This window comes from Oncorhynchus mykiss, chromosome 15 (assembly GCF_013265735.2).
Source record: "Oncorhynchus mykiss isolate Arlee chromosome 15, USDA_OmykA_1.1, whole genome shotgun sequence".
Classification (NCBI taxonomy): domain Eukaryota; kingdom Metazoa; phylum Chordata; class Actinopteri; order Salmoniformes; family Salmonidae; genus Oncorhynchus; species Oncorhynchus mykiss.
This window is the reverse complement of record NC_048579.1, coordinates 62,898,589-62,970,677: the sequence shown is the minus strand read 5'-3', so window position 1 is coordinate 62,970,677 and position 72,089 is coordinate 62,898,589. Positions and strand designations below refer to the sequence as shown.

The 72,089-nt window shown below is 44.0% G+C and overlaps 1 protein-coding gene across 2 annotated transcripts; it reads left to right on the top strand.

Annotated features, from left to right (window-relative positions):
• Nucleotides 1-38,089: 38,089 nt before the first annotated feature.
• Nucleotides 38,090-64,714, top strand: LOC118936239 (decorin-like). 2 transcript variants are annotated; one of them, XM_036944945.1, is made up of 9 exons: nucleotides 38,090-38,429; nucleotides 44,449-44,541; nucleotides 48,247-48,485; nucleotides 53,853-53,965; nucleotides 57,019-57,232; nucleotides 58,273-58,386; nucleotides 60,307-60,400; nucleotides 62,140-62,278; nucleotides 62,575-64,714. In XM_036944945.1, coding segments are annotated over exons 2-9 (1,116 nt in total). In that variant the 5' UTR covers nucleotides 38,090-38,429; nucleotides 44,449-44,539; the 3' UTR covers nucleotides 62,776-64,714. The 2 variants fall into 2 exon arrangements, with proteins under 2 accessions (XP_036800840.1, XP_021417874.1); XM_021562199.2 differs by lacking the exon at nucleotides 44,449-44,541 and having other exon boundaries at nucleotides 38,096-38,429.
• Nucleotides 64,715-72,089: the final 7,375 nt, after the last annotated feature.

Below are 72,089 nucleotides of genomic sequence, written 5' to 3'. Positions count from 1 at the left end.
GAGGTCTTCACAGGTCCAACTGTCACGCCCTGACCATAGAGAGCTTTTATTCTCTATGTTGGTTAGGTCGGGGTGTGATTTAGGGTAAGTCATCTAGGCATTTTATGTCGATGTTGGCCTGTTATGGTTCAAAATCAGAGGCAGCTGTTTATCGTTGTCTCTGATTGGGGATCATATTTAAGCAGCCATTTCCCCTTTGTGCTTTGTGGGATCTTGTGTTTGAGTGGCTGCCTGTGAGCAGTCCAGAACGTCACATTTCGTTTGTGCTTGTTTGTTTTGTTTGGTGAGTTCCGATTTATTAAAATATGTGGAACTCTACGCACGCTGCGCCTTGATCCAATCCTTTCAACGAGATTGACACCAACAGACCTGAAATTTTTGAGATCCAACCCGGGACCCAAGCAGGATCCTAAATTGTGACTTTTGTAACGGGTCTGGGTGGGACTGATGTCATTGTCATGGGTCTTGGGTATGTGCAATTAAAATTGATTTACCGACTGGACCCAATAGGACCGGTCCTCTGTTAATTTAATGTGTGAGGTGACGAGAACCGCAAGCTTGTTATCTGTGTCAGCCAATTACAACTCAATAAAACTTATAGCTTATGTCCAGCTAAAGCTGCTTGCTGCTGCTGCTGAGGAGAGAGCACGAGAGCAAGTGAATGGAGGCCTTTTTTTTAACGAGAGTTAGAGGAGAAAGTGTATAGTGAAGCCGACAAGGGGAATGTCCTCTGCGGGTGGACAAATGGACCGTGTGCGAATCACTATTCAGGTTTGATGCAATTTTCAAATTGTATTTATTTATTTTCTTATTTATTATTAGTTTTATCGTTATTGTTGTATGTCATTACTATTATTGTAGGCCTATTTAAGAATCTAAACCAATTCTTTAAATATGCAAAAAGTGTTTTTTTTTATTTTGTTGAGACATTTTCATTGGCTAAACTAAGTTTGAACTGTCTTTTACATTGTGTGCTCCATATGTAGTATAAGATCAGTAAAACAAATGGGCATGTTGTAAAATAAATATCATTAGCCTATTGCTGTCATTAGTTGGGTAGGCCTACGGTAGCCTTTGTTGGTAATGGCTGTCATTTGTTGGGTAGGCCTACGGTAGCCTTTGTTGGTAATTGCTGCAATATAAGCCTTTTGAAAACTTAAACTTTTGTGAAGGTTTAAAGCAGTTCAGTTTAAATATGCAACAAGTGTTTTGTTTAATTATTTTGAGTCATTTTCTTTGGCCAAATTAAGAAAACTGTAATGGAAAACTGTAATGTTGTGTTGTAATGTTGTTACTGGTAGGGCCGATATAGGCCTACTCACACTCAAACCATGAAAAGGAAAAGCCAAAGAGATGCAAATTGTAATTTAATGCCGCAATATAATATCCTGTTCATATTTTCCCTTCAAACAATAACTTGACTTACTTTTGTTATTACCCTAATAAAGTTAAGAAACCTTTGGTTTGGTATGGTATGCCTATTATTAGGTTAAATTACTGCAGGCCTATGAAGACAGTGGGCTCTGGCGCTCCAACTCTCTCCCACAGTTGAACTTCAGGTGAGAAAGAACGTTTTAGGCCCACCAGAGTTACTCCTTTAATCTAACAATTTAATGCTTATAAAATAATAAATATTGTAATCGAAAATGTACGAATTAGCTTCCTGCTGCGTGCCTATCTGACAAGGATAAAGAATGCATGTTGGTGTGGGAACATGGAGCCGGTATGTCTCTATCTTTCTCTCAGTCTCTCTAGGTATAGGCCTAAGATTATCTTCCTTTGTGTAAATGGTTTAAATATTCATATCATACAGTGGATGCCTAAGCCTATAGGCCTATATGCATATATGGAAAGATGGATAATTAAAACGCTGGTCACTCGTGCGTGTCTCCAGGGGATGGGGAGTACTGGTCTAGAACATGGGGTTTTCCACTCAGAGCAGACGTTACCTAAGCACTAGGCAGTCATCCCTGCTCCCACTTTTACTGGTGTCTGCTTTGAATGTCAATGAACAGAAACTCGGATCGACGAGCCAATTGAGTCATTAAGAGCAATAATTATATTTTACTGAGTTACATTGAGGCCTCTAAGACAGTCCTTTCCGTCATTGCAATCATTATATATACACATAAGAAATAAGAAAGACATAAGAAAGACATTAAACTCTCTGTTTGCCTCACAGGTGAAACCAGAGAAACATTTTGCAATGAAAAACAAAAACTAACGCTTCTCATTGGACAAGTTCATGTAGTCCCTCCTTCGGGTGTCTAGTGAATAGGACCCGGGTCTTGATGTTGTGCCAAAACGGGGCACAGCATCCACTTCCTGCTTTGTCTCTATAATTTGATTCCCATAAACATTACTATGGGATAAGTAGCTATAGTGATGAAGGGGGGTAAATGAAAGGTGTTTAATCCTTAATGTGAGTGGTGCTAAACACTGAGGAGGATGGAGGGATTAAAAAGGTGGGTGTGTTGCTTTGAAGAGAAAGAGGAAGGCATGTCTAGACAGAGAGAAACCACATGGACGTGTGTGTGTGTGTGTGTGTGTGTGTGTGTGTGTGTGTGTGTGAGTGAGTGAGTGCACGGAGTGAGGAGCTAGGCCAGTTTATGATTATGATGTGTGTGTACGAATTTTCCACATTGTAGAATGAAGACATCAAAACAATGAAACTACACATATGGAATCATGTAGTAACCAAATCAAAATATATTTTATATTTGAGATTGTTCAAAGTAGCCACCCTTTGCCTTGATGATGGCTTTGCACACTCCTGGCATTCTCTCAACCAGCTTCATGAAGTAGTCACCTGGAATCCATTTCAATTAATTAATTTCTTTCCTTCTTGATGCGTTTGAGCCAATGAGTTGTGTTGTGACAAGGTAGGGTTGGTATACAGACGATAGCCCTATTTGGTAAAAGACCAAGTCCATATTATGGCAAGAACAGCTAAAATGAGCAAAGAGAAATGACAGTCCATCATTACTTTAAGATATGAAGGTCAGTCAATCAGGAATGTTGAAAGTTTCTTCAAGTGCAGTTGCAAAAACCATCAAGCGTTATGATGAAAATGGCTCTCATGAGGAACCGCCACAGGAAAGAAAGAGTTACCTCTGCTGCAGAGGATAAGTTCATTAGAGTTTCCAGCCTCAGAAATGGTCAATTAACTGCACCTCAGATTGTAACCCAAATAAGTGCTTCACAGAGTTCAAGTAACAGACATATCTCAACATTAACTGTTCAGAGTAGACTGTGTGAATCAGGCCTTCATGGTCGAATAGCTGCAAAGAAACCACTACTAAAGTACAACAATAAGAAGAAGAGACTTGCTTGGACCAAGAAAGCCGAGCAATGGACATTAGACCGATCAAAATTTGTTCTTTGGTCTGATGAGTCCAAATTTGAGATTTTTGGTTGCAACCGTTGTGTCTTTGTGAGACACAGAGTAGGTGAACGGATGTACTTCACATATGTGGTACCCACCGTGAAGCATGGAGGAGGAGGTGTGATGTGTGGGGGTGCTTTGCTGGTGACTCTGTCTGTGATTTATTTAGAATTCAAGGCACACTTAACCAGCATGGCTACCACAGCATTCTGCAGCAATACGCCATGCCATATGTTTTGTGCTTAGTGGGACTATCATTTGTTTTTCAACAGGACAATGATTCAAAACACACCTCCAGGCTGTGTAAGGGCTATTTGACCAAGAAGGAGACTGATGGAGTGCTGCATCAGATGACCTGGCCTCCACAATCACCTGACCTCAACCCAATTGAGATGGTTTGGGATGAGTTGGACCGCAGTGTGAAGGAAAAGCAGCCAACAAGTTGGAACTCCTTCAAGCTGGTTGAGAGATGAAGCTTACAATCAAATGCCGACGCATTATCTACCAAGAGAATTCTCTTCTAATATAATCACAGCCGTGTATACCCCCTCCCCCAAGCAGACACCTCTGCGGCACTGAAATAACTTCATTGGACTCTATGTAACCTGGAAACCACATATCCTGAGGCTGCATTTATTGTAGCTAATCTGAAAACAAGGCTCCCTAAATTTTATCAGTATATCAGCGCGACCCGGGCTGGCACAATTCTGTATCTTTATTACTCTAACATCCGATACGCATACAAAGCCCTCTCTCGCCCTCCTTTCAGCAAATCGGACCACAACTCCATTTTGTTGCTCCCAGCCTATGGACAGAAACTAAAACAGGAAAGGCTTCTGCTCAGGTTTGTTCAATGCTGGTATAGAGACAAAGTAGAGTTGCAATTCAACGGCTCAGACACGAGACGTATGTGGCAGGTTCTTCAGTCAATCACGGATCACAAAAAGAAAACCGGCCCTGTCGCAGACGCCAACGTCTTACTCCCAGACAAACTAAACAACCCCTTTGCTTTCTTTGAGGACAATACAGTGCCACTGACACGGCCCGCTACCAAACCTGTGGGGTCTCCTTCACTGCAGCCAACGTGAGTAAAACATTTAAACGTGTTAACCCTCGCAAGGCTGCCGGCCCATCCCTAGCCGTCTCCTCAGAGCATGCACAGACCAACTGGCTGGTGTGTTTACGGACATATTCAATCAATCCCTATCCCAGTCTGCTGTTCCCACATGCTTCAAGAGGGCCACCATTGCACCTGTTCCCAAGAAAGCTAAGGTAACTGATCTAAACGACTATAGCACTCTCTTCCATTGACACGAAGTGCTTTGAGAGACTAGTAAAGGATCATATCCCCTCCACGCTACCTGACACCCTAGACCCACTCCAATTTGCATACCGCCCCATTAGGTCCACATACGATGCACTCGCCATCCCACTGCACAGTTCCCTAACCCATCAAGACAAGAGGAATACCTATGTAAAATGCTGTTCATCGATTACAGCTCAGCATTTAACACCATAGTAACCTCCAAACTCGTCATTAAGCTTGAGACCCTGGGTCTCTACCCCGCCCTGTGCAACTGGGTCCTGGACTTTCTGACGGGCCACCCCCAGGTGGTGAGGGTAGGAAACAACATCTCCACCCCGCTGATCCTCAACACTGGGGCCCCACAAGGGTGCGTTCTCAGCCCTCTCCTGTACTCCCTGTTCACCCATGACTGAGTAGCCATGCACGCCTCCAACTCAATCATCAAGTTTGCAGACGACACTACAGTGGTAGGCTTGATTACCAACAACGACGAGACGGCCTACAGGGAGGAGGTGAGGGCCCTCGGAGTGTGGTGTCAGGAAAATAACCTCACACTCAACGTTAACAAAACAAAGGAGATGATCATGGACCTACCCCAGCAGAGGGAGCATCCCCCATCCACATCTACGGGACAGTAGTGGAGAAGGTGGAAAGTTTTAAGTTCCTCGGCGTATATATCACGGACAAACTGAAATGGTCCACCCACACAGACAGCATGGTGAAGAAGGCGCAACAGTGCCTCTTCAATCTCAGGAGGCTGAAGAAATTTGGCTTGTCACCAAAAACACTCACAAACTTTTACAGATGCACAATCGAGAGCATCCTGTCGGGCTGTATCCCCGCCAGGTTCGACACCTGCTCTGCACACAACCGTAAGGCTTTCCAGAGAGTTGTTGAGGTCTGCACAACGCATCACCGGGGGCAAAATACCTGCCCTCCAGGACACCTACAGCACCCAATGTCACAGGAAGGTCAAAAAGATCATCAAGGACAACAACCACCTGAGCCATTGCCTGAGTGGCTGCATTGAGTGGCTGCTGCCAACATACTGACTCAAATCTCTAGCTACTTTAATAATAAAAAATTGGATGTAATAAATGTATCACTAGTCACTTTAAACAATGCCACTTTATATAATGATTACATACCCTACATTACTCATCTCATATGTATATAATGTACTCTATACCATCTACTGCATCCATATATTTATATGTACATATTCTTATTAATTCCTTTACACTTGTGTGTATAAGGTAGTTGTTGTGAAATTGTTTGATTTCTTGTTAGATGTTATTGCACGGCCGGAACTAGAAGCACAAGCATTTCGCTACACTCGCATTAACATCTAATAACCATGTGTATGTGACAAATACATTTTGATTTTATTTGATTTTGAGAATGCCAAGAGTGTACAAAGCTGTTATCAAGGCAATGGGTGGCTACTTTGATAAATCTAAAATCTAAAATATATTTTGATTTGATTAACACTTTTTTGGTTACTTCATGATTCCATATGTGTTATTTCATAGTTTTGATGTCTTCACTATTATTATACAATGTAGAAAATAGTTCAAATTAAGAAAAACCCTTGAATGAGTAGGTGTGGCCAAACTTTTGACTGGTACTTTTGACTGGTACTGTATATATCACACCTCTCCACCAATCACAGCCTATGGCTGGCATCAGCATATTCACTTAAGTTGTGCAATGACATGTCTGTCTTCGATAGCTGAAGAGAGATCTTCTTAATCACCAAAAAAGAAGACTGACAGCAGATGTCAGATGTGTGAGGCATAGTAACAAAAATATTTGAAAAGCTTCTTGCTTAGATTCTCTGCCAAGCTGGAGAGAAGTTCTAGAGGGCAGGGAGCCATGCTGTTTAGATAAGTATCTCACTGTCACCACAGCAATGAGTGAACATGTTCCTCACCTTCCACCTCTCCCCTATCTACTGTAGCATTACTGTAAATCACTTAGTATTAGCATTCAAGGCTAACAGTCAAACGGCTAGTTAGAAGACTACCATTAAATTGCTGAGCCACTTCGCTCATGAACTGAGATACAATGCAATTACAGGTTATGACTTTAAAAGCTGGCTAAGCAGAAAACCTTGACTAATATCTTACAGGAATGAGGGGAATCAAGGAATCTCTCAGCTCTGAAATGTGTTTTTAATCAGCCAACTCATCCCTATTGTGTGCCGGAACATGGAGGCCAAAACCTGGACAACTTGTCTTTTGTGCCTGTAGATATTTGCCTATGAGCCACTGAATCATTGACCTTCACTGTAGTCCAGAGGTCCACAGCACACCAGGCCTGAGCTCCAGCTGGGTTCACTCTAAGTCTCCCCTGCAGTAGGCCTCACATGGGTGAGTGTGTGGGAGTTGGAGTGTGTTCTTGGACACCATCCAGTCAAAATATCTTACAGACTCTTCCCCTGAGATAAGTTCATTTGCTTTCCCACCCGCTCAGTTATCATGATTTAATCAACTAAATATCCAAATGTACAGTACATTCTCCCAGCTCAAGCAGAATGGTTTATAGTCTAACTCCAGGGACATTGATTGAATGTAGGACACATAGCCTAATCCTGTGCTAAGGCTTACTGGCCTCTCTTCAATGGTGTAGCCCTGCTGTGGTGTGTGTTGGCTAGGTCTCCTGTTTGCTGTTTCAGCCTCTGGGCCTCTGCCTGCTTGTTCTCTTTGCTCTGGAAACTCTGACTTAGATCAGGAGAAGGTTGAAGATGTAAGCCCTCTCTCCTTGTTCACTCTAATCCATCAGTCTTACTTGCTGGTCTTACTTACTTGCTGGTCTTACTTACTTTTTGTGGGTCTTTTAGTCTCTCTTTTCTGTTCTGTTGCATCTCCCTCCTCTTTAAATCTCTCGCTCTCTTTTCTTTTACTGTCCTGTCCTCCCCTCCCCTCCTCCTCCATGCGTGTCTCTCTGTGTGACCACTCACTGTTCCCTTCCTGTGTTCTTTGAGCTCCAATGAAACCAAGATGTTCTCTGAGTCAGCGCTATGCTAGCCCTGGCCTCTATTACTGCTCATTAGCTCTCCAGTTCCCTCTGTGGTCAAGGGCCTTTAAAACTGTACAGTCCCTGAGCTGAGGCTAACTTCAGAGGAGTTAGCGCTACCGCTAATAAGTTCTAACTGGTCTACTGCTGTGAGGGGACCTACCCTTTGCTAGTGTGAGGCTGTAAAGCTTCAGTGTAACATCACTATGGAAGTGAATTGGATGAGCAGCCACAATAGTTCACAACCTTGCTAGTAGGTATACTCATGCAACACAACCACCTGAATGTTGTGCCAAAGATCTTTTTGTCTTTTTGTTTTCACCTGTACGGCAAATGTCTGACATCAATTCAACATCTATTCCATGTTGGTTCAACGTAATTTCATTGATTCAACCATACAATGTTGATTCAACCACAATGCCTAGTGGTCAGTCTATGAGGTGTTGGTCAGTTTCTGTGAGTAATATTGGAATTTTGATGGCCACAACAGAGGTGATGAGGTGATGGAAACACACTGACCGTCCGTCCGTCTGTCCAGTTATGTCTGGTCATCTTTCCCACCCTCTGTTTGTTCGTAGAGGACCTTCTCACGATTCCACAGGATCCTGGTGATGAAAATGTGAAATATGTGGAAAGAATTAGAGGCGACTCTTGGGTAAACTGAGACGGCTCCAAAAGAAACAGACTGGTTCCCCTGAACCGCCAGTCTCTCTTGTGAAGACAAGTATCTAGCAGGGAGAGACGGGTGGGCAGGACATCAGAGCTTTAGGTTAGGAGTGTCATGCAGTTTCGGGTTGACATCTGTGCTTTGAGAAAGACTTGAGCTGTGTTTGAATACCCATGCTAACATACTGTATACTACATACTATATACTATTAGTTTGTTTTAGTATACTGTAAATGAATGGTATCATTTCAGCTGAGCTTACTAGAGCTTCGCCTGTCTACCGGAAGTTGATGCTGTCGCTATCCAACCTCTTGCTAGCATAACAAATGACTAGCTAAACATTTTACGATTTTGGTGTTTTCGTAAATTCAATCTGGAGTGCCAGGGTGTGCTCTTGGGGGTTTGTAAATCCAGACTGTTGTCAGATTGTCCTTTCGCAAATTCAGGGCATTTCGCTCTCGGAGCGTTCACAGCGCACACTGGACGCTCTGGCGAGGAGTAGGGTTGATCCAAGCGTTCAACAGCAGTCAAGCACCCAAGCTAACTGGCTAACATTGGCTAGTTACTTCCAGACACAAATGGGAGAACACCTCATTCTGACCATTTTACTTGCCCTAGCAGAGCTGGTTAGGCTGTTTTCATGTTATCCAGAGCGTTGGTGACTGTAACTGTGCTGCTGGCAACAATTTAATGACGCTTTTTTTTGCCAACGTTTACTGACACCGACCATATTCAACGGGTGTTGAGCATCCTTAAATTCATCAGTTATTCTGTACAAGAGTGCTCTGAAATCAGAGTAGATAGCCATTGAAATACAAGACTACAACACTTAGCTAAGAATTATGTAATTAATCAAGTAAATAAATGTTGGGTAGTTAGTTAGATAGCAGATAGTTTATATACTGCCTGGCAAGTTCAATGTATTAGTAGCCAACGCTAAGCAACTAGCTAACATACTGGTACATACTGTTGAAATGCTATGTGGTTCATTAGGTGTAGCGTGTGCTAACAAATTGTCAGCCAACATAATGTGTAACGTAGCTTATTTGAAAAGGCATTACTTTATTACATTTTTCATTTTTTTTTAAATTATTTGTCATAGTTAGTTAAAGCAATGAATTTGTATCCACTCTCGTCAGACTTCGGCTGCATATTTTCCGACATTTTCTTCAAATCTGAGGAGTTATGAAGCTACACCCATTTTCTGAAGAATTGCATTATGGGCCCTAAAGTACGGAAATAGTGTCCTATGCCTGTATACTTCATATTTTGGCGACATCCGGGAACTTTTGGCATACTAACTATATCAATACTATGACCAATAAACATACTATATACTCAATTCACGTCACAAATAGTACGGTTAGTGCAGTTAGTATGAGTATGCGAACACAGTTTTGGTCTCCCTGTGACCAATGCTGTTCTTTACAGTTAATCACTGAAAATAATTCACTTATTTTCACCAAGACTTAGATTTCATTGGAAAGACCGCAGAGAGCCCTAAAACGTTTTTGCCTTTTTGGACTGTTGAACAAGAAAGCCAGTGAATGGTTAATAAACCATTTTTGAATAGTTCCAGGGTTGCCATTAACCACAGATCCATTATAAAGATTGAACAGATGTGAACAACGCCTACTCTCTGGCTCAACACAAACTCTCTCTCTCTCTTTCTTTCTTTCGCTCACTCCCTCTCTCCTACCATTAATAAATGTTTCTCTGTCTCTTCAGTATGCAAAAGGGAACAGAGTTAGATTTTTTTGTTAGATTTTTCAAGTTGTTGTTAGATGGTTTTTCTCCCTGTGGTCTGGTTTTCCCAACATGCACCTCTGCACGTCACAGGTGTTCGTTCACAAGCCGAGAAGTGTTCTCTCTGTCGACCGCTGTACTTATTGTGGTCCTGATCAAAGTGTTCCAACAGCCAGCAGCACCACGGTGGTTCTAATCCCATCTCCATCCTCAGGTCTTTTCCTCGTTGCCTTCTGGAGTTCCTACCACATGGCTGCACTCCAAGCACTGGGGGGAGATCCGATATGCTACAATAGTTATGGCTGATGTCATTGAGGAATTAAACAGGCATAAAAAATGAGCTTGACATATTAGATAATAAAATGGGAAATGGAAAATCGTTGGGTTTCTATCAAAACACACAAACATTATCTTATACTTTCTGTGGAACGGGATGGGATGAAGTGGCAGCGTGAACGTTTCTACTCTTTGTTTAATCTGCGATATGGCAAAGACTGGGAGGAACGACAACTAACCGGAATTCCCTCGAGTGTGTTTTGATTTGGTTCCTGTTCCCGTACTGGTCAGTCACACAACGTTCTGTTACAAACGTCATAACTGCACCGTACTGGTCAGTCACACAACGTTCTGTTACATAGTCATAACTGCACCGTACTGGTCAGTCACACAACGTTCTGTTACAAACGTCATAACTGCACCGTACTGGTCAGTCACACAACGTTCTGTTACAAACGTCATAACTGCACCGTACTGGTCAGTCACACAACGTTCTGTTACAAACGTCATAACTGCACCGTACTGGTCAGTCACACAACGTTCTGTTACAAACGTCATAACTGCACCGTACTGGTCAGTCACACAACGTTCTGTTACAAACGTCATAACTGCACCGTACTGGTCAGTCACACAACGTTCTGTTACATAGTCATAACTGCACCGTACTGGTCAGTCACACAACGTTCTGTTACAAACGTCATAACTGCACCGTACTGGTCAGTCACACAACGTTCTGTTACAAACGTCATAACTGCACCGTACTGGTCAGTCACACAACGTTCTGTTACATAGTCATAACTGCACCGTACTGGTCAGTCACACAACGTTCTGTTACATAGTCATAACTGCACCGTACTGGTCAGTCACACAACGTTCTGTTACAAACGTCATAACTGCACCGTACTGGTCAGTCACACAACGTTCTGTTACATAGTCATAACTGCACCGTACTGGTCAGTCACACAACGTTCTGTTACAAACGTCATAACTGCACCGTGCTGGTCAGTCACACAACGTTCTGTTACAAACGTCATAACTGCACCGTACTGGTCAGTCACACAACGTTCTGTTACAAACGTCATAACTGCACCGTACTGGTCAGTCACACAACGTTCTGTTACAAACGTCATAACTGCACCGTACTGGTCAGTCACACAACGTTCTGTTACAAACGTCATAACTGCACCGTACTGGTCAGTCACACAACGTTCTGTTACATAGTCATAACTGCACCGTACTGGTCAGTCACACAACGTTCTGTTACAAACGTCATAACTGCACCGTACTGGTCAGTCACACAACGTTCTGTTACAAACGTCATAACTGCACCGTACTGTACCACACTAACTCTCTAAAGAAACATACAAAGTGTAGGGGCTAAAAAGGGAAGTTGGAGTAATCCCATTGGCAGTCACAATGATGGATGTGGACGGAACAGGAGACTCATAAACCTCTCAGAGGAAGAAGACAAAAACAGTCCCCATCGCTGTCTGTCTGGCGACTGGCCCTAACATACACAAAGGGAAGTGTTTTGTCTGGCTGTGCGAATTACCAGCCACTCTGGGCTCAATCAAGTCACCCATTGGAGCTCAACACTGGGCTTGTCTCAATTAAAGGTGAAGAAAGATGGCTGACCTTCTATTCATTACAGCCACTGACACCTGAGCTATGCTAAGACAAGCTAATGATGAGCAGGTTATCTCTGCCCCTGATGGAACACTGTCCATTTTTCAGGATAAAGTATTTTCAACCTAACTTCCGTTTCCCCTTAAAAATGGATGTGGGGACTCTACTCAGGCGTCTTTTTTACGCCTGCTACATTACCAACGGAATGATCAGCAGCTTCCCCTCGTCCCTTCAACTCACCAAATTGACATGCCTCAACAAGAGACAGAGGCTATGTAATAATGATCCTACATGATTTACTTGACTCCTTCACTCAATGTCCTTCAATCTGACAGGGTTGTTTTTATCCCACATGCAATTGCAGATCAATAGTCATCAAGGAGAAGTGTTAAGAAAAACAGTCTGTTGAAGAGACAATGGGATCCAGCCAGAGAGTACAGAGGAAAGAGATAGACCGGTGATTCTCCCTAAACAACCTTAAAATGGTTCTCCCTAAACACAAAAAATGGTTCTCCCAAAACAACCCCAAAATGATTGTACCTAAACAACCCAAATATGGTTCTCCCTAAACAACCCAAATATGGTTCTCCCTAAACAACCAAAAAATGGTTCTCCCTAAACAACCCCAAAATGATTCTACCTAAACAACCCAAATATGATTCTAACTAAATAACCCCAAAAATATTTTCCCTAAACAACCCAAAAATGATTCCAACTAAACAACCCAAAAAAGATTCTCCATGAACAACCAAAAGATGACTCTCCCTAAACAACCAAAAGATGATTCTCCCTAAACAACCAACATATGACTCTCCCTAAACAACCAACATATGACTCTCCCTAAACAACCAACATATGACTCTCCCTAAACAACCAACATATGACTCTCCCTAAACAACCAACAGATGACTCTCCCTAAACAACCAACATATGACTCTCCCTAAACAACCAACAAATGACTCTCCCTAAACAACCAACATATGACTCTCCCTAAACAACCAACATATGACTCTCCCTAAACAACCAACATATGACTCTCCCTAAACAACCAACAGATGACTCTCCCTAAACAACCAACATATGACTCTCCCTAAACAACCAACATATGACTCTCCCTAAACAACCAACATATGACTCTCCCTAAACAACCAACAGATGACTCTCCCTAAACAACCAACAGATGACTCTCCCTAAACAACCAACAGATGACTCTCCCTAAACAACCAACATATGACTCTCCCTAAACAACCAACATATGACTCTCCCTAAACAACCAACAGATGACTCTCCCTAAACAACCAACATATGACTCTCCCTAAACAACCAACAGATGACTCTCCCTAAACAACCAACATATGACTCTCCCTAAACAACCAACATATGACTCTCCCTAAACAACCAACATATGACTCTCCCTAAACAACCAACATATGACTCTCCCTAAACAACCAACAGATGACTCTCCCTAAACAACCAACATATGACTCTCCCTAAACAACCAACAGATGACTCTCCCTAAACAACCAACATATGACTCTCCCTAAACAACCAACATATGACTCTCCCTAAACAACCAACATATGACTCTCCCTAAACAACCAACAGATGACTCTCCCTAAACAACCAACATATGACTCTCCCTAAACAACCAACATATGACTCTCCCTAAACAACCAACATATGACTCTCCCTAAACAACCAACAGATGACTCTCCCTAAACAACCAACAGATGACTCTCCCTAAACAACCAACAGATGACTCTCCCTAAACAACCAACAGATGACTCTCCCTAAACAACCAACATATGACTCTCCCTAAACAACCAACAGATGACTCTCCCTAAACAACCAACATATGACTCTCCCTAAACAACCAACAGATGACTCTCCCTAAACAACCAACATATGACTCTCCCTAAACAACCAACATATGACTCTCCCTAAACAACCAACATATGACTCTCCCTAAACAACCAACATATGACTCTCCATAAACAACCAACATATGACTCTCCCTAAACAACCAACATATGACTCTCCCTAAACAACCAACATATGACTCTCCCTAAACAACCAACAGATGACTCTCCCTAAACAACCAACATATGACTCTCCCTAAACAACCAACATATGACTCTCCCTAAACAACCAACAGATGACTCTCCCTAAACAGCCAACAGATGACTCTCCCTAAACAACCAACATATGACTCTCCCTAAACAACCAACATATGACTCTCCCTAAACAACCAACATATGACTCTCCCTAAACAACCAACAGATGACTCTCCCTAAACAACCAACATATGACTCTCCCTAAACAACCAACAGATGACTCTCCCTAAACAACCAACATATGACTCTCCCTAAACAACCAACATATGACTCTCCCTAAACAACCAACATATGACTCTCCATAAACAACCAACATATGACTCTCCCTAAACAACCAACATATGACTCTCCCTAAACAACCAACATATGACTCTCCCTAAACAACCAACAGATGACTCTCCCTAAACAACCAACATATGACTCTCCCTAAACAACCAACATATGACTCTCCCTAAACAACCAACAGATGACTCTCCCTAAACAGCCAACAGATGACTCTCCCTAAACAACCAACATATGACTCTCCCTAAACAACCAACATATGACTCTCCCTAAACAACCAACATATGACTCTCCCTAAACAACCAACATATGACTCTCCCTAAACAACCTACAGATGACTCTCCCTAAACAACCAACATATGACTCTCCCTAAACAACCAACATATGACTCTCCCTAAACAACCAACAGATGACTCTCCCTAAACAACCAACAGATGACTCTCCCTAAACAACCAACAGATGACTCTCCCTAAACAACCAACATATGACTCTCCCTAAACAACCAACATATGACTCTCCCTAAACAACCAACATATGACTCTCCCTAAACAACCAACATATGACTCTCCATAAACAACCAACATATGACTCTCCCTAAACAACCAACATATGACTCTCCCTAAACAACCAACATATGACTCTCCCTAAACAACCAACAGATGACTCTCCCTAAACAACCAACATATGACTCTCCCTAAACAACCAACATATGACTCTCCCTAAACAACCAACAGATGACTCTCCCTAAACAGCCAACAGATGACTCTCCCTAAACAACCAACATATGACTCTCCCTAAACAACCAACATATGACTCTCCCTAAACAACCAACATATGACTCTCCCTAAACAACCAACAGATGACTCTCCCTAAACAACCAACATATGACTCTCCCTAAACAACCAACAGATGACTCTCCCTAAACAACCAACATATGACTCTCCCTAAACAACCAACATATGACTCTCCCTAAACAACCAACATATGACTCTCCATAAACAACCAACATATGACTCTCCCTAAACAACCAACATATGACTCTCCCTAAACAACCAACATATGACTCTCCCTAAACAACCAACAGATGACTCTCCCTAAACAACCAACATATGACTCTCCCTAAACAACCAACATATGACTCTCCCTAAACAACCAACAGATGACTCTCCCTAAACAGCCAACAGATGACTCTCCCTAAACAACCAACATATGACTCTCCCTAAACAACCAACATATGACTCTCCCTAAACAACCAACATATGACTCTCCCTAAACAACCAACATATGACTCTCCCTAAACAACCTACAGATGACTCTCCCTAAACAACCAACATATGACTCTCCCTAAACAACCAACATATGACTCTCCCTAAACAACCAACAGATGACTCTCCCTAAACAACCAACAGATGACTCTCCCTAAACAACCAACATATGACTCTCCCTAAACAACCAACATATGACTCTCCCTAAACAACCAACATATGACTCTCCCTAAACAACCAACAGATGACTCTCCCTAAACAACCAACAGATGACTCTCCCTAAACAACCAACATATGACTCTCCCTAAACAACCAACATATGACTCTCCCTAAACAACCAACAGATGACTCTCCCTAAACAACCAACATATGACTCTCCCTAAACAACCAACATATGACTCTCCCTAAACAACCAACATATGACTCTCCCTAAACAACCAACATATGACTCTCCATAAACAACCAACATATGACTCTCCCTAAACAACCAACATATGACTCTCCCTAAACAACCAACATATGACTCTCCCTAAACAACCAACAGATGACTCTCCCTAAACAACCAACATATGACTCTCCCTAAACAACCAACATATGACTCTCCCTAAACAACCAACATATGACTCTCCCTAAACAACCAACAGATGACTCTCCCTAAACAACCAACATATGACTCTCCCTAAACAACCAACATATGACTCTCCCTAAACAACCAACAGATGACTCTCCCTAAACAGCCAACAGATGACTCTCCCTAAACAACCAACATATGACTCTCCCTAAACAACCAACATATGACTCTCCCTAAACAACCAACATATGACTCTCCCTAAACAACCAACATATGACTCTCCCTAAACAACCTACAGATGACTCTCCCTAAACAACCAACATATGACTCTCCCTAAACAACCAACATATGACTCTCCCTAAACAACCAACAGATGACTCTCCCTAAACAACCAACAGATGACTCTCCCTAAACAACCAACATATGACTCTCCCTAAACAACCAACATATGACTCTCCCTAAACAACCAACAGATGACTCTCCCTAAACAACCAACAGATGACTCTCCCTAAACAACCAACAGATGACTCTCCCTAAACAACCAACATATGACTCTCCCTAAACAACCAACAGATGACTCTCCCTAAACAACCAACATATGACTCTCCCTAAACAACCAACATATGACTCTCCCTAAACAACCAACATATGACTCTCCCTAAACAACCAACAGATGACTCTCCCTAAACAACCAACATATGACTCTCCCTAAACAACCAACAGATGACTCTCCCTAAACAACCAACATATGACTCTCCCTAAGCAATAAAAAAAAAGATAAATTAAAGCTACTTACAATAGCATAGATGGATATCATTGCAACAGCTGAGTAGTACAGTTTCGTAGAGAATTGTAGCAAAGCCACATGGTTGTCATGTAAACCGATCTCATTTGTTATTATTTATCTTATGTGTATATCTGTTGTATGGTTGCCAAAGTTTTTAATGTTGTTTTTATTGATGAACCCTGACTGCACAACACATTTCACATTTGGGACAATAAAGATAACTTGAACTCCAACTGAATGATAAGACATATCTTTGAAAAAAAGCACAATCAGGTTGGGTTTGCACATCATACCCTAACGGTGCAAGATGTTTGCTGAAGTGCATGATTTTTCTCCAGGGATAGCTGGGATTTCAGACCTAAGAGGCAAGAATCCAGCCAAGTCAGTGATAAAATCGATAGCGTCACAGTGTTCTGGTAGCAATAAGCAGACCGGAATGCAGATACGTGGCACAAACGGAAGACAGCCGAGGCCAAGGACCTCAGTGAACAGGAAACTCTATCGCCATGGAGACAGAGATCGTCTGCGATGGAGCCTGGACAAAAATGTATATAGGACTAGGGATATTTACTACAAAAATGTATATAGGACTGGGGATATTTACTACAAAAATGTATATAGGACTAGGGATATTTACTACAAAAATGGATTACTTTGAATGTCAAACATGTAGAATAAAGGTTTTAGACTCAACTCCAGTCTGATCCCTGTCATACTAGGCTTCATTACACAGAGATCCTTCTCCAAACAATTAGAAAACGTTGTGAATGGAGAGGATGTGCTGTTGTATTAACAACAGTTGCTCTGGCACTCGTGACTTCCTGTGTACACATTGTCTTCGCCTCTCTAACAAGCTAGGATTATTTATGTGAGATCTCTGCGCTATGATAAATTACAAGATATAACTAAGACCAAAGTCCCATAGTGTTTCTTACTGCTGTTGTCTCCCCCTCTCTGTCCCTCAAATGACCAGCCATAGTTTATCTCTCCTCTGGATTGGTGCATTCCTCAGATGTTGCCTAATGCATCTCCTCATCTGGGTTGTGTGTTTTGAGGGAGAGTGAGATTGGGATTTTTGGCATGTGTATGTATGTGTGTGGTGGTGGGGGTGGGCCAGAGACGTGTGTGTGTGTGTGTGTGTGTGTGTGTGTGTGTGTGTGTGTGTGTGTGTGTGTGATATGTGCTTGTGTGGATAAGTTTACAATACTCAACTGTTCTGTAATGGTACATGTGTGTGTAGGGGGGACATCTGTTTATCTTGTTATTTAGGTTAGTCTTTCCTGTAAAGAAACAGTGCTGTCTCACTATGACTCACTGCCATTACGGGGCAAAGGGGTCTTCCTCTAGTATGCTTCTGTTATTCTCACCTCATTCAGAAACATATCAAACGATTCCATGTGGAGCACTCAATGACTCAGACACATTGTAAACACAAATATGTACACTTACTCACTGTCTCTATCTCTCTCTTTCTTTATATCTCTCACTCATATGAGCATTTATTAAAACTTATTGACACACTCTTTCTCACACACGCACGCATGCACACACACACACACACACACACACACACACACACACACACACACACACACACACACACACACACACACACACACCACCTCTTGTTAGTGATGAGTCACCTTGCCATGGCAGCCTCCTCTCCAGGACTATAGCTGATGACATGGTGGGGCTCTCCACCATTAACGTCTTTCACATACATTCCGCCCCAGACGTACCAAAAGCCACCCGAGAGCCTGGATGGCCTGCTAAAGACATCACACTTTAACTGTCTGCCTGTTTTTTCCACCAAATAACTCTTCTCTTTCCATCTTATTTCCATTAATATGAATCTGTACTCACTGTTGTTAAATGGTTAAATAAATATCTGTATCCTTTTTTTAACACGGTTGACTGAAATTGTAACATGAGCCTTTCCGTGGTGATTTGTAGAATTTATATTCTTCCTGAAGACTTCTTCTGGCACTGTCAGGAATTTAGTAGCGCTTTCCAAGTAATGTTATTCTCTGTCATATTTCTGTGGAATCATTATATTGAAATACATTTCACCGCTGTTTAGTTTGGAGGATAGTACAATCCAAATCCTCAGAATATGTTGCTTGTCTTTGTATCCCTTTTTTCCCATACTTCATCAACTCTCTTTGGTGAGAATATCATGAAGTTGCATAAAAGCACAATGACAAAGAGACTCCGATGAGTTCAAGGGGAGATATTGTGACTGGGAGAAACAAATACCTTAGTTTGGTAACTGACCTCAAACCTACCGAACCGCTATCAATCACTTGTGTTATTGTCCCATTTTCACCCTCCCTGACTGCTCCCCCCACTTCCTGTGAGGGATTCTCCATGGAGGATGGTGGGCTGCCATTTTGTGTTGTGTTGGGAGTAGAGCACCTGGTGTTACTGGTGAAACTAACAAAGCACAGCTGTGGTTGATTAGGGAGCCAAGGTGAGTGGAGACTGGGTTATTTTGTAGTTACCCCATCCCTCCTGTGAGAGACCTGGGAGTTTTAATTACAGTGCCTTGCGAAAGTATTCGGCCCCCTTGAACTTTGCGACCTTTTGCCACATTTCAGGCTTCAAACATAAAGATATAAAACTGTATTTTTTTTGTGAAGAATCAACAACAAGTGGGACATAATCATGAAGTGGAACGACATTTATTGGATATTTCAAACTTTTTTAACAAATCAAAAACTGAAAAATTGGGCGTGCAAAATTATTCAGCCCCCTTAAGTTAATACTTTGTAGCGCCACCTTTTGCTGCGATTACAGCTGTAAGTCGCTTGGGGTATGTCTCTATCAGTTTTGCACATCGAGAGACCGACATTTTTTCCCATTCCTCCTTGCAAAACAGCTCGAGCTCAGTGAGGTTGGATGGAGAGCATTTGTGAACAGCAGTTTTCAGTTCTTTCCACAGATTCTCGATTGGATTCAGGTCTGGACTTTGACTTGGCCATTCTAACACCTGGATATGTTTATTTTTGAACCATTCCATTGTAGATTTTGCTTTATGTTTTGGATCATTGTCTTGTTGGAAGACAAATCTCCGTTCCAGTCTCAGGTCTTTTGCAGACTCTATTAGGTTTTCATTAGGCACACTCTTGGCATTCTCTCAACGAGCTTCATGTGGTAGTCACCTGGAATGCATTTCAATTATCAGGTTTGCCTTGTTAAAAATTAATTTCTGGGTTTCTTTCCGTCTTAATGCATTTGAGCCAAACAGTTGTGTTGTGACAAGGAAGGGGTGGGATACAGAATGTAGCCCTATTTGGTAAAATACCATATTATGTCAAGAACAGCTCAAATAAGCAAAGAGAAATGACAGTCCATCATTGCTTTAAGACATGAACTTTGAAAGTTTCTTCAAGTGCCGTCGCAAAAACCATCAAGCGTTATGATGAAAGCACCACGGGAAAGTAAGAGCCAGAGTTTCCTCTGCTGCAAAGGATAAGTTCATTAGAGTTAACTGCACCTCATATTTGCCAGCCCAAATAAATGCTTCACAGAGTTCAAGTAACAGACACATCTCAACATCAACTGTTTAGAGGAGACTGCTTGAATCAGGCTTTCATGGTCGAATTGCTAAAAAAGAAACCACAACTAAAGGATACCAATCAGAAGAATAGACTTGCTTGGGCCAAGAAACATGAGCAATGGACATTAGACCGATGGAAATCTGTCCTTTGGTCTGATGAGTCCAAACTTGTGACTTTGTGAGACGCAGAGTAGGTGAACGTCCTAGAAATGTCCTTGTTTTCCATGAAAACATACTGTATATGAGTTGCAAAATTAATTGGAAATATAGTCAAGATGTTGACAAGGTTATAAATAATGATTTTTAATTGAAATAATAATTGTGTCCTTCAATCTTTGCTTTCGTCAAAGAATCCTCCATTTGCAGCAATTACAGCCTTTCAGACCTTTGGCATTCTAGTTGTCAATTTGTTGAGGTAATCTGAAGAGATTTCACCCCATGCTCCCTGAAGCACCTCCCACAAGTTGGATTGGCTTGATGGGCACTTTTTACGTACCATACGGTCAAGCTGCTCCCACAACAGCTCAATAGGGTAGATATCCGGTGACTGTGCTGGCCACTCCATTATAGACAGGATACCAGCTGACTGCTTCTTCCCTAAATAGTTACTGCATAGTTTGGAGCTGTGCTTTGGGTCATTGTCCTGTTGTAGGATGAAATTGGCTCTAATTACGCGCCGTCCACAGGGTGTGGCATGGCGTTGCAAAATGGAGTGATAGCCTTCCTTCTTCGAGATCCCTTTTACCCTGTACAAATCTCCCACTTTACCACCACCAAAGCACCCCCAGACCATCACATTGCCTCCACCATGCTTGACAGACGGCGTCAAGCACTCCTCCAGCATCTATACATTTTATACATTTGCATCTCACGAATATTCTTCTTTGTGATCCGAACACCTCAAACTTCGTCTGTCCATAACACTTTTTTCCAATCTTCTTCTGTCCTGTGTCTGTGTTCTTTTGCCCATCTTAATCTTTTATTTTTTTTGGCCAGTCTAAGACATGGCTTTGTATTTGCAACTCTGCCTAGAAGGCCAGCATCCCGGAGTCACCTTTTCACTGTTGACGTTGAAACTGGTGTTTTGTGGGTACTATTTAATGATGCTGTCAGTTGAGGACTTTTGAGGCGTTGTCACGAGTCCGACCGAGGGTGTTTCCCTTTCCCGGGCAGGTGGCGCTCGGCGGTCGTCGTCACCGGCCTATTAGCTGCCACTGATTGTTTTTCCTTCCCCTCCTTGTATGTTGAGTGGTAGCACCTGTGAATGTGTAATTAGTTTGTCTTTATTAGACAGCCGGCCCGCCTGGTTGTTGTGCGGGATTATTTCATTGTAAACCTTCGGCTCTGTGGTATAGGCACGTTGTGTCCCATTTGTACATTTTGATTCCCTGTGTTTTGGGAACGTAACGTTTTTGTGAGCACCCTGTGGTGCATTGGTGCGATTAAAGGACGCGCAGCATTGAACTCTCTGTCTCCTGCATTTGACTCCACACCCACGACACCCGGAGCATTACAGAATCCCGCACCTATCAAATTGATGGAGTCAGCAGGAGCAGCAGCCAACCCTCTCCCATCGATGGAGGAACGGGTTCTCCACCACACCACCGTCCTTCATCGGATCGGATCCGCGATGGATCAAGTGATGGAGAGAATGGACAGATGGGAGAGGAGTGGGCTCCTCTCTCCACCTTCGGCACCCACGGTTCCGGACTCCCCATCTCCCGACTCCAGCACCCTCCGTCTGACGCTACCGAGGGCTTATGATGGAGCGGCGGCGGGTTGCCAGGGGTTTCTGCTCCAGCTGGAGCTATACCTGGCCACCGTCAGACCCACTCCCTCAGGAGAAGAGAGGGTGAGTGTCCTCATCTCCTGCCTCACGGGTCGTGCCCTGGAATGGGCGAACGCGGTCTGGAATGGTCCAGACTCAGCGCGGGAGCACTACCCAGAGTTTTCCCGTCGCTTCCGCGCCGTATTTGATCACCCTCTAGACGGCCGAGCGGCGGGAGAACGACTATTTCACCTCAGGCAGGAGAGGAGGAGCGCCCAGGATTACGCGCTGGAGTTCCGGACCTTGGCAGCCGGATCTGGGTGGAACGACAGGGCTCTCATGGACCACTACAGGTGTAGTCTCCGAGAGGATGTCCGCCGGGAGTTAGCGTGTCGGGACACCACTCTGTCACTGGATCAGCTGATTGACATGTCCATTCGACTGGATAATCTGCTGGCTGCCCGCGGGCGTTCAGAGAGGGTCCTGTGCGTTCCACCACCCAGCCCCTCCGCTCCCATTCCGATGGAGTTGGGAGGGGCTGCGCCGAGGGGTACCGGAGGAGGAGGCCTTCCCTGCACCAACTGTGGTCGGAGAGGACACACGTCTGATCGGTGCTGGGGGGGTCCGTCTGGGAGTAGAGATGGCAGGCGGAACGCTTCTCGGTCACCCCAGGTGAGTCAGCATCAAACTCACCCAGAACCCCCTGTTGGCCACATGTTTGTCTTAACTTTTTTCCTTCGCTTTTTTCCCTCTTCCCAGCATAGGGCGCTCGTCGATTCAGGCGCAGCTGGGAACTTTATGGATCGCGGACTCGCCCTTAAGTTAGGGGTTCCGCTGGTGCCGATAGATTCTCCTTTCCCCGTGCACTCCCTAGATAGCCGGCCATTAGGGTCAGGGATGGTCAGGGAGACCACGGTCCCACTGGACATGGTGACGCAGGGGAATCATAGGGAGCGTATCAGTTTCTTTATTATTGACTCGCCTGCGTTTCCAGTGGTGCTGGGGACTCCCTGGCTGGCCCGGCACAATCCTAAAATTTCGTGGAAACAGGGGGTTCTCCAGGGGTGGTCAGAGGAGTGTTCTGGAAGGTGTTTGGGAGTTTCCATCGGTGCCACGTCGGTGGAGAGTCCAGACCAGGGTTCCACGGTGTGCATTCCCCCCGAGTATGCCGATTTGGCAATCGCTTTCAGTAAAGTGAAAGCGACTAAATTACCACCTTATCGACCGGGAAGGGATTGTACGATAGATCTCCAGGTAGACGCTGCGCTTCCCAAGAGTCACGTGTACCCGCTGTCCCAGGAGGAGACGTTGGCAATGGAGACATATGTCACGGAGGCGCTGGGACAGGGGTACATTCGGTCCTCCATTTCACCCGTCTCCTCAAGTTTCTTTTTTGTGAGGAAAAAGGAGGGAGGCTTGCGTCCGTGTATCGATTATAGAGGTCTAAACGCCATCACAGTGGGGTATAGTTACCCTCTACCTCTCATCGCTACGGCGGTGGAATCGTTCCACGGAGCGCAGTTCTTCACAAAACTGGATCTCAGGAGCGCGTATAGTTTGGTGCGTATTCGGAAGGGAGACGAGTGGAAAACCGCATTTAGTACTACATCAGGCCACTATGAGTACCTCGTCATGCCGTATGGGTTAAAGAATGCTCCAGCCGTTTTCCAATCCTTTGTAGACGAGATTCTCAGGGACCTGTGCGGGCAGGGAGTGGTGGTTTATATCGATGACATTCTGATCTACTCGGCCACTCACACCGCGCATGTGTCTCTGGTGCGCAAGGTGCTTGGTAGACTGCTGGAGCATGACCTATACGTCAAGGCTGAGAAATGCGTGTTCTCTAAACGAGCCGTCTCTTTTCTGGGATATCGCATTTCCACCTCGGGGGTAGTGATGGAGGGTGACCGCATTAGGGCCGTGCGTAATTGGCCGACTCCGACCACGGTAAAGGAGGTGCAGCGTTTTCTGGGTTTTGCCAACTACTACCGGAGGTTTATCCGGGGTTTTGGCCAGGTAGCGGCTCCCATCACCTCACTGCTGAAGGGGGGCCCGGTGCGTTTGCAGTGGTCAGCAGAGGCGGACGGAGCATTCAACAAGTTGAAGGCGCTGTTTACTGATGCGCCCGTGTTGGCGCATCCGGACCCCTCTCTAGCATTCATAGTGGAGGTGGACGCGTCCGAGGCTGGGGTGGGTGCCGTGCTATCACAGCGCTCGGGTACGCCACCAAAACTCCGACCCTGCGCTTTCTTCTCAAGGAAGCTCAGCCCAGCGGAGCGTAACTATGATGTGGGGGACCGGGAGTTGCTAGCGGTGGTTAGAGCTCTGAAGGTGTGGAGACACTGGCTTGAGGGGGCTAAACACCCCTTTCTCATCTGGACCGACCACCAGAATCTGGAGTATATTCGGGCAGCTAGGAGACTTAACCCACGTCAGGCAAGGTGGGCCATGTTCTTCACCCGGTTCCGATTTACTTTGTCTTATAGACCGGGCTCCCAGAACGTGAAGGCTGACGCACTGTCCCGCCTTTATGACACGGAGGATGGGTCCACCGAACCTACTCCCATCCTTCCCGCATCGAAGCTGGTAGCCCCAGTGGTATGGGAGGTGGACTCGGACATCGAGCGGGCGTTACGGGCTGAACCCGCGCCTTCTCAGTGTCCAGCGGGGCGAAGGTACGTGCCGCTTGGTGTTCGGGACAAACTGATTCGGTGGGCTCACGTTCTACCCTCCTCGGGTCACCCTGGGGTGACGAGGACAGTGGGGAGCCTTCAGGGGAGGTATTGGTGGCCTACGTTGGCTAAGGACGTTAAGGGTTATGTCTCCTCCTGTTCAGTGTGCGCTCAGAGTAAGGCTCCTAGGCACCTTCCTAGAGGGAAGCTACAACCCCTCCCTGTTCCACAGCGGCCATGGTCACATCTGTCCATAGATTTCCTAACCGATCTCCCGCCGTCTCAGGGGAACACCACGGTTCTGGTGATTGTGGATCGGTTCTCTAAGTCCTGCCGTCTCCTCCCGTTGCCCGGTATCCCTACAGCCCTACAGACTGCGGAGGCGTTATTCACCCATGTCTTCCGGCACTACGGGGTGCCGGAGGACATCGTTTCTGATCGGGGCCCCCAATTCACGTCCCGGGTATGGAGAGCGTTCATGGAACGTTTGGGGGTCTCTGTCAGCCTGACCTCCGGTTATCACCCCGAGAGTAATGGGCAGGTGGAGAGAGTGAACCAGGAGGTGGGTAGGTTTCTGCGGTCGTATTGCCAGGATCGGCCAGGGGAGTGGGCACGATACATTCCCTGGGCTGAAATGGCTCAGAACTCACTACGCCACTCCTCTACTAACGTGTCCCCTTTTCAGTGTGTGTTGGGGTACCAGCCGGTCCTGGCACCATGGCATCCGAGCCAGACCGAGGCTCCTGCGGTGGAGGAATGGGTACAGCGCTCCAAGGAGACCTGGAGGGCCGTCCAGGAATCTCTACGACAAGCGAGTGGACGGCAGAAGAGGAGTGCTGACCGCCACCGCAGTGAGGCCCCCGTGTTTGTACCGGGGGACAGGGTCTGGCTCTCAACCCGAAACCTACCTCTCCGCTTGCCCTGCCGGAAGCTGGGTCCGCAGTGTGTAGGGCCCTTTAAAGTCCTGAGGAGGATAAACGAGGTGTGTTATCGATTACAACTCCCTTCCTATTATCGTATTAACCCCTCGTTTCATGTGTCTCTCCTCAGGCCGGTGGTAGCTGGTCCCCTGCAGGACAGTGAGGTACCGGAGGTCCCTCCCCCCCCGCTGGACATCGAGGGGTCCCCGGCGTACACGATCCGGGCCATTCTGGACTCAAGACGCCGGGTGAGGGGCCTGCAGTACCTCGTGGACTGGGAGGGGTACGGTCCGGAGGAGAGGTGCTGGGTACCGGTGGGGGACATCTTGGATCCCTCCATGTTGAGGGATTTCCATCGCCTCCATCCGGATCGCCCTGCGCCTCGTCCTCCGGGGCGACCTCGAGGCCGGTGTCGGCGCGCTGCGGGAGCCACGCGTCAGGGGGGGGTACTGTCACGAGTCCGACCGAGGGTGTTTCCCTTTCCCGGGCAGGTGGCGCTCGGCGGTCGTCGTCACCGGCCTATTAGCTGCCACTGATTGTTTTTCCTTCCCCTCCTTGTATGTTGAGTGGTAGCACCTGTGAATGTGTAATTAGTTTGTCTTTATTAGACAGCCGGCCCGCCTGGTTGTTGTGCGGGATTATTTCATTGTAAACCTTCGGCTCTGTGGTATAGGCACGTTGTGTCCCATTTGTACATTTTGATTCCCTGTGTTTTGGGAACGTAACGTTTTTGTGAGCACCCTGTGGTGCATTGGTGCGATTAAAGGACGCGCAGCATTGAACTCTCTGTCTCCTGCATTTGACTCCACACCCACGACACCCGGAGCATTACAGGCGTCAACAGTTTTCAGCTGTGCTAACATAATTGCAAAAGGGTTTTCTAATGATCAATTAGCCTTTTATGATAAACTTGAATTAGCTAACACAACGTACCATTGGAACACAGGTGTGATGGTTGCTGATGTTGGTTCTCTGTACGCCTTTGTAAATATTCCATAAATCTGCCGTTTCCAGCTACAATAGTCATTTACAACATTAACAATGTCTATACTGTATTTCTGATCAATTTGATGTTATTTTAATGGACAAAAATTGTGCTTTTCTTTCAAAAACAAGGACGTTTCTAAGTGACCCCAAACTTTTGAACGGTAGTGTATGTATGTATATATATATATAAATATATATATTGTCCACTGTTAATATAATCCCAAAATGTTTTGCATGTCAGCAGTCAAGTTTTCAAGATATTGGACTTTCAAGAAGCAAAGTGTCACTTCATGATGATGTGGCAAGTGACCCTTTGCTTCTTACATAGGACCGACCACCATTGAGGAAATACCTGGCTTACCACTTGTTGAAGGCTAACTTAGAGCACTGCTAAACAATATTACAGACAGGGTCTCTTGGAAATCCTCTGACGGGAATAAACTCAATGGCCATGATATGGAATTAACAGTGACTCCAGTTGTTTCAGCTCCTTGTCCGTTATATTTACCACTACATGACTTAAATGACCACTATTGAATCCACTGCATAGATGTAGCCTGTGTGTTTATTTACCCATCCAGTGTGTTCTGATGGCTGGGTGTTTAAAGACTGGTCCAAAGAACCCTTCTCTATCCACACCCCTGATACTTCACCCCACCCCCTCCTGCCTCTTTCTCGTAGCTAAAGGTAGGAACACTAGTTCTGAAGACACTGGAAATGGTCATCCAATCCCCAACCAAGCCTACATCTCAAATCAAATCAAATGTGTTGGTCGCGTACACATATTTAGCAGATGTTATTGTGGGTGTAGCGAAATACTTGCGGTGTAGCGAAATACTTGCGACACCAAGCCAGTGTTGTACCATATTGGACCCCTTATCTACGAGCATTAAATATCAGATACCAGATTGATGATATAGGCTCGCTACCTGATATCATCAATGAACAGATTTAAAACAGATGCTCCTTTAGCTCAGTGCATGGGGTTGTGGGCTAGCTTGTGCATTGCATTCCATTTAAGCACATTTTGACTGACATGGCTCACAGCCTTCCTCCTAGCCAGCTCTTCAAGCCTGGTCATGATTAGAGCAGCCCAGGCAGATTCCACACCCCCCAGAAAGTGCTGACTATGGGCCACAGCATCTCACAGCACGTACGGCTTCATAAGGAATTAATGCAACTCACATATGAATGATATCGTCTGTTCCGAGTCTGGTTTCTGCTGAAATTGGGGAAATCACTGGTTCAATAGGCAGAATGAATGTAGACGTAACAAATAAGAATAACTGTGGAATATGTCTCTGTTGTCTTCATGATACAAAATGTATTAGCGAGGTTGAAGACAAAATGCATGTTAGAAATCATCGTAAAATGCAAAACGCAATAAGTGGAAAAGCAAAACGATTGACTTAAAATGTGGATTCTCTTTCAAAGGACATGATTGGATAGAATACAACTCGCGTTAATGAAAACGCAGGCATTCCTTGAGCGTGATTCAATGTAAACGTAAAAGTGTGCTGTCCTTGCAGAGCAATGGCCTCTGGAGGACTAGACAGGAGGAATGCATAAAACATGGCCAACCGATGTTCTGTAGTGGGAGCACAAACTAATATTTATCACACGTGGCCCGAGTTCCCAAAAGCTCGCAGGACGCTTTGCTGTACAGCGCCAAAGCACTCTCTTGTCTCTCTGGTTCACCGAATCTGTCCTCCCATGGTTACACCTCTCCTACTACCTCCAACCCAGATGTTGTGAATCCCTCAAAACACCCCACATTCCTCTTCCTGTCCCTCCTGAAGAGGAAATAGGCCACTGATTAATGTCTTGTTGTTGGACTGTCGACCACAGTGATGCTTGTTACTGTCGAGCACGGTCTGGGAGGCGAGGTCTTCTATTCATTCCAGTCTCCTATCTGGTTTTTGGCCTATAATTGGATAAATGTGATGAGGACCAGTAATGACTACTGTAACTGGATAACAGGCAGAAATGTGTTCTTCTGTAGATCTATAGTGTAAGGTCATGATTACATGCTGTCGGCTATAGGTTGAGCAAACATTGATACAAGTCATATTTATTTTTGTAACTCGCCCATTGTGTGAACTTAAGGCTTAATTTTGGTAACCATGACATCTCATTGTGAGACACAAGGAAAATATCGATATGTCTGAAAGCTCTTTTTGTTACAGAGTTTGGCACTCTGAAGCTCTGGCGATACTATAAACTAATTTTATAATTCCAAATGGTTCTGGGAGTGTTGAGTCTGCCTCTTTGGCAGAGAGACTGCTGTCTGGCTACTGGCTCTGTTTCGACCCAGCAAATCAAAAACAGACTCGACTTGAGAGCAGATTGTGCACCCAACACATTTGTACTCATACTATAGTAAAGAAGTGTTACAGAGTAATGACTACTTAAGATGAGGAGAAAGCACATTTTTATTTGCCTTATAGTGTAGCGTGTTTCGAGACCAAATGAAGTGTCCATAGAAGTATGGAACAACATTGTATCAGTCACACATATACACAGTTACAGTACTAACAAGCGCTAATGCTGCTTTCCAAGCATAAAACAACAAGATATTCATTAAAGCTTACTGTACTTACTGGCTTATTAATCTGTTATTACATATGTTATTCCACTGCAGTTAGAGAGGTACAAGGCCTGTGTAATATCTGCAAGACTGGGAGCTTAGCAGTGGTTCCCATAGAAAGTTAGCGTGTGGGGGGGGGGGGGGTTATTGGTAGAGGGAATGGCCAACAGTGCCATCTCAGATCAACACTTTTAGAGGCCTTCCTATTGGCCGCAAAGACAAAATGTTGATGTTTTAAAGCAAATTTCCTGCAATTCTACACATTTTGCCATGGGGCGGAGAGAACATTTTACCGTTTTAAAGCTATTTTCCTGCAATTCAGCACATTATGTCATGGGGCTGATGAATTCAGTTTTAAAGCAAATTTCCTGCAATCTCCATAGACAAACATTGGCAGTAGAATGGCCTTACTGAAGAGCTCAATGACTTTCAATGTGGCACCGTCATAGGATGCCAACAAGTCAGTTCGTCAAAATGTCTGCCCTGCTAGAACTGCCCCGGTCAACTGCAAGTGCTGTTATTATGAAGTGGAAACGTCTAGGAGCAACAACGGCTCAGCCTCAAAGTGGTAGGCCACACAAGCTCACAGAGTGGGACCGCCGAGTGCTGAAGCGCGTAGCGTGTAAAAATTGTCTGTCCTCAGTTGCAACACTCACTACCGAGCAGTGGAAAAACCTTCTCTGGAGTGATGAATTACGCTTCACCCTCTGGCAGTCCGACGGACAAATCTGGGTTTGGCAGATGCCTGGAGAACGCTACCTGCCCGAATGCATAGTGCCAACTTGAAAGTTTGGTGTAGGAGAAATAATGTTCTGGGGCTGTTTTCATGGTTTGGCCTAGGCTCTTAGTTCCAGTGAAGGGAAATCTTAATGCTACGGCATACAATGACATTCTAGACAATTCTGTGCTTCCAACTTTGAGGCAACAGTTAGGGGAAGGCCCATGCCCCTGTGCACAAAGCAAGGTCCATCCAGAAATGGTTTGATGAGATCGGTGTGGAAGAACTTGACTGGCCTGCACAAACCCAATCAAACACCTTTGGGACGAATTGTAACGCAGACTGCGAGCCAGGCCTAATCACCCAACATCCGTGTGCAACCTCACCAATGCTCTAGTGGCTGAATGGAAGCAAGTCCCCACAGCAATGTTCCAACATCGAGTGGAAAGCCTTCCCAGAAGAGTTGATGATGTTATAGCAGAAAAGGGGGGACCAACCATATTAATGCCCATGATTGTTTTTTACAGATTGCCTGTAAAAGAAAGGCTGATTAGAAAATGAACTAGTTTACAGTGGTCGGAAGTTGCCAGTAGTATGTCCCAAGAGGTTTGTGCGGAGCTGAAAGATCCGGGAATTGATTGATTGCTTTCTTCTGAGATGTTTCTTTGAGCGAGTGCTTTAATCAGATCCATTGTGAATTTTAATGTGTGTTTTGTCCCTACATCATAAACTCCTACCATTGAAACACAGCAGATAAATGTATGAATAGAAGTGTACAAATAGTTTATGTATTTTGCCGATAAGTCAAGACAGTTCATGTTGAAGTCAGGAGTCCTGACATGATGAGGCATTATAAGCTACCTCAAGGAGAGGAGCTTTTATGGATTTTTCAATGAAAATCTTTATGGTCAAGTTAAGAACCTTCAACTTTAAGGTGCTACTCACAGGATATTTTGTTGTTGAATTTTAGCATTGTAATTTCAGAAAACGTTACTTACCTCCCAGTGTTGTGATTGGCTGTGATATTCGCCTACTGATTTCTCCCGCCGCAGCGGCATCTGTTGTCAAACTGAGAAAACTTTTCCGACTTTGTGGTTGTGTTATTTAGTGGAAATCATTCATTTCCTGGTTGCTAAAATTCTACATTATTCGCTCAATTTCAGTTTTTGTGAGAAAATAATCACTGAACTGTGTGGGGAATCATTGTACCATCTAAATCACTGTGAAATATCTTTCTGCCCACTCTGGTCTACCAAAACTGCTGTTTGAAGTTGGTGGTGCACCAGCTTCAAACAGCTGTAAAAACTATATTTTTTGTTATTTAAAAGATATTTCACAGTGATTTAGATGTTACAATGATTCCCTACACTATTCAAATTGACAGAACAGTCCACTAGATAACACTGCCACAAAGTCAGAACGGCTTTCCCAGTTTGACAACAGATGCTGCTTTTGGGGGAGAAATCTACAGGCGAATATCACAGCCAATCACAACACTGGTGGGTAAGTAATACTGTGAAACACTATCATTGCACTGTTAGCGCCAGATATATTATTGACATTTTCTGAAATTACAATGCAACAATTCTAATAAATCCTATGTAACACCTTTAATTGAGGGATGATGAGCTATTTGTAAGCTAGCTCAAGGAGAGGTGCATTTAAAGTAATACTCCCCCAAACTCATTCCATCACAAACAATGCCTTAGCTAGCACCTCTCTAGCCAAGCAGCTGTGTTATCCTCCTCATTTTTCTCCTCGTTATTAGAGGGTGTGGGGTAAGCTTGGCCAATCGAGAAGTAGTGTTCCCCCCCTCGTTCACTTCGAAAGCCTGTTGCCATGGCAAGGAGAAGTTCCGTCGTACATTGAATGGGCAAGTTAATACCACAACAGCACTCGCTCGAAGCGAGTGTTTCCGTTGCCTGCGTGTTTCAACGCTGTGTGGGGCCAGAGATTGAGAGAGGAGAGGCAGAATGCCAGGCTGGTCTCTCTGAAAGGCCCTTTGTGTAAAAACCTAATGCACAACTGACAAACGCTTTCCTTGCTTGTGAATACAGATTGTGAATCTATACTTGAGAAGTTAAGTGGCTAGTAAGTCAAGGTAACAGTGGCCTCCATTTCACAGTGATACTTATTATTGAAACTTTTTTGTGGTCAAGTCCATCGTTCTATATTCATGTATGTGAACATACAAGAATATTTAAATGATGTTTATTCAAGACGTACTGTAGACGACGTCAGCATGTCTTCCATTCTCTATTGTTACTTAGTTGTCAATACAATTCATCTCTCACCAAGATAACAACACCATCCATTTTACAAGGATATTCATCGATGAAACTGTCTCTGGGTCAAGTTCCCGGGCCTGTCGTTATGTGTGTATGAATATCCAGGATAATTAATGCGTTTTAATGGGAACGGCATGGCCTTCAAAACCCAGACATTCCAGTGAACAGCTTTCACTAGGCCACTAATGACATAGCTGGTGCGTTTTATTTCACCATAATGGTTTATCAGACTGTGAATTCGGCACTCTCGCCTCCTCATCCATGAAAAGTAGCCATCGATGCCAGCAGTTAGTGCACTGACAGGGACAGTGTGTGTGTGTGTGCTTATGCTTGTGTGTGTGCGTGTACACGACTCAGGGTGTTTACTCTAGTTACGAACCCAGTGGGACGGGATTCCTCTGGGGTGATTAGCATACGAATGCTGTGCCGCGCAGCGCCACTCCGATTGGCCCAAAAAAGGTCACTTCCCACAGTACTTTTGGCTCGGAACTTGATTGTTCTGCTTATTTGATGGACTGCCATTGCTGTTACAGCTCCTGCCATTGGCTTGCAGAGTCCGTCTTTTGTCCCTCTCTTCCCTGGTGAGTTTCTGAAGTCCGTTTAGCCCGTCACAGTAGACTTTCTCTGGGTCTAGAGATGAGTCTGACAGAGCTCCTCTGCTCTACACCTGTTATAATGCTTAACAAGTCCAAGATGGGATTTATGAAAGGAGCTTCTGTTGCAATTCTGAAAACTCTGCTTGGGTCCCATTGTTAGTCAATTAGTACTGTAGCATGTGTACTGCAAACACCCCATTCTAAGACAGGATGATTGTTGGTATCTATAGCGATTATTCACATGAACAAGGATTTATAAAGACCTGAATCAATCCACTGTTGAGTTTTTCAACCAAAAGCTCCCAGTTACCTTGAAATGATGAGACTAGTAGAGAAACTAGAAGCCAGTTTGAAGCCCTTCCTCTGTGGACTCCATTAGAAATAATTTGTCTTCATATAAAAAAAAAGTATGAAAATGCATGCACTCACTATTGTAAGTCGCTCTGCATAAGAGCTTTTGCTGAATGATTAAAGTGTCAAATGTAAATGTGTCACCCAGATGCAGTCATTCAAAGACCACCACTCTTTACTGGCAGTGTAAACCTGGCCACATCAGGCGTTTCTTTTATTCACTCTGAATGAAACGTCATGTCACTCCCGTTAGCTACTGAGAGCCTGTTACGTAGTTGACCACGAAATGTCAGAGGTCACTAAACCACCTTCATAGGGACACAATGATCTCACCAAGATTTATTGCCAATCCCCGGAAGGGCCCTTGTTCTGTAAAGACATGCAACGGATTATCGTAATGTCAGTTAATCATCGTTGCGCTGTCAGTGCTGTAACCATACCATCTGAGAAACACAGCATCCACATTCATCATACCCCAAACACCCTATAAAGTTCTGCTGAAAGAGGACATCTCTTACTTCCTGTGTGATATGTATCCCTTATTACAGTTATATCACACCCATTTAGTGATTTTTGAGGTGTGATATGGGTCTGTGTTTCACAGCAGGTCCTTCAGGGCACGCAGGTGTCAGGATATCAAGCTAACTGGGTCTAAATAACATAATTGACGCCCCAAAGAGGCTGGGTTGGTATGCATCACACATGTCCTCACATACCTGAATTAATAACGAATGATTCATAACTTGATTTGAAGACACGCCAGACTCAGGAAGCATGCCATCCAGGACTAATGTACGCAACCACCAAATCTTGGAACTGTCACGCTTACTGATGGGCTAAAGTAGATGTATTCACAAAGATCCAGACTACTGTCAGGTTTGGAGTGATGGTGGGTGTCATTGACAAGTATTCATTCAAATGATTCACTTAAAAATCAAAGCGATTAATTAAAACAATTGTTACAGAGAAAAAGTTACATGAACCTGTTTCGACAGGTAGTCTTCACAAAGCCTATCCTCCTACCCTGTTTTGATACCCCATCCAGCCTCCATTTTGAACTCCACCTCCTTCTTGCCTAAGGTTGTTTCCCACCATCAGACAGTAGCCTCTCAAGAGACATCACAATCATCTTTAATAGATACTATTAAAATAATATCTTGTCATATTTCTGCTGTGGTAAATGATTTGACCCAGAGAGGGTAACCATGTTGCAGTGAGTCAGTTTCCAGCCCTGCTCTGTTCTAATCAAGAGGACTGAGATGAGGATTGAGGCTGAAGGGAGTCTGGGCTTGACGGAGGCAACAGCCTCGCAGTATCATGGCAAGCTGGCGTGGAAACAATGTGATTTTATAAGGGAAGAGGGTGGGACAGGGACAAAGAAGGGAAGAAGCGAGGGAGGGAGGGAGGGAGGGAGGGAGGGAGGGAGGGAGGGAGGGAGGGAGGGAGGGAGGGAGGGAGGGAGGGAGGGAGGGAGGGAGGGAGGGAGGGAGGGAGGGAGGGAGGGAGGGAGAAAATGAGCAAGTAAGGGCAGGGGTAACGAAGGAGATATTGAGAGACAGAAAGATAAAAGGAAGGGGAAGGGAGAAATGTGAGAGATGGAGGGAGAATGCTGAGTAATGGAAAGAGAGGTGGAGACTGTGTTCATTTAGCACAGAGTGCAATTTCCAAATAATTTTGAGCTATGTTTAGGCCTATCTGTGTGCTGTGGAGCGAGGACGAGCCGACCTCGGGAAAAACCTTACCTGCCTGGTCACACACAAACACATACACACACACACAGAAAAAAAGTAGATAATGGAACATTGAAGTTGACGCCTCAGAGGATTAGGGCTCTCTACTGTCCAACCAAACGTTATGCCTGGTGTTATCCCTGGGGTTTGATAGTGAGAAGCTGTATGTTGACAAAAAACAGAGACATTTGTGACAACCCCTGATGATTATAGAACCTTCCTTGATCCACTCAGTCATTTTTAAAGGCTTGTCTTTCAGACCGTCTGGAGGACATGTGAACTGAGCTGTTTCACTGAAGGTCAAAAATAATGACATGTTTACAGTTCTCTCCTCTTCTTTCCTCTCCCCATATCCCTCTGCCCCTCCTCCCTCTCTCACCATCCACCACTCCTCTTTCCCATCCACCTTTCCTTTCCATCCCCACTCCCCTCTCCTTTCCACTCACTCTCTTCCCCTCCATCACCCCCCCCCCCCCCCTCCCCTCCATTCCTCTCCCCTCCACGCCCTTTTTCACACAAGGTATGATCTCAGTGTTTGTATTCGTGGCCCTCTACCCCGAGGCTTCATCCAAGACCACCACAGTGCCAAAGACCATGACCCACCCTTCTTTTTCTCTGTCTGACTCCCTTGTCCCCTCCTCCCCCTAGATATGATTACATGCATAGAGAAATAATTAATAGAACTGGAGTCCCCATTCAAGTCAATGATTCCTCTGTTCTATTGATTCTATTTCTATGCATTTAATCGTATCCGATAGGCGAAATCCAGAAAGATCACTTTTGAAAAACTGCCCCTGTATTTCAGTTGAACCTTTCCTGACCCTACAAAAAAGTAAGAAACTCGACCAGAATCTGAATCAAAGACTGTACAATGACAACCATTTAACAAGTCGTTTAACTCAACAAGTAAAAATACCTTTTCAATGTTACCTGCTTTTGTATTTTGAGAATGGGTGTTTTTAGGGTTCAGTTTGTTGGGTTGGTTTCTGAGTGATTTAAGACAGTCGTACTGATACCTTGGTCATGACCATTGTCTATGTGGGTGGTCCTTCGTTCCTTAGCTTGGAGAAGGATAACTGAGATGGGATGAGGCTGGAATGCTGTACTTCCCATTAGAGACAAAGTCTTACTAGCTAAAATTCAGCCATTTTACCAGATCCCTTTGATCTGAGCCGTGCATGATAGGCTGAGTGGGAGAGAGAGAGAGAGAAAGAGGTAGAGAGAGAGAGAGCATCTGATGCTAGCATACATTGGGTGGAGGCTGAATGCAGGAAGGGCACAGCAGTCCTTTGTAGATGTTCCTTGTTCTATCATTCATCAGATCTGCTCTCTGTTTCTACCCTCTACACAATCATTCATCAACGACCATATGCCCACACTCTGAGATCTCTGCAGCATGTGTTGTTGAAATAATTCAACGTTCTTGAGATAATTCATGGCTGTTGATACAGTGTACTTCTCAGAGTGGTAGTCTGGATACGTCACCATTCATGTATGCTTTATGGAGCTAGCAGAATTCATTGACTCTGGTCATCGTTGGTCTATATACCATTAACACTATGGCTTGAGATCGGTAGCTAGCATGAACTTTGCAATGCTTTGCCTGTCCCCAGGCCTTAAAGGGGCAATCCACAGTTGAAACAATAAGGCGAATTAGTGTTTGTTTACATTTACTTTGTTTACAAACATTTGAGTTAAACAAGTTTATATTTTGGGTTCTGATGAGATACGCCAGTTGAAATAAGGTCATGAGGCATTTCTAAGTTATGTTCCTCAAGAATCAATAAGTACATGTCATTAATTTATAAGTCCTTGTTAAATGTACAGTATGCCTCCTTCAATGCATCCTTCTAGCTTTTCGCCGCCACACAGCGACCAATGAAGGGACTGGATGGGTGGAAGCAATGTTTCCTCCAATTAGCTTTAACTGATCCATGTCCATCATTTCTGTAATGATGCTTGTGAAAACGTTCTATAAAATAAAAATACAGCTCTAGGCTGTTTACAACAACCTGCATGTCTTCAAATGCATTCATTATGTCTTAGTCATATTTCTCTGTGTACTCATCTCTGTACTGTAGAAAGGGTTCTTGAAAGCTCTCCCTCTGTCTTGCAGTCTTTGTTGTATGTGAAACCCAAGTGTAACTATGCAGAACCAGCTCAAGCGACACAGAGCTCTAAAGTGCTCAGCTCCGACTGCACCTCACAGGTCTGGGGCAGTAATCTGAACTATTTAAAGAGTATTACATCCTTCACATTAGCCTTTGGACTAGAATAACACACACACCAGGGTGGTTAGGGTGACATTTTAGTCAAACAGACCAACCCTGAGCCCAGCCGGAGGGGGAAATTATAGACCTAAAGTAGATGTGACACATGGACGGTAAACCAGGGGATGGGGAGAACTAAGAACTAAGATCCCCCTCCTCTTCCTCCTAATTGGAACGTCCCCTTGTCCCTTTTGGTTAAGTGTAAATAAGTAAACCGACCCAATCAAGAGATGGGGGTGAAGGGGGAGGGTGGACTGAATGCTTGTGTGGGATTAAACAAAGGCAGAAAGGTAGTTGGCTGTGTTAAATTATTTAGAATTTTACCAAAGTAAAGAGAGAAGGAGAGGAAGAAAAATGGAAGAAAGAACGTTAGTGAGAGAAAGGCAGAGAGTAGCTGGCGTTTTTGAACTGAGCTCTGGAGGACCTATCATTACCAGATGGTACTGAATGGGAGCCTGCCAGCCTAGTCACTGCTTATTGCCTTAACTCTGCCTCTCCCTCTCCCTGCATTTCTCTCCCTCCTTTCTTCCCTCCACTCTCCTCTTTTTGTCTCCATCGCTCTGTGGCTGTTCATTTTTTAATTTTCCTCTCTTTTCTCTCCTTCTATTTCCAGCTGTTTTTGGAACGCTCTCTCTCCTCTCTCTCTCTTTTGCTGGGGGAAGATCTCTCCACCAAGTGTCTCAATTTAACAGGAGCTCCCTCCCTCTCTCTCTTCCTCTCTCAGCTCCTTCCTCCTCCCCTTCGGCCGTGACAGAGCACACCTGCTTGGTCTTGGCTGCGCGCGCTCTCAGTGCAATTATCGCTCAGCCCCTTGCAGCACAGTGCAGAAGGCTCACAGTGATTCAGCCTATAGCCCCAACTGGATATTTGGAAGGAAGACCATCTGACCTCGGCGCACTCTAACTCTCTCGCTCTCTCTCCCACGATTCTAAAGAGCACAGGTAGGACAACACACTGGTAGATAGAGGGGATGGATCTTTGGGGGAAACTCGGGAAAGACTGGATTATAGGCCTGGGGAGTGTGGGAAGAGAGGGGGATTGTGAGGGGAGTTGTTAAAAGGGATTTGGATTTGGGGTTATTGTGTTTCGGGGGTCCCAAACGTGCAGACTTGGTTAGTAAAATGGTGATGCTGTGCTTGTGGTTTGAGGTTTTCTAATGGCTTGGTAGGTTCTGTGATGTGGATGCTCTTTTGATGTTCCTTCATTCCTTAACTCTGTGTGCAGTGGTTTGGTGGTTGAACTGGTCATGAACGGTTGTTCATTTCAATGCTTTTGCACATACATTCAATTAGAATGTACGGCATGAGTCATGCCAGGCATATCATGAAAGTGATGCGTTTGTGTATGATATTGCAAATTTGTTTTGTGTGGGCGTAGGGTTAGTGTGTGTGTGTGTGTGTGTGTGTGTGTGTGTGTACATGTGTGTGTGTGTGCACGCTCCCTCTAAACTAGATGCGTGGCCAGGTCTTAGTCTCACAACAGGACTGGCTTAGGGAGGAGAGACCATAGCTAATCATTCCCATACCAGACCATGTGATAGCCTACAGAATGATGAAGACAGCACCAGCTATAGGGAGGGGGTGTGGTGCTACTGTTGATGCTAGCACTTCACTCCCATGCCAATGTATGAGAAAACCCTACCCTATTTATCCAAAAGAGGATACCATGTTATCTTTCCTTGACTTTATTGGTTTATCCCTTGGCTAGCGGATTTTAGTTTTTTACCCCTCAAGGCACTTGAGCAAGTGAGCTGTTTTGTCAGTTAGTTGGCTTGTGGTTGTACATGTGGTTTTCCCTTACATCAAACTGTCCAGTGTGTTTGTTTATGGCTTTACATGCATTCAGAGGTGTTGTGGGCAGAGGAATAGAGCGAAGGAGAAGAGGTTTCTTTGATGTGAAGTCCCTGGAGAGTTTTCTCTCCTCTCTTGTCAGTAACTGGCCCTGGTGGAAAACCCATTAAGTTTACCAGTGTCCTTTTCTTCAGTTGTAGCACTTTAATGCATTGCTTTCTCTCTTTTGTACTCTCCCTCTGGCACTTGGAGATCCTACAAGCGAAATAAAAACACAACAACAACAACAGGGATTTCTTTGTATTGCCTCAAACCATGACAGTTCACTTGCAGCAGTTCAAGCCAGAATGAACCCATCCAGGGCATTTTAGACTGAAACAAATCGATCTGAAATGGTTTATTTAACTTGTTGTACTGCTGTTCTGTTTCACATCAACGTTAACGCACCGTTTCGGCCCACCTCGTGACCACTCTACTTTGATGGATGCGCTGCAGACCCAAATCACCCGGGGCAACCAAAATTAAAGGGAGGACCTGCTTTGAAGTTGAAGAAAGGGGGAAAGAAAAAAGCAGTACCTGGCAACCCAAAGCCTTATTAATCTACTAACAGTACAGCTTCCTCTATCACAGAGAGATCTGACTGATGGCTTCCCTGCAAGACACCACAAAACTCCCAGCTAATAGCCAACATCCTCCAACACAGAGGGAGTTTTTTTTTACAGGGCTGAACTAGAGTTGGAGAACAGAGTGGAGAGGAAGGGATTATGAGTTGGAGAACAGAGTGGAGAGGAAGGGATTATGAGTTGGAGAACAGAGTGGAGAGGAAGGGATTATGAGTTGGAGAACAGAGTGTAGAGAAAGGGATTATGAGATGGAGAACAGAGTGGAGAGGAAGGGATTATGAGTTGGAGAACAGAGTGGAGAGGAAGGGATTATGAGTTGGAGAACAGAGTGGAGAGGAAGGGATTATGAGTTGGAGAACAGAGTGGAGAGGAAGGGATTATGAGTTGGAGAACAGAGTGGAGAGGAAGGGATTATGAGTTGGAGAACAGAGTGGAGAGGAAGGGATTATGAGATGGAGAACAGAGTGGAGAGGAATGGATTATGAGATGGAGAACAGAGTGGAGAGGAAGGGATTATGAGATGGAGAACAGAGTTGAGAGGAAGGGATTATGAGATGGAGAACAGAGTGGAGAGGAAGGGATTATGAGATGGAGAACAGAGTGGAGAGGAAGGGATTATGAGTTGGAGAACAGAGTAGAGAGGAAGGGATTATGAGTTGGAGAACAGAGTGGAGAGGAAGGGATTATGAGTTGGAGAACAGAGTAGAGAGGAAGGGATTATGAGTTGGAGAACAGAGTGGAGAGGAAGGGATTATGAGTTGGAGAACAGAGTGGAGAGGAAGGGATTATGAGTTGGAGAACAGAGTAGAGAGGAAGGGATTATGAGTTGGAGAACAGAGTGGAGAGGAAGGGATTATGAGATGGAGAACAGAGTGGAGAGGAAGGGATTATGAGTTGGAGAACAGAGTAGAGAGGAAGGGATTATGAGTTGGAGAACAGAGTGGAGAGGAAGGGATTATGAGTTGGAGAACAGAGTAGAGAGGAAGGGATTATGAGTTGGAGAACAGAGTGGAGAGGAAGGGATTATGAGTTGGAGAACAGAGTGGAGAGGAATGGATTATGAGTTGGAGAACAGAGTAGAGAGGAAGGGATTATGAGTTGGAGAACAGAGTGGAGAGGAAGGGATTATGAGTTGGAGAACAGAGTGGAGAGGAAGGGATTATGAGTTGGAGAACAGAGTGGAGAGGAAGGGATTATGAGTTGGAGAACAGAGTGGAGAGGAAGGGATTATGAGTTGGAGAACAGAGTGGAGAGGAAGGGATTATGAGATGGAGAACAGAGTGGAGAGGAAGGGATTATGAGTTGGAGAACAGAGTGGAGAGGAAGGGATTATGAGTTGGAGAACAGAGTGGAGAGGAAGGGATTATGAGATGGAGAACAGAGTGGAGAGGAAGGGATTATGAGATGGAGAACAGAGTGGAGAGGAAGGGATTATGAGTTGGAGAACAGAGTGGAGAGGAAGGGATTATGAGTTGGAGAACAGAGTGGAGAGGAAGGGATTATGAGATGGAGAACAGAGTGGAGAGGAAGGGATTATGAGTTGGAGAACAGAGTGGAGAGGAAGGGATTATGAGTTATGAGTAACTGTCCAGGCCGAGAGAGAACAATACGCTGAAAGATGGATGTTAGCCACAAATTATTTTTTCCCTCATTGGAATAATATAAAGTTCCATTCTCCAGTAGTGCTCTTTCCAAAAAGGAAATGGGACTGCCAAAGGGTTAAAGAAGAAATGTCTTCATCTATGGGAGATGAAGGGAGAGGGACAAGAGAGAGAAAAGGAGTAGATGTTCACATCTGTTCAATACAGGCTGTAGATAATACAAGCTGTAGATAATACAGGCTGTAGATAATACAGGCAGTAGATGGTACAGGCAGTAGATGATACAGGCAGTAGATGATACAGGCAGTAGATGATACAGGCAGTAGATGATACAGGCTGTAGATAATACAGGCTGTATATAATACACACTGTAGATAATACAGGCTATAGATAATACAGGCTGTAGATAATATAGGCTGTAAATAATACAGGCTGTAGATAATACAGGCTGTAGATAATACAAGCTGTAGATAATACAGGCTGTAGATAATACAGGCTGTAGATAATACAGGCTGTAGATAATACAGGCTGTAGATAATACAGGCTGTAGATAATACAAGCTGTAGATAATACAGGCTATAGATAATACAGGCTATAGATAATACAGGCTGTAGATAATACAGGCTGTAGATAATACAAGCATGGATGGATATATAAATGTCAGCCATACAAAACTTCACAATGAAAGGTTCAAACGCGGTGTAACCTTTCACTGGCTTTCTCCTACAATGGTCCAAAACAGCACAGACGCTTCAGGGCTTTCTGCGGTCTGTCAACGATATATGTGTTTTCATGACCCAAGTTCTGAATATCTTTGGAGTTCTCCCAAAGAAATGCAATGCAATGCTCGCAGACGTTGGTCTTGCAACGGATCCAGAGAGAGTTTCTGGGTTTGACGTGGGGAAGTCACTCTGTTAGGGAACTATTGTGACCACTGAAGGGGTTAGTGGTGCAGGCATTTCCTGTTGACAAAGCGCTGGTATATTATCTGTGTGCCCAATCTACCCATCACTTGACATCTCTGGTTTTCTCCCCATATAGATAAACTCTGTTGAACTCAGATGTCTTTGGAAATGTCTTTAGGGAAAAAACAATGACAAATGGAGACCAGTTAGTAGGATTTCAATATGGAAAGGCGGACGAATCACGCAGACAGACAAACTGGGTCTTGAGGACTGGAAATGGTTAGAACTGTCTGGGTATCTGTGTCTGGTTGGGGAGGAGTTGAGTTGTTGATGAGTTTAAAGGGGGCACACATGTTTCAGACATCTTGTAGCCTTGTAAACACATCCCAAGGATTTGTTACTGACAGGCCCCATGGATTCGTTACTGTAAACACAATAACCCCAATTCCAAAATACCGTCTCTGTCGTCCTCTCGCAAATGCTGCACAAGTTTGGAAAGGTATGAGTATGGGTTGATGACCTACATACTGTACATGTGGCATGGATGGAATACAGCTGAATGGTGTCCAGGAGAGAGAGAGAGAGAGAGAGACAGAGAGAGAGACAGAGAGAGAGACAGAGAGGGAGAGAGAGAGAGAGAGAGAGAGAGAGAGAGAGAGATGAGGAGGAGGGAATAATGAGACTGATATGTTACATAGTGTCTCTACTGTAATCTGCTTCCTGCCTGAGACTTGTCAGAAGTGTGTCCAGATTTTTACAGAAAGTGGCGAGGGAGGGAAGGAGAGAGGGATGAGAGGGATGGAGGGGGGTTGACAAGGCTGCTGCAACGAAAGGAAGTGTCAACCCCCACCCCTCCGCTCAGAGAGAAAGATCAGACTTGCTCTGACAAAACACAGCCCTCAGGCCTTACAGAGAATGAGAGGAGGAGGAGGATGAGGAGGAGGAGGAGGAGGAGAATTAAAGGGAGAGGGTGTCTTTTGACTGCTCCTACCTTTCCACCTTTCGATTATTGAACACAGGCAGTCAGACGCACACACACACACACACACACACACACACACACATAGTATGAAGACACACACAAACACACACAGAATGAGGACACATACACACACACACACACACAGTATGAAGACACACCTCCTTTTACACATTTTATCGAGGACACAAACTTTGAAGGCTGGAAAATAACCACTGATCTCAGAACTGTTAAAACTCTCTAGACCCTCATTGCACCGTGTTCCCTACTGATCCGGGAATTAAATAACATCTCACATTACGCATCCGCAACATTAAAGACATCGCTCACAGCTAGCACTACAGCTAGTTACAGCCCTCCTCCTGTACGATCCAAATACGGACCCGGTCAGACGTCATTGTGTCGCTATTTACGTGTCTGGTTCTAGTAATCACGGTGATGTTGACCAGATGACACAAGTTGACTAACGTACACTAATTGTCACCTCATTAAAATACAAACAATTGTTAGGTTAGGTCCACTTGAGTGCATATGAACAGTATCTGGCCCTGTTGCCTTTGCTACTGTAACAGGCAGACAAAAAGATGGCTCTGACGTGATTTTGGGGGGGGGGGCATCAGCGGAACGGCACGAATGGTGAGAGAGTTCAACAAACATGCCAATGTGCAAAAGCATCTTGGTGGGCATTGCCCAGTACATCAACGAGACGAACTCAACATGAGTGGTAAACCACACTGTGAAGTGCCACACTATTCTGTGGCTTAGTTCCCTAAGCCATCAAACAATATCCAGAACAATAATTCATATCGATGTCAAATACATGTTTTACTCTGCAGTATACACTGGTAAAATAACCACGATCATATCAAATCAAATCAAATTTGATTCATCACATGCTTGGTAAACAACAGGTGTAGACTAACAGTGAAATGCTTACTTGCGAGCCCTTCCCAACAATACAGAGGGAAAGAAAATAGAGAAATGATTGAAAAGTAATTAAATATATTAATAAAAGTAGCTATTTTGTTATCTATTTAACCAACTATATCCAATGGTCCTTAGATCCCTGACAACTGCTTCCCGGAGACGTTACCCTACAGCAGGGTCAACTACAACGCTGTGTGGTCTAGATACCTAGACACGGACTGAACCCATGTAAGGCCTTCACTCACACACTTTGCATTGTGCACCTCAGCCCTCTCAAATCCTTTCATATACAGCTGTCAACAAACAGTGTAAAGCCCTTTGGAATTAGTCGTTAGAAGTACACTGAGAACTCATTCAAAAGATCCACCTAAACAAAACATCAATTAGAGAGAGAGAGAGAGAGAGAGAGAGAGAGAGATAGAGAGAGAGAGAGAGAGAGAGAGAGAGAGAGAAAGAGAGAGAGAGAGAGGGCCTTGCTGGCCCAATAGACATTGCCAAACAGTTGGGAGATTGAGAACCAGTCAAAGGGCTGATAGGGGCAGGTTTTTTAAAGTGGTTTAGCAGAGGATTGTGTCTGTCGTGTCGTGGCGTGCCGTGGACAAAGCCCTCTAGGTTCACACACAGACTTGCACTTCGAAGCATGTTTTTTTAGGGCCGTCTGTGATCTCACCAATGGATGCTCCAGATGCACCATGGGGGCCTCGCCAGATCAGTTCTTTATGCTTGTGAAGCTGTACCTCCACCCTCTCTCCTCTCCCCTCCTCTCTCCTGGATATCTTTCAGGAAACTACTGATGAAAGAGCCAATGCCTTGGGGTCGGTGGGACGTCTAATGGGATGTGTCTGCCTGCACAGGTTCAACCAAACTGTGACGAACTCCCTTCTGCATTGTTGGGTCTCGTGGCATCGCTCAGCCTCTCTAGAATACAGATTAGTTAGAGAAAGGAAATGCATTCACTGCAGTTAGGCTACTGCACCTTACTACTAAATGGACTGGAATCAGATCTTGATTTGCATGGTTTGCATGGTTTGCATGGTTTGCAAGCTTCCAACGTTTCCTTATTCACATTTTTCTCACAATTGTGTCAAATCCTTATCGTACTATGCCTGTACACATGAAATAAGCTAACCTAGACATGCATGTCAGTTTTGATCATTACTAGTACCACATTGGATGTGGCGTTGTTGGGTTAGCATATTACCAACCAATCAGCAGGCAGTATTATACAGTTGTTGCTGATGTTCCAGTATAGGAGTTCATTAGCGGTCTTATAGTGTTTAATAAAAACATGACTGACAGATCTCCCTCTTCAAGGAGATTGGTATCTCTTCCCTCCTGCTCTGCTTTGTTTTAATACACCTCAGGAATGTTTATTATCACCTAGAAATGGGAGGACACACAGGAGGCTGCTTTTAATGTGAATTCCTCTGTGTGTGCGTGTGTATGTGTGTGTGCCTGCCTGCGTGTACCTCCAGCAGTGGCTAACGTCCAAACACTGAGGAGATCAGGATCAATGCTTAGTGGTCAAGGACTTTACGGGTCGTTCCACCAATTCAGTGCCTTTTGAGAAGTGTAACTTTTAAAAAAAACATGTGATTTCATCTTAAATCAGCCATAAATCCCCTTGTGACAGGGGGAATGGAAGTGTGTCGTGTGCAACAGGGAGTGGCAATCATAAAACAACAAATTCAATTGTTGTAACATTTCTAGCCTGTCTATCTATGGGTAACAGGGTCGACATGTCAAAATGCAGAATTTTTGCACTTTAGCAAGTCTTTATCCATATAAAAAATCGGATTCATTGAATTTTCATTTAATATAACAGGCTTTAAAATGCCCTATTTTTGTGTAATTAGTACAGCATTCCTTCCTGCTATCTCTATTTGGTTTCCTGCTCTCAGACCAATGAAGGTTTAACTAACAGGGTATTCATTATGGATTCCCCTACATATTGACTTATAGATAAGTTAAACCTAGAGCCAAGATTTGCCCTGTTCAAAAAGATTGGACCAACATGTGTGGTCCTCCATACTGTTAAGCTAAGACTGGATCTGTTTTATCTCAGAGTTTCAACACATTTCCGCATGGCACATGTTTCCAACTCAGTGTCCTTGTGGTTAGAGTCCACCCTGAGATTGGAGAGTTGTGAGTTCAATCCCTGGCTGAGTCATAACAAAGACTAAAAACGGGACCTGATTTGTCTCGCTTGACACTCAGCGTTAAGGAGATAGATTGGAGGTAAGGCCCTGTGATAGACTAGCATACTGTCCAGGGAGTGTACTTGTACATCAAGCTGCCTCATGTTACAGAAACAGGAGAAGGGCTCCTGCCCTATGAGTCGTTCCAGCTCGAATAAGGCAAGGCTCGTTCAAGGCTACTTAATAACATGTTTCCATAGGCTACGGCTCAGTCCTCCATGGAAAATAGAAGTCAAAGTCACAGCATTACAAGTCAAATCCAATTGAATCCCTGTTTTCTTCGTCCACCCATATTACGATGAGCAGAGGCATATGCCACACGGTTGGAATCCATTCCATTCCATTTCAATCCATCAACCCATCCATTTTTTCATCATTTATTTTTCATTAAATTGATCCCGACGGTGATACAGTATGCTCAGAGAACTCTGTTCCCATTGAGTGCTGTAATGTAGCTCTGTATGTCTGTGTGATGGCTGTAGTGTGGGTTAGACCTATAATTACCCTGGATGTTCAGAGAGATCCGCCGTAATGCCTGATCCTGGTCCCATTGACCTGACGCCACCCTAAGAACCGGACACACGAGCACACACACACACACACACACACACACACACACACACACACACACACACACACACACACACTCACACATACACACACACCCAGCAATCTGTCTGTCATGCAAAGGTCCAGCAGACCCGCCTCTCTCTTTGGTCCCAAAGTAATTGAAGGGGCGGTGTGTAACCACAAACATCATGAGCTGAATAATAACACTGACCCTGAATCAGTTGGAGAGAACTGAAAGTACAGTACAGTAATCGGGCTGTGTTTGTCTGGGCTTGGAGTACAGGGTCAGTTTGACTGGACAGAGTGTGTTTTGTGTGAATGGACTGGCCAGAAGGCTTGAGTGGCTCAAAAATGAACTGGAATGGATGACCATTGCGGTCATGACTTGTTGGTCAGAGAAGAAGACTGGAAGACTTCTCACAGCATATGGCAGGTTACCTATAATCTTAGAGGGCCTTGAAATGGAGAGAGATAAACAAGGAAAACACTATAAGTACAAATTACTTTCCTGTACAATTATACAGATATCAGTCATTGGTTTGACAAGATGTTTTTCACAAATCGTTACCATATATTGTTAATATGTATGCATACTTATTGTTTCTGCCCTGTGAAAGTGCACATACACTTGGTACAGCCTTGGTGGTCCCCCATTTTACAGATTGATACATTTCCCAATGTTCCCTGCTTTGCCCTGACCTCTCCTCTTTAACCTTTCTTAGGTAAATAGGCCATTCTCCCCCTGCTGACCTGTTACAAACCTAAGCAAATCCAGGTGCTTGGCCTTCTAGCCTATAGCCTCCTACCTCTGACCTTTACCCTTTCTCCTTTGCCCTCTCACCCTGTCACCCCCACACATCACCTCACAACCCGTTACTTGAATGAAAGGTTGGCCTCTTTCTATCCTCGACCTCTTAGGGAAGGGATCACTGCCGCCACCTCACTTTGGAACCCAGGTGCTTGAGTTGGTGAGCAAACTGAAGGAGAGAGGAGAGTCTGCAACGCTTGGAGGACAATGGGATACAATAAATGAGCTTCTTTATTGCTAAAAGTAGAACACCTTAACCTCTCACCTCTGCCCCCATCCTTTACCACCCACCAATACCCATGCACCCCTCTACAGTAGTTCTAACCTCTAAGCCATGACCTTTTCCCTCCCCCCTAGGCTCCAGGACAAAGGCACCATGAGGTCAGCCTGTCTCTCCCTGCTCCTGGTCACAGCGTGCTGGTCACTTCCCTTCCGCCAGTCGGGCTTCCTGGACTTCATGATGGAGGATGAGGCGGGCTCTGGCTTGCCAGAGGTGCCCATCGAGCCCAGCGTGGACATCCCCACCATGCCCGAAGGACCCAAGTGCCCCTTCCGCTGCCAGTGCCACCTGCGCGTGGTGCAGTGCTCCGACTTAGGTGAGACAGTCTCCCAATAAATTATATTTAATATCATAACAGTATGTACTTCTGTGATTCAATGTGTTTTCATGAGCTGAGGTCAATTTGTCAGTGTAATACAGACAACCTGTTGCATCAGCTCTTCTCTCCCTCTCTCGTCTAACTGAGGCAGTCCCTTAGTTTACAAGATACATCTTCCTGGTTCCCAAAGAGGTGTTCCCTCCATCTGGGGACCTCAGAGAAATGTTCAAAGAGTGTCTGGCGTTTGATCTACCCATCATCAGCTCGTTAATTGGCATAAAAGAATATCGCCCCAGTCTGACCACTTTAAACACTCTCAGATGCTGCGAATTTCATGCTCTTCCGTGACGATGACATAGTTTTGCCGGGATTTTGGCCTTTTTCTAATTTTCCTAATTGTTTTTGCAGACGCAGGGATATAAAAGGTTAGCGGGGCTTGGGAAAGTCTCGAACTCAACCCGGTTTAACAAGCCCAATGTTCTATAGCTTGTTTTTTTCTCCGTCAGATCGCTCCTTTCTCCATCCCCTCCGGAGGCAAACGAACTCTGCCACGAATTAGCCTGGCGCTCTGTTTCCACACAGTTAAAATGATTTACTTGATCCTCTTAATTGTTTGTTAGATTATCCTGTTTATTTGCTTCATTCGCCCTTATGCTTTGGCCTGACTCATCTCTAGGACTACTGCTCTGCCAAGGGAAGTCACTGACCAAGTTGTTTGGCTGTAGCTTATGTAGCTTGTATAACTAGAGAACTAACTCTTCTCTATGAGTTTGGTTGGTTTTTGGGCTTTACTCTTGTTTTAAAAGGGAGGAGCAGGGGAGGAATACTGGAGACAGACAAAGACAGAGTGAGAGATACAGATGGACTGGGATGTATACACAGAGAGGAGAGAGAGAAGAAAGAAAGAGACAGAGAAAGAGACAGAGAAATGTGAAAGAGAAGGAGGGAGAGGGACAGAGAAAGAGAGGAGGGAAATCAAGGAAACTGTGAGTTCCAGTGGAGGAAGAGAAAGACACAGACAGAAAGAGACAGAGACCTGTGAAAGAGAAGGAGATAGAGGGACAGAGAAAGACACAGACTGACCCACGCAGCCAGAGACAGATAGAATAACTCCGACAGACAGATGGAGAGACTGATGATCAGGAAAGGGCTGGTTCCATTACCTCACTGGGTCCTGTTAGCGCTGAACGTCTCCCAGGAGCCCCAGAGTTGGATCATCTCTGGCACCGGCCCCTCTGGCCTGGAGACTGCATCTGTTCCCCAGACCTGCTGGCACACACACAGGCCTGGGAGGGGAGGGGGCTGGATTGGATTGGTTTGCTTTCCATCCAATGTCACCCCCTTTTACAGTTAGAAAACTGGATGATAAAGGAAAAGTTAGCACAAGGCCTTTTTTCTGCAGGTGTCCAGCTGGCGGTGCGTGCTACAGTTATCAAATGTGCCACTTGTCAAGAGGTCATGTTACCGTGCCAGTATCTCAACAAGAGCAGAGCGTACTATCTCAACCTCAGGTTTCTCTCACTTACTTACTGTATGTATCAGCCAAGCCGACATTCTTAAATTAATAATCTGCAGAGCACTGAGACGATCTGACCAGCCATTTTACCCGTGACATTGCTATGGAAATGCTCCCAAGTTTGAACAAACTAATTCACTTAATATATTTTTTGGGAAGATTCCAATCAAATCAAATCAAATTGTATGAGTCACATGTGCCGAATACAACCTTACAGTGAAATGCTTACTATCGAGCACCTAACCGACAGTGCAGTTTAAAGAAATACGGATAAGAATAAGAGATAAAAGTAACAAGCAATTAAAGAAGAGCAGTAAAATAACAATATACAGGGGAGTGCCGGTACAGAGTCAATGTGCGGGGGCACCAGTTAGTTGAGGTACCATGTACATGTACGTAGAGTTAATTAAAGTGACTATGCATAGATGAAAACGGAGAGTGGCAGGGGTATGGAGACGGGAGGGTAGGGGGGGCAACGTGAATAGTCTGGGTAGCCATTTGACTAGATGTTCAGGAGTCTTATGGCTTATGGCTCTTATGGCTTGGGGGTAGAAGCTGTTTAGAAGCCTCTTGGACCTAGACTTGGCACTCTAGTACCGCTTGCCATGTGGTAGCAGAGAGAATAGTCTAGGACTAGGGTGGCTGGAGTCTTTGACAATTTTTAGGGCCTTCCTCTGACACTGCCTGGTATAGTGGTCCTGGATGGCAGGAAGCTTGGCCCCAGTGATGTACTGGGCCGTTCGCACTACCCTCTGTAGTGCCTTGCGGTCGGAGGCCGAGCAGTTGCCATACCAGGCAGTGATGCAACCAGCTCTCGATGGTGCATTTTGAGGATCTGAGGACCCATGCCAAATCTCCTGAGGGGGAATAGGCTTTGTCGTGCCCGCTTCACGACTATCATGGTGTGTTTGGACCATTTTAGTTTGTTGGTGATGTGGACACCAAAGAACCTCCCAACCTGCTTCACTGCAGCCCCATCGATGAGAATGGGAATGTGCTCGGTCAACTTTTTCCTGTAGTCCACAATCATCTCCTTTGTCTTGATCACGTTGAGGGAGAGGTTGTTGTCCTGGCACCACACGGCCAGGTCTCTGACCTCCTCCCTATACGCTGTCTCGCTGTTGTCGGTGATAAGGCCTACAACACTGTTGTATCATTGGCAAATTGAATGATGGTGTTGGAGTCGTGCCTGGCCATGCAGTCATGAGTGAACAGGGAGTACAGGAGGGGGCTGAGCACGCACCCCTGAGGGGTCCCTGTGTTGAAGATCAGCGTGGCGTATGTGTTGTTACCTACCCTTACCACCTGGGGGCGGCCCGTCAGGAAGTCCAGGATCCAGTTGCAGAGGGAGGGGTTTAGTCCCAGGGTCCTTAGCTTATTGATGAGCTTTGAGGGCACTATGGTGTTGAACGCTGAGCTGTAGTCAATGAATAGCATTCTCACATAGGTGTTCCTTTTGTCCCAGTTGGAAAGAGCCGTGTGGAGTGCAATAGAGACTGCATCATCTGTGGATCTGTTGAGGCGGTATGCAAATTGGAGTGGGTCTAGGGTTTCTGGGATGCAGGTTACCTTAGTGTTCTTGGGCACAGGCACGATGGTGGTCTGCTTAAAACATGTTGGTGTTACAGACTCGGACAGGGAGGGGTTGAAAATGTCAATGAAGACACTTGCTAGTTCGTCAGCGCATGCTCGCAGTACACGTCCTGGTAATCCGTCTGGCCCTGCGGCCTTGTGAATGTTGACCTGTCTAAAGATCTTACTCACATCGGCTGCAGAGAGCATGATCACACAGTCTTTCGGTACAGCAGGTGCTCTCATGCATGTTTCAGTGTTATTTGCCTCAAAGCGAGCATATAAGTAGTTTAGCTCGTCCGGTAGGCTCGTGTCACTGGGCAGCTTTCGGCTGTGCTTGGGACCAGTGAGTGTGACCAGAGGCACTGTAAATACATCCATTACACACAGGTGGCTCATAACAAAAGTCTGTTGTCTGCTATTCAGTCTTTGTTTTCCAATCCTTCCAGAGGACAAAAACCCTGATACTAAACATCTCAACCAGACTTTCCAGCCACCTGACTCTCAGTAACTGACCTCTCATCCCTGTCTCCTTCTCCTACACGTAGACATACTCTCTCCAAACTGTTTACCGTACCAACCACGTCAGCTCTGACTGACAGAACGCCATGTGGTTCACCTCACGCTGCTAGAGAGAGAGAGAGAGAGAGAGAGAGAGAGAGAGAGAGAGAGAGAGAGAGAGAGAGAGAGAGGGAGAGAGAGAGAGAGAATAACAAATATGATTGGGGTAGAGGGAGGAGATGGAGATGTAATGAGAGGAGAGAGAGAGAAGGTGATGGATGGAAAAGGGGAGCGAGTAGATGAGAAAGAGACGTGATGGAAGGGTGAAGGGATATGAGAGAAGGACATGAGGAGTGAGAGAAGATATTAAGTGGGAGATGGAGAGAGGGAGCACAGTGGTGATATGCCGCACAGTGAGTGCCTACAGACAGCTGTGTGGAGGATTGTGGGGCTTGGGCAGGGTAGGAGAAACTGATAGAAAAGCCATCTGAGCTGAAGAGAATGTTTGTGTAAGTGGGGCGTGCTCAAAGCTTTTAAGCCAAAGTGTGTCTGCATATGTGGAGTTTAAAAGACACAGCATTTAAGCCCTGAATAACTAAACAGTTTATTCCAGAGACAACCGCCGTCCTCTAGAATGGAAACCAGCCATGTGAACCTTGACCCTTAGACATTGTGTTGATGACTTGTGGTAGCTCTCTGTGTTCACCCTCTATTTAAAACAATACCAATAGAATATAATAGAATAGAATAGAATAGAATAGAATAGAACAGAACAGAATAGAATAGAGTAGAATATGCAATAATAGAATAGAATGGGATGGAATTGAACACAACAGAATAGAATAGAATGGAATAGAACACAATAGAATAGAAAATAATAGAATAAAACAGAATATAATATAATAGAACACAATAGAATGGAATAGAATATAACAGAACAGAACAGAATATAATAGAAAAGTTAGAATAGAACAGAATAGAACAGAATCATATTACACAAAAATACATCTACATAGTGTATACATCACCCCATCTCATAATTCCCTCAGTGTTCTCCCTCAGAACATATGGTTCTGGTTTACCAGTCATATAGACAGGTGACATTTACTGTCTCAGTGCCAAATAATGCAATGTACTCTCCAACCCAAACTGCATGCAATGAGGTCAGTGTCCAGGTATGTGGACACTTGAAATTGACGGAAATTCATTTTGAGTCCCATTTCCACACTGTGTGCCATAGATTGTTTCAATGCTAACTCATGGGGTATCTGGTATCACTCATTTCTGAACTATTACCATGAAACACACCATACGTTGGTTCTTTGGGGTTATTCACTGTTGACATGCTAAACATTTGGACATTTCCGACTTGCTAACTGGTTGAACGCGGCACGTGTATAACTACAACCAGTTAGAAAGTCTGAAATGTCCTACTTTCCTTGTTCCGACTAGCACGTGAAGACGCCATAATCTCTCGACTCTACTGCGAACTTCATTTCCCATCAGCTAGCAGGCCCAGCTGCAGCACAGCTCAGGAAGTCTGCTGTCACCTAGACAAACATACCATACACACGGCCAAGCGTGCACACTATCTCTCACACACACACACACACTCCTTGCCGTGCCTCATCATGCACACAAATGCTAATGGCAGGGTAAAATCACATGGAGCTATGAAACTAGCTTCAACGGACTGGCCTAGAAGTATCTCTCCTCTCCTTCCTGTCTTGTCTCGGTCTGTGAGTATCTCTACTCTCCTTCCTCTTCTTCTGCAGGCCTGAAGAGTGTTCCAGATGAGATCCCTGCAGACAGCACCCTGCTGGACCTGCAGAACAACAAGATCACTGAGATCAAGGAGAATGACTTCAAGACTCTGAAGGGACTCCAAGTAAGAGTTTACCACTCAATATGTCCCCTCCACTAAACACTCAATATGTCCACTAAACACTCAATATGCCCACTAAACACTTGATACTGTATGTCCACTAAACACTCAATATGTCCACTAAACACTCAATATGTCCACTAAACACTTCATACTGTATGCCCACTAAACACTCAATATGTCCACTAAACACACAATATGTCCACTAAACACTTAATACTGTATGCCCACTAAACACTCAATATGTCCACTAAACACTTCATACTGTATGCCCACTAAACACTCAAATATGTCCACTAAACACTCAATATGTCCACTAAAAACTCAATATGTCCACTAAACACTCAATATGTCCACTAAACACTTCATACTGTATGCCCACTAAAAACTCAATATGTCCACAAAACACTCAATATGTCCACTAAACACTTAAAATGTCCACTAAACACTCAACATGTCCACAAAACACATAATATGTCCACTAAACACGTAATACTGTATGCCCACTAAACACTCAATATGTCCACTAAATAGTCAATATGTCCACTCTGTTGCAGCTTTTCACCAAACATTGATTGGCCCCTTACTTTTTGCATTTTCCAAAAAGCATTGATTCACAATTCGCCATGTTGTATCAATTCTTCTAGGGAGTGCAATGTTGACATCCCTTCAAAGTATACACCAGAGTGAGTGTAGAAACCTGACCGTCTTGGGTAGGAGAGAGCTAACGGGAAAACACTGAAGCTGAACTTGAAGCCGGGTTTTGTTGGTTGACATCCTAACAGGCTTGTTACACATGCAAAAGTATCGGCTGGAGCGAAGCAGTGGAAATCTGATTTATCTCTAGACTTTCTTGAGACAAAAGGGAGCTTAAGTGTGTGTGTGTTTGTGTGTGTGTGTGTGTGTGTGTGTGTGTGTGTGTGTGTGTGTGTGTGTGTGTGTGTGTGTGTGTGTCTGTGTTCCACGTGTCATATTCCAAACCACTAACATGTTTAACTAACATGTTTAACTCGAATCAAAGATCCTAAAAATAGTCTGCCAAAGGAAACAGCACTGTAAACATTTGTTTTAACCACAGGAATCCAGGTACCAATGTGCCATGGAAACTATTCTCCTCTGGGCCAACGCGTGACCTCTCTACACGTGTATAGCTTTCTGACCTGTAATAAATAGCCTACCTCTGTCAAACGGCCCACACTGTTTCTACCCCCGTACATTAGTTGTTCTCTCCAGGGGGAATTTGCTGCATTCTCCATTCTTCCACCCCCGTCTGCAGCCTTGAGTAAGGAACGGTCCACTTGAGACACAGCAATTTCTCTTGCAAAATTTCTCAGAAATTGCCTCCAATCACAACAACCCTGGCGCCTGTGCTCTTTAAGACTAGGTGCAAGGGTGTGTTGGGATTACTGTACAGACGTTAAAAAACAATCTCACATTTCAGTTACCTTGGATACGTTCAATTGAGTCAGTCCATACTTGGGAAATGTAATCAAACCGTCTGCAATAGGTCGAAAACATCGTATTTTGTTGACGTCAAGTGTTTAAGATGTTCGTCGACTAGTACAAAATAGCCTAAAAGAGTCCAGTCTGTTTGAAGCAATTTTTGCAACCTCACTATGATATAATGAAAAGTCTGCCTTCAATTACTTCATTTTACACACATAAACAATGATCACATACACCGACGGGAAGTTGTAGCCACATTAAAGTAGCCAGTGACGAAACAAATTTCAGAGTAACACATTGCTAATGATAATAGTGATATATTGCAATAATGTAGCGAGCTATCTCAAATAGAAAAAGCTATCTCAAAGCTATCTCAAATAGAAAAAGCTATCTCAAAGCTATCTCAAATAGAAAAAGCTATCTCAAAGCTATCTCAAATAGAAAAAGCTATCTCAAATAGAAAAAGCTATCTCAAATAGAAAAAGCAATCTCAAATAGAAAAAGCTATCTCAAAGCTATCTCAAATAGAAAAAGCAATCTCAAATAGAAAAAGCAATCTCAAATAGAAAAAGCTATCTCAAATAGAAAAAGCTATCTCAAATAGAAAAAGCTATCTCAAATAGAAAAAGCTATCTCAAATAGAAAAAGCTATCTCAAATAGAAAAAGCAATCTCAAATAGAAAAAGCTATCTCAAAGCTATCTCAAATAGAAAAAGCTATCTCAAATAGAAAAAGCAATCTCAAATAGAAAAAGCAATCTCAAATAGAAAAAGCTATCTCAAATAGAAAAAGCTATCTCAAATAGAAAAAGCAATCTCAAATAGAAAAAGCTATCTCAAAGCTATCTCAAATAGAAAAAGCTATCTCAAATAGAAAAAGCAATCTCAAATAGAAAAAGCAATCTCAAATAGAAAAAGCAATCTCAAATAGAAAAAGCTATCTCAAAGCTATCTCAAATAGAAAAAGCTATCTCAAATAGAAAAAGCTATCTCAAATAGAAAAAGCTATCTCAAATAGAAAAAGCTATCTCAAAGCTATCTCAAATAGAAAAAGCTATCTCAAAGCTATCTCAAATAGAAAAAGCTATCTCAAATAGAAAAAGCAATCTCAAATAGAAAAAGCTATCTCAAATAGAAAAAGCTATCTCAAAGCTATCTCAAATAGAAAAAGCAATCTCAAATAGAAAAAGCTATCTAAAAGCTATCTCAAATAGAAAAAGCAATCTCAAATAGAAAAAGCTATCTCAAATAGAAAAAAGCTATCTCAAAGCTATCTCAAATAGAAAAAGCTATCTCAAATAGAAAAAGCTATCTCAAAGCTATCTCAAATAGAAAAAGCTATCTCAAAGCTATCTCAAATAGAAAAAGCTATCTCAAAGCTATCTCAAATAGAAAAAGCTATCTCAAAGCTATCTCAAATAGAAAAAGCTATCTCAAATAGAAAAAGCAGTTGCCCAATTGCACATTAGCATAAATATCAACATAGTAATTAGCATTACCACAAACATACTAATTAGAATTAGCATAAACATATAAATTATAATTAGCAAAACATACACATTAGCGTTAGCTTAAATATAACAGGGATCGTTCTCTCTCCAATCTCCCTAGACCCTGATCCTGGTGAACAACCAGATCACCACAATCCACCCCAAGGCCTTCATTCCCCTGGGCAAGCTGCAGCGCCTCTACCTCTCCAAGAACCACCTCAAGGAAATGCCCGCCAACATGCCCAAGAGCCTGCAGGAGCTTCGCATCCACGAGAACGAGATCACTAAGATCAAGAAGGCTTCCTTCGAGGGCATGGCCCAGGTCATCGTCATGGGTATGAACCAGACCTGGGTTCAAATACTGTTAGAAATCTTTCAGATATTTTGTGCCCTTGCTTTAGCCTGCCTGGATTGCCTTAATGACAAGTCTGTTAGCTTCTGTTGGGTGCATGGTGAACTCAACCCATCCCTTGTTCTGTACTCAAATTCCAAACGATAGAACTAGTCTAATCCTTTACACACATATACAGTACAGACAGTCACTTGAACATGTTTCCTTAATTGACTGTATAGTAGCAATATGACAGGAGCAAGTTAACAAGTTTTCAGCTAAAAAGTACACTAAGACATTACATTCAGAGACTGATGATCAAAGTGTTGTGTAACCATGAATTACAACGTGTCAGTGTTTAGAGTGCCAGCAATCACCTACAGAGAGGAAAGGTTGGTTCATTGCTTACAGAGTGGAGAGTGGAATTTGAGGGTGCCAGCAGCAGAGAGAGTGACAGAGAGTGTGTGTGTGTGTGTGTGTGTGTGTGTGTGTGTGTGTGTGTGTGTGTGTGTGTGTGTGTGTGTGTGTGTGTGTGTGTGTGTGTGTGTGTGTGTGTGTGTGTGTGTGTGCACATGTATACATTTATTTATAGTGTCTCTATTCTGGTGTGTGTTACATTCCCTCTCAGAATGTAAAGTATCTCATTACAACATAGCTGAAGGACTGGAGCGGTATGCCCTAAAACACACTGATCCTCAGATTATATTCCCAGTGTGACAAATCGGCCAATCCAGCGAGGCTAAAGGACGAGGGAGACAGGGCTTATGGACAATATCCCACGCCGGCCGCAAACCATGTTTATACATGAGTCAGGTTGAGATTCCCGTAACACACCAGGACTCGAATGTGGTTAATGGACCTTTTTTTCTCTCTGTTTTCTTTTCTGTCTCCTCCCCTGATTGTCTACCTCTATTTATCTTCCTCTCTGTCTATCTCTCTCTTGCCCTCTCTTTATTTCTACTCCCTCTGTCTCTTAATACTCCATCTCCCTTAATTCTCTCTCTGTCTCTCTGTCTGTCTCTCTCTCCCTCCTTGTCTTTCCAGAGCTCGGCTCCAACCCCCTGAAGAGTGCAGGGGTTGAGGCTGGGGCGTTCGGGGCCCTGAAGAAGGTCTCATACATCCGCATTGCAGACACCAACCTTACAGAGATCCCCAAAGGTACTGCCCTCTCTGGTCACCCCATCACAAATCATCCTTCCTTCCAGTCCCTTGAAGGGATCATAGGAAATCTAACACAAGACTAGGTATGAGATCCATTACAAAGCTTTCACCTATCCAGCCATGTCAGATCATTTCACTGGGAGGATCCAACTAAAGAATATGGAAAATAACATGTCACTTCAATAAAGGATGGCTGTAAGGATTTTGACCACACTACAACAACAAAAGATGTATTCAACATACTGTAGAATTCTAAGGCAACCAGCTGCAATGGGATTGTGAAAATGTTTGTTGAGCAAACTCACAACAATAGTTGGTGTGTGAACATTTTGTTGAGCAAACTCACAACAATAGTTGGTGTGTGAACATTTTGTTGAGCAAACTCACAACAATAGTTGGTGTGTGAACATTTTGTTGAGCAAACTCACAACAATAGTTGGTGTGTGAACATTTTGTTGAGCAAACTCACAACAATAGTTGGTGTGTGAACATTTTGTTGAGCAAACTCACAACAATAGTTGGTGTGTGAACATTTTGTTGAGCAAACTCACAACAATAGTTGGTGTGTGAAAATGTTTGTTGAGCATACTCACAACAATAGTTGGTGTGTGAACATTTTGTTGAGCATACTCACAACAATAGTTGGTGTGTGAACATTTTGTTGAGCATACTCACAACAATAGTTGGTGTGTGAACATTTTGTTGAGCATACTCACAACAATAGTTGGTGTGTGAACATTTTGTTGAGCAAACTCACAACAATAGTTGGTGTGTGAACATTTTGTTGAGCAAACTCACAACAATAGTTGGTGTGTGAACATTTTGTTGAGCAAACTCACAACAATAGTTGGTGTGTGAACATTTTGTTGAGCATACTCACAACAATAGTTGGTGTGTGAACATTTTGTTGAGCAAACTCACAACAATAGTTGGTGTGTGAACATTTTGTTGAGCATACTCACAACAATAGTTGGTGTGTGAACATTTTGTTGAGCATACTCACAACAATAGTTGGTGTGTGAACATTTTGTTGAGCATACTCACAACAATAGTTGGTGTGTGAACATTTTGTTGAGCATACTCACAACAATAGTTGGTGTGTGAACATTTTGTTGAGCATACTCACAACAATAGTTGGTGTGTGAACATTTTGTTGAGCATACTCACAACAATAGTTGGTGTGTGAACATTTTGTTGAGCATACTCACAACAATAGTTGGTGTGTGAACATTTTGTTGAGCATACTCACAATTGCAACTTAATGCCTTTCAATTGTACGTTGAATCAACATCTTTTTTTTTTTTACAGTGCAGGGCCTGAATCTCTATTTTCAACCAGGACTGGTTTGAATACTTCACAGCTCAATAGCTCCAGCTAAAACAAAGGAATTCAAGTTAACAGCGAGGATCTCTTACTCAATCGACCACAGCCAAAATCATCAATCATCTTGCACTGCAAGAATGCACATTTGGATTCATAGGCTCCACTGAACAATGGTTACAGTGTGGAACCAAGACAGGAAAACTAAAACAGCATATTAATTCAAAGGCGTGTAAGATGAATGTTATCTGGTCTATTGTGGGAATCTGGCAACCAGTTCAGATGGAATAGTACTCAGAGAGAGATCCTCTAATCGAATGCTTTAATAGGAATAGAAGGGATGAAGGATAGGCCTCTGGATGTTAGAGGCTGCGTCTGAGTTTGCATCCTATTCACTATAGTGCACTATTACCTAGTCAAAAGTAGTGCACTAGGGATTAGGGTGCCATTTCAGATGCATTAGACTTAGTATGGATTCAGAGTCCTACTGACATACTGTACGTAGACATTAACCACTTACCTTCCCCTCACCATAACTGCTGTGGTTTCCCCGGTTGTTTGTCCTCTCGTCACTGTCTCTCTCCTGTGGGTTGCCAGGTCTGCCCTCCTCCCTCTCCGAGCTCCACCTGGACAGCAACAAGATCACCAAGGTGCAGGCGGACAACCTGAAGGGCCTCAAGAACCTGGCTAAGTAAAGATGTTTCAACACTTCTACTCAATGTTTCAAAAACGTTTTTTTTTTTTTTTTTAAACGGTTGATAAATGCTCTTGACGAGGACAAAGCATGCTTACAGTATTCTTCTTCACTGGATTTGATGAGTGGGTCAACACTTCAAAAGTAGTCCTGTAGTGGGATATTGGGTCATCTCTAGACAACAGTGCCCCACACACACACACACACACACACACACACACACACACACACACACACACACACACACACACACACACACACACACACACACACACACACATACACACACACACACACACACACACACACACACACCCTAGTATGTATTTCAAACCTCAGCAACAATCCTGGGTTAGTCACCAATTCAGTTATATAAGGAGTATTTTAATTGAATTTTTGTACCACATCGTCTCATTCACTGGGGAGGTTAGACTGGAGCAGCATGTCCAAAACTCCCTGTCCGCCCTGTACTCTGCTGCTAGTACTGTCTCTTTCTCTGTGTGTGTCTCTCTGTGTCTCTCTCTGTGTCTCTCTGTGTGTCTCTGTCTCTCTCTCTCTCACTCTCACTCTCTGTCTCTCTCTCTCTCTTTCTCTCTCTCTCTCTCTCTCTCTCTCTCTCTCTGTGTGTCTCTCTGTGTGTCTCTCTGTGTCCCTCTCTCTGTATCCCTCTCTCTGTGTCTCTCTCTCTGTTTCTCTCTCTCTCACGTGCACTCTCGCTCTCTCTCTCTCTTTCCCTCTCTCTCTCTCTCTCTCTCTCTCTCTCTTTCTCTCTCTCTCTCTCTCTCTCTCTCTCTCTCTCTGTGTCTCTCTGTGTGTCTCTCTGTGTCCCTCTCTCTGTATCCCTCTCTCTGTGTCTCTCTCTCTGTTTCTCTCTCTCTCACGTGCACTCTCGCTCTCTCTCTCTCTTTCCCTCTCTCTCTCTCTCTCTCTCTCTCACTCTCTCTCTCTCTCTCTCTCTCTCTCTTCCTTCGTTATCACTCAGTTGTTTACTCTGCTCAACGCTGAGTATGTTCTGCAATTGGAGTCCACTGCTGTATTTGTGGAAAGTCGCCAGAGCTTGAGTAAGAGGTATACATCAGTACCAGATCTAAACCAACCAGACAGACTCACTCAGAGAACCCAACCTCTGGTTTTCTCTCACTCTCTGGCTCTCATTGAGACATTGGGGGCGTTGATTTATCAAGGCATTATGTGTTTGAGAGTTTTGACAAAATGCATATGAAAGCAATGTTCCTGAAAATCAACAGCTTGGTTTATAAGATCACCGCTTGGAGGGTAGGAAAAGACTCATGCCAAAGTAGGTAGACTAAACAACAGAAATATACTTTCAAGCAGTACAAGGCAGTTTATTTTGGAAGAGCTACAGGATTCACTGAAAATATTATTTTCAATTTTCTGGATCGGCAACACGTTCGCTAGCGAGTATTTCATTTTGTCAACGAAGTTGGTCCCTTGGCAAAAGTAAAGGCTCTTTCGCATTTGCTAGTCTACATTCTGCCATGGTTTTCATTGGCAGAAAACCAGTTTGTGTCTTTCCCATTGGATGTTTTCTTTCTCTCATTTGTTTTTATACATGCTGTACTTTGGGACTTGTAGGGACAGCTCAGGGCTTCATGCCCTCTTTTATCTCTCTTCTTCTGTACCTCTGTCTCATTGGCTCTTTTACACACCATGTCTCTTTCCCATTGGCTCTGACACATTCTGTGTCTCTCCCCATTGGCTGGTTTGTCTCCTAGGCTTGGTCTAAGCTACAATGAGATCAGCCAGGTGGAGAACGGTTCTCTGGCCATGGTTCCTCACCTCAGAGAGCTTCACCTGGACAACAATGCCCTGACCACCGTGCCTGCAGGCCTGCCTGACCACAAGTACATCCAGGTGGGTTCCACCGAACACACAGGTGTCCCGCCACACCTGGGAGAATGGGTAGAGGCTTCATGTCCATGAATGTTCCACCTCACACAGGGTTTTCTCAGGAGGGTGTAACCATTACAGATCAATCTCATGATGATGATGGTGAAATAAATATTAGTAAGTTGATTAACACAGAAATTATTTTCTGCCATTCAACAAAAGGAATTGTGTTAGCTTCATACACTACCTTTTTATATATGCAATGTTCATTTCCAGACATCCCTCCCTCCAACCACTCATTGTGGTTGATATGTTCCTAGGTGATCTACCTCCACAGCAACAAGATAGGGGTGGTGGGCACCCAGGACTTCTGCCCACCAGGCTACAATACCAAGAAGGCCATGTACTCTGGCATCAGCCTGTTCTCCAACCCCGTCCCTTACTGGGAGGTGCAGCCCATCACCTTCCGCTGTGTGTTCGACCGCTCTGCCATCCAGCTGGGCAACTACAGGAAGAAGTAGAGAAAAAGTAGACCACCCCCAGAGAGAGGGAGAGAGAGTGTGTGTGTGTGTGTGTGTGTGTGTGTGTGTGTGTGTGTGTGTGTGTGTGTGTGTGTGTGTGTGTGTGTGTGTGTGTGTGTGTGTGTGTGTGTGTGTGTGTGTGTGTGTGTGTGTGAACCGCAGCCCCCCATCTACCCCACAACACTGATCGGCAACTTTATCCCCATTTTAAAACCATAACGGACATCCAATACAGTTTTAACAGTTACAGTACTTAATGTTTTCATGAGCAAAGACAGAACAGTTACAAAACTCAGTACCAAACCTTCCATAGATGGCTTAGTGATAACTCAAACCAGCTCTGTATGCAAACAGTTGATTTATAATAGTCCATGTGTCATTTGTACATTTCATATTCTACAACAGTAATCACTGGCATTATCCTGTAACAGGTCTTCCATACACAATAAACCGTCAACTCATGAAATACTGTAACACTACCTCATGGTAGTTATCTGTCAAAAAGCTCAACTTAAAGGGGATGTCACCCACTTTTCAACCTCATTTTCATTAGCTCCATTACAATACCATTGTCTACATATGTGAAAACGTAACATTTCTATGTTTTGTAGAAAACAAATGTGAAGTTAAAAAGATATACCCAATGACATCATCAAGAAAATACCATCCCTCTGGCTAGAAACTCGCTGCAGGTTTGGAAAAGCACTGTTTTAAAAAAAACTTTTACTCCTACCCTGTGATGTCACAGAGAAGCATTTTTTAGGACCTTTCTTCTTATCTGTTTACCCACAGATCATAGACTAAACAACGTGTCGTTTTCACACATGTAGACACTGATATGGTGCTGGAGATAATGAATATGAGGTTGAAAAGGGGCGGAACTGCCCTTTAACAGAAGTCTGTGCAATGGTTTCGAAGTGTGTGCCCTCAGATTGCATGACTGAAATGTTATTTTGTGTGTGAAAGAAACATTATGAAAGACAACAAAATATTTTCAACAACAACAAAAAATATCTATGACCACTTTGAAAATATGTACACGGTTAACCCTTTAATACCTCACACATGTCAACTGGTTGAGATTGGCCGAAAAATCTGAATTTGCCCGGTGTAGACATGTTGTGTGCAACAAGTCTTTACGTGCATAAATCTGTGACAAATACAGAAGGTAAGCTGACCTGCAGAGCGGGCAGCCAAGGGTTAACTCCTGTCTTAATATCATTAACACCAGCTAGGAGACTAGAATGTACTAGAGTATATTACCTGTGTAGTAGCTAGCGTTCAAAGTGTACCTTTACAATATGTCGTACTATTTGAAAGAATTCCCCATTTTCTTTCTTTCACATTGTAGTCGATTGCCATGTCTCCTGCTTGCTTCGCTGTTGAACTTTTGTTGTTTTTTACGAAATGTTCCGACAGTTTAAAGATTTCTGATTCTCCGTAAAGCATTTATTTCGTCTTCTACACATTCCATTCCCCCATCTGTCATGTAACATCAGCTCATACAACCAAGATGAAAATAGCTCTTAAAGATGTAGAATAAACAATATATACGTTCCGAACCAGAAGCCATGCCCAAAGATCTATACGCATGCTTTTATTCTTTTGACTTGAAGCACGGTTGTGGCTTCTGGAATGCCATGTTAATGCCTGTTTTGTTTCTCTTCTTTTTTTCGTTTTTTTTTTTTAAGTCTGAAGAGAATTGGAGGCTTGCAGGCGGACTGTCATGCCTTCAGTGCCCATGTTAGTGTGAATGTTTGTATGTATAGACGCTGTATATAAATGCTGTATAAGAAAAACTCTCATTGCTTAAAAGCACAAGCACTTACAGTAGTTCAGACTTAATATATCAACAATAAAGATGTTCCTCTCTTTTTTTTCTGAGCGGGGGCTCCGCCTAAGGCGCCCTGAACCAAATAAAAATACCAATTAAAAAGCAGCATTTTTCTGGGGGTGTCGCCATCGGAGGTCATAACCCTTGGTTGTGTGTGTCATTGTCATAGAGTTGGAAAGAGGGCCCACCTCCTATCTTTTACATTATTGCTTCTGTGATAGCATAGGTTTTGTGGAAAGTGCGGCCTCTAACCAACTCTATGGTCGGTGTGTGGAGGGCGCTACTTGCCCTGTCGCTAGATGGAGCTGTAATATCTATGGAACAGTCAAACGAGTATAGACTTCACAGTGATGGACAGAGTTTCCAGGTGAACGAGGTCATGAGGAGGAACAGGTGAGACACCGGAGAAAGCAGGTGAGAAAGTATTCACACTGTAATATTCTACAGTCACACACCAAACACAGAGTACTGGAGAGACTCTTAGAAGACTCTTAAAAGTTGAAAGGCCCTCATAACAAGTAAGCATGAGTGATTTTGTGCAAAACAACAACTATGTCCATAAGGTGAAATATCAATGAGAAATATCTATGTTTTCTGTAGTTGCCAGAACAATTGTTGTGCTGGCTCTCTGTTGAGAAGTTCAGGGAGGGGACTGGACGTCTGAAAAAAACAGGATCCAAGGTAAACAGTAAGAGTGATGTAATGTAGATATACAGAATAATATTATATCAACAACAAGCTGAAGGCAACAGTAGTGTTAAAACTCACATTGCTTCAGTGAATATGAGCTACATTTATGGATTTTATATTAAATATTTAAATGTGACAACTAATCAAGTAAAATGTAAATTGCCTATGGTTGTGGTTGAATAGTCTTGGGTATCAAGATACATTGTAAATAATGTATATTGTTTAATGGCTGACAGATTTGATACGAGGCCAGTGACACCCAGATAACTGTGGTAAAAAAAAGATTTATCCCCCAAAACATGTCTGCTCTATAGGGGATATCTTCAGTCTTTTTCATGAATCATACTCCCGCAACAGGCAGCATGCCCTGGACCTCGCAACAGGCAGCATGCCCTGGACCTCGCAACAGGCAGCATGCCCTGGACCTCGCAACAGGCAGCATGCCCTGGACCTCGCAACAGGCAGCATGCCCTGGACCTCGCAACAGGCAGCATGCCCTGGACCTCGCAACAGGCAGCATGCCCTGGACCTCGCAACAGGCAGCATGCCCTGGACCTCGCAACAGGCAGCATGCCCTGGACCTCGCAACAGGCAGCATGCCCTGGACCTCGCAACAGGCAGCATGCCCTGGACCTCGCAACAGGCAGCATGCCCTGGACCTCGCAACAGGCAGCATGCCCTGGACCTCGCAACAGGCAGCATGCCCTGGACCTCGCAACAGGCAGCATGCCCTGGACCTTGCAACAGGCAGCATGCCCTGGACCTCGCAACATGCAGCATGCCCTGGACCTCGCAACAGGCAGCATGCCCTGGACCTCGCAACAGGCAGCATGCCCTGGACCTCGCAACAGGCAGCATGCCCTGGACCTCGCAACAGGCAGCATGCCCTGGACCTCGCAACAGGCAGCATGCCCTGGACCTCGCAACATGCAGCATGCCCTGGACCTATGAACTATTGGAAGGTTGTGTTAACAACAAAGATAGACACTTTAAAACAAGTTTGCTCCCTTGACTCTTTAAAAAAAAACATAGGAAACCCGATATAGTATATTTACTGTGATAGTATTGATATCATTCATGGTGTAAGATATGTCTGTAAAGCCTCCATGATTCCTTGCAGATTTGGGTCACTTACACACACTGAGATACCAGACAATACACATATTGCATATTGACAGGGAGATATTTATACAGCAGGGTTTCCCAAACCTCTCTGTGAGTTCTCCCAACTGGTCAACGTATTTTCAAACCTAGATTAAAAGCAGGTGCGCTCAGCCTGGCCTCAGAGCCATAGGAAACATACTATACATATAGGCGAGTTGGTTGTTTAGCAACAAAACCAACGCATGCGCAACTATGGGGCAAAATTAGATTGTTGACAACATGTCAACTATATTTAGTCTCCAAATGTTTATTGAAAACAAGTACATTTGCACAATGTGCCCTTGTGGTCTCTTAAATACGTTGTTACAGTTGTTGGTTAGCTAGCTAGTGAGTTGTAGCCTTATTAGCATTGACATAAAATCAGTCAAAACACCTCAAAACAAGACGTAGTATCAAGAACAAGATTAAACTAGGTGAAACGAGCCACCTATGATTCCCCACATGGCAGCTTGCTAGCTTTCTGATCATTCGGAATGACTTCCGACCACATCAATGTGCGTGCATCATTTTTGTGACATTGTCAGCCAACACGTCTATTTATGAGCACCTCTAAGACATATTATATATACTAATGGTCTAGTTATTTCAGACAGAAAGTATGGAGGTTGGTCGGGGAGGAAGGGTGGATTTAAACCGCGACTGTCTAGCAAAAGGTTGCATGTTCAAGACACGTCGGGGACAACTGTAGCATTTTAGCAGGATTGGGTATGTTACTTTCTAAATGTCATCCGTTAGTTACTAGTTACCAGTCCAAAATTATGAATAGTAATGTAACTTTTGGATTACCCAAACTCAGTCAAATAATCTGACTACTTTCCGTTTCTTTTGGATTACTTTCCCCTTAAAAAATTAGAAGAAGACAAAAAGGATCCATCAAATGCATTTGGTGTGTCATCATAGTCTCTGACTTTCAAAGTATCTGGAATCCTATTATTGATTAGAATGTTTTTGCTGGAAACGTAACTGATTACAGTTTGTTTGTAATCAAATGGCATGTAACTGACTAAGTAATCAGTTACTCCCAAACGTTGCATTTTAGTTTAACCCTTCCCCTAACCCTTATTCTAACCTTAACCGAATTCACCTCACCTGGATAATATCAGATGAGGGAATGGTACAGTATTCTGGTGTTATGTACTTGTCACAATGGGGCCTGTTATTTAGTGTGTAATTTAGTGTGTAATACACAGTAATACTAAATGCTCTACAGAATGCTCTTCTCTAACAGAAGAAAAGATTGGTGCCAAATAAGCCTATTCTACCAGAACACAAATTGCACTGTCCATCATTTCTCGAGAGATTTATGATTTGAATGACTTGCTGTATGATCAAACAAGGTCTTCAATTAAATAACTGTCCATAACATAAGGATTACCAGAGTGCTATTTGACAGGGCTGGAGCCCCAACCAGTAAGGTGATTGGTGGACGTTATAAGGAAGGTGAAGCATGTAGATCCATGACAGGAATGCATCAGTGTTGGAGCCTCTGGCAGTGGCACACACACATCTGTTAGTCACACTACAGCGTCATGGATCTCCTGCCCCTCTCTGTCGCCCCCATGTGGTGGGTATTGTCTTCTCTCCATCGCTCTCTCTGTCGACCCCCTCTGCACACACACACACACACACACCCGTGTGTGTGTGTGTGTGTGTGTGCTTGTGTTTGTGTGTGTGTGTGTGTGTGTGTGTGTGTGTGTGTGTGTGTGTGTGTGTGTGTGTGTGTGTGAGAGTGAGTGAGTGAGTGAGTGAGTGAGTGAGTGAGTGAGTGAGTGAGTGAGTGAGTGAGTGAATGAGTGAGTGAGTGAGTGTATACATAATGCACACAGGGGTTGGCAGGTACATGCATGTGTGTGTTATGGCTTGCATCATGTGCATATGTGTTTGTGTGTGAGGTAGAGACAGGCAGGAAAAGGTGCATGCATGACAGTGTGAATCCATGTCTCTATCCATGTGCCCACGTGTCAGAGTGAAACCGTGTCAGAGTGAAACTAAAGTATGTGTGAGTGAGACTATACTAGGTGTGAGTGAGACTACAGTATGTGTGTGAGTGAGACTACAGTATGTGTGTGAGTTAAACTACAGTATGTGTGTGAGTGAGACTACAGTAGGTGTGAGTGAGACTACACTAGGTGTGAGTGAAACTACAGTAGGTGTGTGAGTTAAACTACAGTAGGTGTGTGAGTGAGACTACAGTAGGTGTGAGTGAGACTACACTAGGTGTGAGTGAAACTACAGTAGGTGTGTGAGTGAAACTACACTAGGTGTGAGTGAAACTACAGTAGGTGTGAGTGAGACTACACTAGGTGTGAGTGAAACTACAGTAGGTGTGAGTGAAACTACAGTAGGTGTGAGTGAGACTACAGTATGTGTGTGAGTTAAACTACAGTAGGTGTGTGAGTGAGACTACAGTAGGTGTGAGTGAGACTACACTAGGTGTGAGTGAAACTACAGTAGGTGTGTGAGTTAAACTACAGTAGGTGTGTGAGTGAGACTACAGTAGGTGTGAGTGAGACTACACTAGGTGTGAGTGAAACTACAGTAGGTGTGTGAGTTAAACTACAGTATGTGTGTGAGTGAGACTACAGTAGGTGTGAGTGAGACTACACTAGGTGTGAGTGAAACTACAGTAGGTGTGAGTGAGACTACACTAGGTGTGAGTGAAACTACACTAGGTGTGAGTGAAACTACAGTAGGTGTGAGTGAGACTACACTAGGTGTGAGTGAAACTACAGTAGGTGTGAGTGAAACTACAGTAGGTGTGAGTGAGACTACAGTATGTGTGTGAGTTAAACTACAGTATGTGTGTGAGTGAGACTACAGTAGGTGTGAGTGAGACTACAGTAGGTGTGAGTGAGACTACACTAGGTGTGAGTGAAACTACAGTAGGTGTGAGTGAAACTACAGTAGGTGTGAGTGAAACTACAGTAGGTGTGAGTGAGACTACAGTATGTGTGTGAGTTAAACTACAGTATGTGTGTGAGTGAGACTACAGTAGGTGTGAGTGAGACTACAGTAGGTGTGAGTGAGACTACACTAGGTGTGAGTGAAACTACAGTAGGTGTGAGTGAGACTACAGTAGGTGTGAGTGAGACTACAGTAGGTGTGAGTGAGACTACACTAGGTGTGAGTGAAACTACAGTAGGTGTGAGTGAGACTACACTAGGTGTGAGTGAAACTACAGTAGGTGTGAGTGAGACTAAAAGCACAGATCTCTGCAAAAAATACCATAAAACAATCTCTGCATCATGATCATTTAAAGTAAGTCAACTGCATGTGATGCAATTGCGAGTGGCAGTATTTGGAACACACACTGAATAATTTGCCTTCCTGTCTATTTGAAATGTTATGGTATTTTGATCAGAACGGTGATATTTTGCATGACAAACATGTTGCCTGGAATGAGCCCAACATATATAGCCATCAATACAGGGCTAAACTCGAATCATACTATACCGGCTCGGACGCTCGACAGATGTGGCAGGGCTTGCAAACTATCACGGATTACAAAAGGGAAACCCAGCCGTGAGATGCCCAGCGACGCGATCCTACCAGAAGAGCTAAATGTCTTCAATGCTCGCAAGCAACACTGAACCATGCATGAGAGCACCTTCTGTTCCGGAAGACTGTGTGATCTCGCTCTCCATAGCCAATGTGAGTAAGACCTTTAAACAGGTTAACATTCACAAAGCCACATGGCCAGATGGAATACCAGGATGCATACTTAGAGCATGCTCTGACTAGCTTGCAAGTGTCTTCACTGACATTTTAAATTTTCAAGTTTTAATAATGTCACGTGCACAAGTACAGTGAAATGCTTTTCTTGCAAGCTCTAAACCCAACAATCCAGTAAAAAAAATTAAAAAATAAGAAATCATCTATCCTTGACCCGGTCTGTAATACCAACTTGTTTCAAGCAGACTACCACAGACCACTATAGTCCCCGTGCCCAAGAACGCCAAAGTGACCTGCCTAAATTGCTATCGCCCCGTAGTACTACCATCTATAGCCATGAAATGCTTTGAAAGGCTGGTCATGGCTCACATCAACACCATCATCCCAGACACCCTGGACCCACTCCAATTCGCACATAGCCCGCACAGATCCACAGATGACACAATCTTTATTGCACTTCACACTGCCCTCACCCACCTGGACAAAATAATACCTATGTAAGAATTATGTTCATTGACTACAGCTCAGCATTCAACACCATAGTCCCCTCCAAGCTCATCACCAAGCTCAGGACAATGGGGCTCAACACCTCCCTCTGCCACTGGATCCTGGACTATGCTTACCAGTAGCCAGTGATATAGTGTTCCAAAACATAGGTGGGTTAACTCTGATTGCCGGTAGTGGGGAAAAAAGTAACTCTCCCCATGCTTTCAATGTTTTTTTTTTAGGTGGGTAAACAGCATTTACTTGCGGTTTCCCTCCACTAGGCCTACACCCCTGCCGGTAGCCTACCCTCTCAGCCAAATCATTTTTAAACACATGAACACACGCAGAATAGGTAGTCTACATTCAAAACAATACATGAGTTCAATTAAAACATTGTCCATATTTAATGAGTTAAATGCTTGGAGTTTTCACCGTGTTTCATCGTGTGACATAAAACACAACCTTTCTTTCTTTACATTAATGCCATTTATGACAGTGTTATTTGTCATTACTCTCAGGTAATCAAGGTAAGACACAAGTACAGACTGTGTGAAGTAACAATGTTTATTGTAACCACTGGGGCAGGCAAACGACAGGTCAAGGCAGGCAGGGGTCGACAATCCAGAGTAGAGGCAAAGGTACAGGACGGCAGGCAGGTACAGGGTCAGGACAGGCAAGGGTCAAAAACCAGGAGGACGAGAGAAAAAGAAGCTGGGAAAAGACAGGAGCTGACAGGGCGACCGCTGGTAAGCTTGACAAACAAGACCAACTGGCAACAGACAAACACAAAACACAGGTATAAGTACACAGGGGATAATGGGGAAGATGGGCGACACCTAGAGGGGGGTGGAGACAACCACAAAGACAGGTGAAACAGATCAGGGCATGACAATTACTAAGCATTTACCAATTGAATTAGAAAATGTGACTTAAACCCTGTATGAATCATGGATCTTGGAGATCTTGGAAAATGCACTGTAAGTCTAACTATGCCTAAGTAACATTTCATGATGTTTCTTGTGAAAAACAGTTCTCATGGGCACACAAATCCACAATAATGTAGGACTATGCCATTGCAAAATGTAATGCTTCTAACCCAAAGAGTCAACTATAGGCCTACTATCATTAACATATACTTGTTGGATGGATTGGATGTGCATTGGTGTCTAGCTGTAGGATAGTTTTCTAGCGGTATTGTCGATCATCATCAGCTGATCCAGGAAAGAAAACAAATGTTGATAGAAAGTAATAAAGCTGTATAAATGGTCTGGTACTTCTGTCCCCGGACGGCACAGAGAACACCAGTACCCACGCGCATCTGAAAAACAAAACAATGAGCGCTCTAATCAACAGACCGACAAAAACAAACAATGATAAATCAACAGATAAAACTAATGCACTGGAATAAAGCCTATTTTTAATCAGGGACGCATGGGGAAAAAAATGTGAAAATTAGGAAGTACAAAGG

Bases quoted from the DNA above. Each gene is read 5' to 3' on its own strand.
- LOC118936239 (XM_036944945.1), top strand. The intron at 58,387-60,306 runs GTACTGCCCTCT...GTGGGTTGCCAG, and splicing joins CCTTACAGAGATCCCCAAAG to GTCTGCCCTCCTCCCTCTCC. The intron at 62,279-62,574 runs GTGGGTTCCACC...ATATGTTCCTAG, and splicing joins CTGACCACAAGTACATCCAG to GTGATCTACCTCCACAGCAA.